Source organism: Cenococcum geophilum (genome assembly GCF_001692895.1).
Source record: "Cenococcum geophilum 1.58 unplaced genomic scaffold K441scaffold_62, whole genome shotgun sequence".
NCBI classification, from domain to species: Eukaryota; Fungi; Ascomycota; class Dothideomycetes; order Gloniales; family Gloniaceae; genus Cenococcum; species Cenococcum geophilum.
In genome coordinates, this window is record NW_027137620.1 from 137,207 (window position 1) to 205,097 (window position 67,891).

Genomic DNA, 67,891 nt, shown 5'->3' on the forward strand with positions numbered 1-67,891 from the left:
CTAGGGGTTATTCTAAGGGCAACCCAAGGTGTCCGCAATAATATCCCTTATATTACCTCTCCCCCTTCTTATAGTTAGCCCCTAATCGCTATTACCTTATAGTAGGGAGATTATAAAGGCTCGTCTCGGAAGGGGTTTAGAGAGATATTAAAGAGGTATCGGCATGCCGCTGTATATTATCTATCTATCTAACCCCTACTTTAAACTCCTAAAAAACCTTAATAAGGAAAAAATATAACTAGAGAAAAAACGTAAGGATTACTAAAAAACCTATTAGAAGCCTACCGGAAGCATGCTAGTAACTACTTAGGCTAATATAGGGATTTTTATACAACTCTACTTCTAAGCCTTTATACCGGTCTATAATTAATTATAAGTATTATATATAATTTAGTATTCCAGTATAGTTCCGTAAAACCTTTTAGTATGGGATTTAACGTATAGAGCCTTAGCTTACCATCGTCTTTAACTATTAAGATGTGATCTGTAATCGTTTTATAAATTCTTTACGTTACTAACGCATTATTCCTATATCTTCCCTTAGGCTATTAAATGCGGTTAAGGTATTAATTAGTTAATTAAGGAGACTTATCTCCTAAGATTTAGTGTATGTGGTTTTAAATCTAGTAGTCCTATACCGTATATTTGGTGTAGCTCTACTACCTAGTAAATAGGGACATTTCGCAATAGTAATTGTAGCTATTATATAATTATTAAGAGCGTCTATAACATTAATCTTTAATACTATAGTATTGTTTGTTAGGTATAATTTAACCTATATACGTCTTTAATTAACGTCTTAATTGCCTTCCCCTGGCCGCGTAGTTAGTTTTTATAAGGAAGTAATAGTTAAATAACTTATATATATGTTTTCTTTCTTCTAAATAGCGCTATTGTAACGGAGTTATATTGGCAAGGTTGCGGCTATTTACTAAAAGGGTATTAGATAGTAAAGTATAAAGACACTTTGCTTATTAAGCTTAATCCTTTTCCTTAATACCTTACTTCCTATTGCTAACCTTCGTCCAATTTTGGACGTATCTTTAATATATTATTAAGATTTTCTTCTTTTTTATTAATAATTTAATATACCTCTTCGTTCTCCTACTAACTGCTCTTTTAAGTAGATTCTATAGCGTATCCCAGTCCCACCCCCGTATATAAAACCCTAACCTCTATTAACTCGTAACTGGTGCTAGTCCTACCTAAATAATTTTACCTATATGTCTTTAAAAGACCAGAAATCTAATAACAGGATTCTGGAGACTTATAATAAGACGTACTGTATTAGATCTAATACCTTTAGTCCTTGTAATTAATGCATGCGTACTAAGAGCGGCAGTTGCATTAAGGTGAGCTTTTCTATCCTTAATAGATTTCTATTACTAACTTTAGCTTTAATAGCCTGGGCCTAAGTAGTGATAATCCTTTAATGTTCTTAACTACTATATCGCCTAGGCTTTATCTTATTCTAGTGCTAATACTAAACGTCTTAGTCGTATTTAAGACTATACTATAGCTATCTATACCGCCTATAATTCTTAGTAAGCTAGCTAGTAACGCCTAATATAAGAGTAAGGTTAGTATACTAAGGATAGGGTGCAGGATGAGGGTGATAAGAAAAAGGTTGCTATCTACTATAGGAAGGAGTTCGCGTATACACGTTAAGTTTTAAAAGAGTATAATATAATACGGTATTAGGTAGGTTACCCTTTGGGTACCTAGCGGATAGGTAATTAATAGTTGCCGTAGTAAGGCCTTAGTAGTTCTAGATTATACTAGCCAGCTAACGTCTCTGTTTATTCTAAGCTTAAGTGTGTCTTTATTAACTATAAGCTTACTCCCTAAGAGCTTTATTAGTATTGGTTTAGACCTAATATTAGTATTAAGCGTTTAAGAGTCTCTACTCTAGCTACACCTTATTATCTTGCCCCTGTTTTTATGCCTACTTATACCCCTACTAAGGGTTCTGGATCTTATTCTCGTTAGCTATCCCTTAAAGAGCTAATAGATACTAATCCTACTCCTAAGGGTAAGGCATAGTGGCTTTTTAGATTAGGTATTTGGGATTTATTCTTCTATATAGTAGCAATTAAGGACCTTAATTAGGTGCTTAGGAAGGCCTTAAAAGGCTTTTAGGAAAGGCTTAGAAGCCCTAAAAATAATATTCCTAGTATAGATTAATGAATAGGAATACAATTCTAGCAAAATGCCCTATTAACTCTATGCTATATATATAAAAGGGCTAAGGACCCGTCCTGCTTTAGGCTGTAGCCTTATCCCTATAGTTTCTGGAGCCTATCCGTTCTATATCCAATTTAACCTATTTTCTCTTTTCACAAGCTTTCTTTATAGGTCGCAATAACACTATAGTATTAGAGCGCTTTTTGTAACTTATAGATTATAGACCTTAGTCCTAATATTCTTTTAGAATATCTTTATAATAATTAAGGTAATCCTCTGGTTCCCATATAGAGTCCTTAGCAAGCTAGCCTAGCTATTTAACTTTAAATTAAAGCTTGTTCTTAACAGACTTATAATATAGTATAGCTTTAACCTTATACCGCTCGCCCACTACCTTAAGGTGTTTAATTGGGCCTAGACGGAAGTTCTTTTCTAGTAGTGGTCTATACTATAGCTCTAGTAAGTTTATATAAAACACTAAATATATATAGGCCATAGATGGGGGTAGTTAGAGATAATAGGCTAGCTTACTAATTCGTTCTTTAACTTAGAAGGGACCTAGGTATCTTATATTAAGCTTTTTTAATAGTTAATAGGTCTTAATATTTGTTAAATATAATAAAACCTTATTACCTACTCTAAAATGCTTATCTTAGTGCTTACGGTTATACCAAAGTCTCTACTGCTCTTAGGTATCTTATAGGCTCTGCTTTATATACTTCCATTACTCCTCCTATTTCTAAAGGTATCTTTATACTCTCCGGTAGATATCCTTAGACTTTTTAATAGGATCCTATAACTAATTATACGGCCTTAGCTAGTAATTATTAGGTATACTATTAAACCTAAATAATTAAACGCTATAGGCAATCTAGATTAGTGCATACTTATATAATATATATTACTTTAAATTGTAAGCGTACTCCGTGTACGGAAGTAGCTTATACTAGTTATCTTACTAGTGGTTTAAATACATTTATAGGTAAGACTCTAGTTCCTAGATCTAGCGTTCTATTTACCCATCCATTTATAAATAAAAAGCTATACTATAATAGTAGTTTATCTTTAAATGGAAGTATAGGTCTAACTAGTACTAGCTTATAAAGACGCTACCCCTATTAGTAATAATAGAGTGTGGCTAATCTACTTTAAGAAAGTATTTCTCCTTAATTAGGTTAGCTAGCGCTTATACGTCAATTGTCTTATTAACGGGAAGGTATTAGATATACTTTAAAACCCTATTAATAAGTATAAGGACCGAATTATATATTTATCCTTAGCTATCTTTAAATAGCGGGAGATCTATAATAAAGTCTATAGTGTAATGTTACTATAGCTTACTAGCGGGGGGAACTAATTTAAGTAGACCCTATAGCTTATGCCTACGGATCTTGTATACTTACTACTTCTCGCAATAGCTAATATACTCTTTTGCTTCCTAATTAAGCCTTAGCCAATAGTATTTGCGCTAAAATAATTCTACAGTTTTTGCTTAACTATAGTGGCCGCCTAAAGGATTATTATAATTCTTTATAAGAATCTTCTATTATAGATTTGCTTTTTATAGCACCTAAACCTTACTACCTCTATATAGTAGGCCTTTCGGGTTTAGTTCCTAATAGTAGCACCTAGTAGCTTCCTTTCCGTTACGTTTCCAGTCTACTTCTATATTAAGGATAGTATAAAAAGCGTCCCTCCGTTATACCTTATGGATAAAATCCGTTAACCTTTTAAATAGTTCTTAGGTAAAAGCTGTTTTGTCCTATACTACTCTAAGTATAAGACTAGATAGTACTATAGATCTTATAACTCTTTAATACGCGTATATTAGGAAGGCCACTATAAAGTTAAAGTCCTTTAGTTATTGTAGGGCTCCAAGTTCCAATTGCTCTATAGCTTCGCTATTTGTTTAAGGGGATAGTATATTACTAGGTTCCAAGAATATATTAGGAACGTCCTATTTAGGTATATTTGGACCCTTATTAGTAACGGACCGGGTACTAGCTAGAATGTTAGTAAAAACTAATAGGGCTTACACTACCTAAGACTTAGTATATAGAGCTATAAGTGCTTAAGCATTCTATACCTAGAGCTTGTTCTATAATATAGGGAGTAAGATATCTATTATCCGTTTTCCTTCTCCCGTTTTAAAGCCTTTGGTATAGTCTGGCCGTTATAAAGGTCTATTAGTAGGGTTGTTTTCCCCTAGCTTATATTTAATCTTAAAATTAAATCGCGTAAGCTTCTCTGTCTATCTAGCTTATTAAGGTATAAGCTCCTTTATAGTTATAAAGTAGCGTAGATTATAGTAATCTGAGAGTATATAAGTGGTATAGCTCGCGTGCTTAAGGTAGTGTTGCCACTGTTTAAAGTAGTTAACTATAGCTAGCAGTTCCTTATTATAGGTATAATACCTAGCTTTAAATCCTTAGAATTTTCTATTATAAAATGCTACTAGTCTCTAATAGAGCTAGGTAGCATCTGAATGCCTATTAGGTTATAGTAGAATACTAGTAAGGACAAAATTTAATATATTAGTAATTATTATTAATAGCTAATCTGGGTTAAAATGCCGCAGTAATAGAGCTTTTATAAACTTTATATAAAGTTTTTAGAAGGCCTTCTAACCCTTTCTAGGCTATAACTATAGCTTATACTATTTAGTTAGTCCCTTTTTAGTTTTCTTCCTTACCACCTTTAAGCTTTTTGCTCCTTAGGTTAAGTCTTAGGAAGCTTCCGTAATATAGTTAAATAGGTATTAGGCGATATCTAAGTAGTTATAGATAAAACGCCTATAGAAATTGGCAAAGCCTAGGAATACTTAAACATCCTAATAGCTCTCTAGCTCTGGCCACTTCTAAATTATCTACACCCGTACTAGGTCTATAACTATACCTATAGGCGTTATAATGTAACCTAGAAACTTAACCTGCTTAGTATTAAAGATATATTTTAACGCCTTAGCGTAGAGGCCCTAATTATCTAAGTATTCCAGCACTTCGCGGACGTGTTGCTTGTATTAATCCTTATTTTTTTAAGTAGATTAAGATATTATCTAAATAGATAATATATATGCGGTTAACTAGTTCCCCTAAGGCTCTATAAATATATTATTAGAATATTATAGGCGCATTGGCTAGCCCAAAAGGTATCACTAGATACTCAAAATAGCTATATTAGGTCTTAAAAGCGGTCTTCTATTTATCCCCTTTTTTAATATAGAGCCTATAATAGGCGTCTTATAGATCTAAGTTTATAAAGATCTTCGCCCTAAATAATTAATCTAATATTTTACTAACTAGTAGTAGTAGGTAACGGTTCTTAATTATAATCTTATTAAGACCGTAATAGTCTATATATAGCCTTATGGTTCTATCTAGTTTTAAGATAAAGAGGATCGGTGCGCCTGCCGGCGACTTACTAGGCCGGATCTACCCCTTTTCTAGTAACCTATTAAGGTACTCCTATAGGATCTTAAGCTCTTTACGCGAGAGGTTATAAATAGAAAGGTTTAGTAGTTATTTGCCTTCTTCTAGATTAATTATATAATCGTACTCTAAGTTCTATAGTAGGACTTTAGCTCTCCTACCCAAAAATACCCTTAGTAAGTCCCTTAGGGCTACTAGAATATTTAACAAATTGGGGTCGCGTTTATCCTCTATATTATTATTAAGTAGGTCCCAGAGCTCCCTTAGAATACTCGCGGGCAGCGTTATACACTATAGTGGTTACTTATATATGGTTGCCACTGTGCGTTACACCGTTTCATATAGTAGCCAGTAAAGGGTAGGGAAATCCTTAACGCAGCGCTCGAGATACCGTAGTATATTCTCTATATATTACTTAAGCCAAAGTAACCTATAACAGTTAAAGTATCTTATAAGATCCTTAAGATCGCCACCTCCTTATAATATCTCCGCGACCTATCTAGTAGTTCCCTATAGAGTCTCCGTTATAGAGGGGTTATTACCTATACTAGGCTTTATACCTATCTTGCTATTAAATAGGGGTTAGATCCAATACTCCTTTAGGTATAGAGCGTATACTATTTTACCTAGGGCTACATTCTCTAGAATATCCTTTAGGCTTATTAGTAATATACGCCCTCCCAAATCTTTATTATTCTACTATTTAAAGGCTCTAGTCTTAAAGCGTATCTTAAAATCTGCTTCCGCAAGCTAAGGGTATTTAAGGATAAGGTTATAACCTATAAAGTTAGCCGCCTAGAAGGGTTACAGGCCGACCACCTTAGTGCAGTTATGTATATTAGCTACTAATACTATAAGCTTATAGGCACTATATAGTTTAATCTAATACTTATCTAAGAAGCCTATAATAGGTCTCTACCACTTTTATAATAGGATAAGTTTATACTCTTTTACTATATTATATTATATAAGATTAATTTTAGCGCCGCTATTATATAGTGCTTAGAACTAACACATCTTACCTATAGGGAGTGTTATTTCCAGCTTAACAGCGATTTAGAGGGTCTCTCCTTCCGTATCTTACCCTAGTTATAGCTAAAAAAGGTCCACAACTAGGGCTTTTTTTTTAGATTGTTAGTATAGTTGTCGCCCTACTTATTTTTCCAATAGAATCTACCTCTAGAGTTTTCTCTTAACTTCTTAAAGTGTTTCTATAAAGGTGCTAGATAGGTATTAGGTTGGCCCTAGGAGTTTTTCCCGTTATTTAAGGTTCCTAACTTTAACCCTTTTAAAGTTCTCTTTAAGAATGGCTTCTTTAAAGGTTAGGTCTGCCCTATATTACTATTAAAGTGCCCGCGCTTCTAGTGACCCCCTAGCTTTCTACTAGAAGAGGTCTAGTTCCTTACTATATCTTTAGCGTTTAGAACTGCTTATTTAAAATCCATATATATAGTGATCCGCAATAGGGCTTCTACGCGCTTTATTTCGTTATAAATTACTAGCTTAATTTTAGCCTAGATAAACCCAATCTTCTCCTTTTTATAGATGCTACTATTTTTATTTTTAAAGGGCTCTAGATCTATCTATTGAGTATAAGTTTCTATAAAGTTTATAAACTGGCAAAAGTTATAGCGGTTAAGCTATATCCTATTCTAGAATAGCTTTGCATTATTATATTATATAATATACAGATCTTAAGTCTATTTCTTTAGAAAGGTTTACAGCTGTGGCTATATAGTAATTTGCTCTTTATTAAGCTAATTAAATGCGATCTAGTTTAGCAATTGGTCTTTAATCTTGCTAATAATCCAGTATATACGCTCTTTGGTATTATCTCGTATTATTAGCATTTTAAAGAAGTTGTTTACCTTACAAACCCAATTATCTAACTGCTAGGCGTTAGGTTTATAGCGGAGTTCTAGACTACTAAAGGCCTTAGCTAGTTAGTCTATATCCTTTTCCGTTTATAGCGTAGATAACTCTCTAGGTCTTCCACACCTCTTTAGGTAGGTATTAAGTAGCTCCTAAAAAGCCCTTAGCCTTAATTAGGTTATAAAAAAATTTACCTAGCTTAGATTAAACCCTGCTAGATATAGATTTGCCCTTAAAGGTTTCTAATATATTTATTAGTGGCTCCTTCCCGTATAGCTTCTAAGAGCCTTATAGTAGCTTCCTAATATCCGTCTTAAAGAACATCGGTTTAAGGCTCTTAACTTTCTAACCTTAGCCTTAGGGAAGCTCCGGCTATAGAGGTAGTATTAGTACCAATAGCTAGTGCAAATTTCCCTATAAGGCTTAAGTCTTAAGTTAGTAGTTAGTTTAAATTACCTAAAGGGGTAGGCCCGCTTAGCTTATAAGTAGTCTATATACCGCCACTATACTAATTATAGGCCGGTGGTCTTCTAAAAGGGTTCTAGTTAGTTCCCTAGTTGGACGCGTTAGTATATTCCTCTAGCATTTCTAGCTTAGGGGAAGATCTTAAAGTCGCCTCTAGCGCTTAATCTTTTAATTAGCCTAGATGGGGCCGGAGGGGTTTTAGTTACTTTTTAGCAGCGTTATAACCGTTATAAAGGGTGTTTACGTTTTCCTTAGCGGTGACTATAGGTGTGTAAAAGTCTTTGAGCTCCTAGAGCATCTAGGTATTAGGGCTTATTCGGCCATCTTACCTAGAGGGTTATATTGTCGTAATCTCTCGCTATTAGAGGGACCTTCCTGCCTTACCATAACGGCTTTCTATAAGGTGCCTATGGAGTTTCCGTTTAGGTCGTCACAAGATTTTTAAGGAAGAATAGTGGTTGTAAATAAAAGATATAAATAAATAATCTAGTCCTTAAAGCCGACTGCCCTTCTAAAAAAGAGTAGGAAGGATTTAAATATAAGGGGATCTTATAGATAGGGGGCTATAAGGACATGATTGTGGAATAGAATAGATTGGTAAGAGAGACAAATCCTTAAGGAGGTAAGGCCTTAGGGATTGTGGAGACTATATACTACGGGTATATGCCTTTAGTACGTAACCGGCGACTATCTAAGGGGCGTCTAGGGGTTGTCCTAAGGGCAGCCCAAGGTGTCCGCAATAATATCCCTTATATATATAGAGGGCTATAACCTATTAAAATACCAGAGAGACTATAGGAGGTTATATTATAGGACTTTATTATTAAGTTACTAAAGTTAAGAGATCCTATTACCGGATAGAAGTATAATATAATCCTTATAATAGTAGACAAGTTAACTAAGTAGGGCTACTTTATAGCATATACAGAAGAAATCTTAGTGGAGGATATTACTAAAATCTATATTAAAGAAGTATTTATAAGATATGGAGCACTAAGTAAAATTATATTAGATAGAGATTTAAGATTTATAGCAGTATTCTAAAAGATATTTTTAGCGGAATAAGGGGTTCGCGTAGCAATATTAATAGTATATTACCTACAGACAGATAGTTAAATGGAAAGATTAAATTAAACGCTAGAGCAGTATCTAAGATATTATATTAATTACGCGCACAATAATTAGGTATTGTTATTACTAGTTATATAGTTTATATATAATATAACACCATAAGAAGAAATAGGTATATCACTATTTAAGGCAAACTATAGATATAAGCCAAGAATATTATTATTACTATAATAAGTAAAGAAAATAAGTAGCATAGCTAAAGAAAGAATAAAAACACTAATAAATCTTTATATAGACCTTATAGAATTAGTAAAAATAGTATAATAAAAAATAAAAAGGTACTATAATACTAAGAGATCTAAGGGACTAGATCTTAAGAAGGGAGATAAAGTATAGCTATTATACAAATTTTTTATAAATTAACAACTAAGTAAGAAATTAGATTATATTAGACTGGGGCTATTTAAAATTATAGCTAAGATTTTAGAAGTTATGTATAGACTTAACTTACCAGTAAAGATAAAAATCTACCCTATATAGCATATCGCAATATTAGAGCCAGCGTATAGAGGACAAGAAGAAGACAAATAGTAAGTTTTAAAGATCGTTAATTATAAGGATATTAACAATAAAATATAATATAAAGTAAAGTAGATAAGCTATAATAAGACTACCTAGGAGCTATTATAAAACCTAAAAAAGGCTATAGAAAAGGTATAGAAGTATTTAAAAAAAAAAAGGTTAGGTAATATTAAAAAGGTGTTAAAGATAAAGGGATTAGTTAAAGGTAATAAATAAGCCAGGTTATCTAGGGGATCTACTATTAGCGTATAAGTTGTTTCTACCTCTTCTTAACTAGAATCCTTTTTAGCCTCCTTTACCTTAAGCTTAAAGAGACCTTACTTTACTAAACAAAACTCTTTAGAGCGTACCTTCTTATAAACCTTTATTAAGCAAGATAATTAAGTATAAGTATTAAGTTAAGCCTTTAGAGCCTAAGACGCCTTATTAAAACGGCGTTAAACTTTAGCAAGGGCCTTAACTAGCTTACTCTTTAATCTTTTAGCCGCTACTAATATATAAAACCCTAAGATTAATTAAATAAAAAACTAAACGGTTATAAAGGGTAATAAGATATATACACTTAGCATTAGAAACGGATTAAATATTATAGGATAATTATATATTTGCTTACGTATACTTAATATAAAAAAAAGGTTAGCGACTAAATAGAGCCGCGATTATAATATATACTAACTTCTTCTCCGTATAATAAGAACAGAATAGCATAACTTTACTAAGTAAAAGAATAAATATTACTAGCTAGTTATAATAATTAAATATAAAGGATTTAATAAGAGATATTAGAAACAATAAAGGTTATTAATTTAAAGATAGGAGATATCTTTAAGAATAAAGATAAAGAGGAGGGGGATAGTATTACGGACCTTATATTAATAGTAGTAGCACTATTAAGGAGAGATATAAATGGACTAGTAGTAAAAGCATAAGAGGTGCTAGAACTAGTTAAACTATAAAATAAGGGGTAGCTAAGTTACGTGGGCGGTTATATTATAAGTTTAGAATATAAGAACATAAAAACATAAAAACGTAATATACTAACGTACTAATGTACTAACGTACTTAGTACATTTCTTAGGCACAGTATTATATATTTAAAGGACCACAATCCCTACCTAGATAGTTCTCTTCTTTGTAGTTAATCTATTAGGCAACCACTCTACTAGTTATTATGTTTTTAACTTATTATTTTCTATATACCCAGCCTATTAGTAAGTCTACCGTAGTATTTCCTACAAGGCTTCGTTACATTTTTTATCTACTAAGTTCGCTTTCCTTTTCCTTAATTATTTAATTAATTTTGTATAAGCTAGTTATAAAGGTAATAGTATTAGGCTAAACTAAGTTCTAGTAGAATCCTACGGCACTAATATAGCAGATATTAACTAGTAGAAGGTCCGCTAGTTTCTTTATAGATATCTATTAAGTTATATTTTACGGTATATAGTTTATAGTCTTCCTTAGCTTACGTTCTATTTTCCATAAGGTATTTTTCTTATCTATTAGTTTAGTATAGCGTCTAATATTCCTAGCTTTCCTTTATAGCTATATAGGGCCTAAGTTCTCTATAGTTAACTTAGCTAGGTTACTACTAGCTTTTTAGGTCTTTAGTATATATAACTAGTTTAGGGGCGGCGTAGTATATAGATCCGTTATGGGTTAAGCTATATATCTTTCTTAAAGGTCTTATCTCTACGCATAGTATCTACCTAGTAAATAGTATTAATCTAGGGCTATATAAGGTTTTCTATTATAATACTAATTTCTTTTATAAAAGAAGGGGTTAGGGGTAAAGTTTTAGGCTAGATAAGCCGCCTACTCTATATATTAAGCTATAAGCCTAAATAGGCTAGCCATTTTCTTTCTAAGATTATATTATAACTTCCTAGGTCTATAATAAAGGGGATATTATACTACCTTCATCTATTAACGCGGAGGTAAATTTATAAGAGAGTTATAATAGGTAGCCCTATCCGTCTATTATACCCGCGAATAGAAATTAGTTTAGGTAGTTCTTTAATAGGTATATTTAAAAAGTTAGCCAGCTTTACGGTATATTAGGTATCTATTAAGGTAAAGGCATTTACTTTAGAGTTAGCTAAAATAGAGGTTAAAACTTAATATCTATTACAAAATAAAGTATAAGGGATAGTGCAGCTTCTTCTACTAATTAGCTTACCTAGATTAATATATAATATATTAATCCCTTTTAACCCTAAAGAGGAGTTTTCCTCTAAAGTTCCTCTTTTTCTAATTCTATACTATCCTTCTAGATTAATAGGACCTTATCCGCCTTTATATTTATTAGGTAATTCTTTATATAGTAGCCTTTCTAACCATAAAAGAAGTAAGCACCTTAATCGCTAAGGGCCTATATATAGGGGTTACTATATATAGGCCAAGCATTCGCCAGACCTACAGTAGGACTAGCTATATAGCTAGCTACTAAATTAGCGGTAGGCTATGTAGGTAGTGCTATAGGGGTTACTAATTATGCTAGGGTATTACAAGCCGTTCTTATATTACTTATAGTCTAATTTAATAGGTTTCTAGCTTTATACTATTTAGCGCGTACCTTAATTTAGCAGAGGCCTTAGTTAATAGCCAAGCACTAGTCTATAAGTTCCTTTAGCGTCTATATAGTAGTAAAAACTAGTAGTACGGCTCGCTATAGGTTTAGGGTAAGCTTATTAAATAGGTCTAGCATTAGATCTTTTTAGGGAATTTAAACCTAGTTAGCTAGGTATAGAAAGTGGGTCTAAAAGGCTAAAAAGGTCTCTATTATTTTTATATTTAGGCTTTTATAATTAAGTTAGGCATTTTATACTTTAAAGAGGTCCTTATAGATAGAAGATAAGTAAATAATTATCTTTTCTTTAGAGGGGAAGGGATCTACTAAGTCCTATACATATCGCGGACGTAGGTACGTCTATATATCCCCGCCAGTACGGCCGAAAACGTAGGCTATTTTAGCCTAAGTAGTAAGGAAGTAGTCCGTATTAACTTTAAGCTTATCCTATAATTAAAGCTTCTAATTATTAAATATAAGGTCGGTTCTATCTATAAGTAATAGAGGGTTTATAACCTTTACAGACTGTAACGATATTAATACTATATATTAGGCTAGGGTTTTAAGGACTATAGTAAGTCTTTAGGTGTTTAATAACTCTTTACTAGGTATAGAGGGTTCTCTAGCTTTAAGTAGCTCTTAAAGTTATTTAATTTTTAGCATTAGCTGCTATAAGCTCTACCTAAAAGTTTAAGTTAGTTGCTGTTTTATTGTTAGAGGTATTTAAAGGTCCTATAGCTGCTTTACTAGCCACAGTATTTCTTAGTATAATGGTATAGTCGTTAGGGCAACTTTTAGTAGGATTTTATAGGAGTTCTAGTCTATACATATTCTATAAATCTTAATATTCTTTTCTATTCTTCTAGTTCTATTCTATTCTTTAAGTTCTGGTAATAGTCTTTAAGTCTATTTTTATATTCTGTTCTTATTTATAGTTCTATAAATATATTTAAGTTCCTTCTTAGGAAGAAAAGTAGATAAGCTTTAGATAATATTAGCAACTTAGTTAATTAAGGCACGAGTACGGCAAATAGGTCGCGCAAGCCTATATAATTGGATTGTCTATAAACAAAGATCTAAAGCTAAAGAAAGGAAGGGAAGCGGAGGGCGGCGCCGTTTAATATTATATACAATCCTCTAGTTACATAACGGTAATTGTTTAAAACTATCTAAAACTATCTAAAACTATATAAAACTGTCTGCGACTATCCGCTATAATCTACTAATATCTACTAGCTATAATCCACTAGTTTCCACTAGCGCCATAATAATAGCTATTTAAGACTAATATTATATCCTAGTTACTTTATATAACGATAAAAAGTTTTAGCGCGTAGGGATATAAAGCTCTTTTTAGACGTAAAAGTTTAGCCTTTATAATATTCTAGTTCGCGAAATATAGGTTTATTTAATTTCCTCTCCTTCTATCTAAAGATTCTATACGGTTTTTAAGCAGGTACCTAAGTACGTAAAATCTATTTAGGGTCTTATATATTTAAAATAGTGAAGGTATTATTATAAAGTCCTATAGTAACTATAAGGGCTATAGGATAAAGAAAAGGGTTATAACTTTAATATATTTTATACGTTTTTCTATAAATAAAAGGAAAGTGAAATAGGGATACCTATAGTTAAGGCTTTTAATCCTCTCCCTTTCCGTAGATTATTATAATAAATATAGCTAGTACTATATAATCTCTAACTCGTACTATAAGTATCGTAATATCCTAGTAGAGTATTAATTTTAACTTAGTCGTATCTACGGCCGTAAAAGAGAATTCGTCCTTATTATCCTTACTATTATTTACATACGCACTTTTATATCTATTATTAAGCCTATTAATATCGTTATAAGGGCTAGCCTCTTCTATATTACTTCCTATAACCTTATTGACCTTCTTTATAGCCGCGTTAACTAGCGAGTATAGCTAAGACCCTATATAGGCGGTAAATAGTAATAGTAGAGTAAGGAGTATCCGCTATTCCTTATTAGTATATACCTAGGTATTAAATACCTAGTAGTAGTATAATACTTAAAGAAGGCCGTTAATTAATAATACTAGTTTACCCTATATTAATATATTAAAATTATATCCCTTCCTTAGGATTTTAATATACTATAGTACTTATATTAGTAAAAACGCTTTTAGTCTTTATAGAGGAAATCTATACGTTATTAATATCCTTTATTACGTCTTCTTCTATTAAGCTATTTATATATTCTTTAAATAGTAGCTTAAATACTCTCTAGTACTAGTAGAGACTAAATTTCTTCTATATATATAAGGGAAGTAATCTAAAACCTATTAAAAGAACGCTATATAATCTCGTGCTATTAAAGATTTTAAAAAGTTAGTAGGACTTTAGTTAATCTCTTTATAATACCTAATCGCTAATAAGTAGAATTTATAGGATAATAAATACTTAACTTATAGCTTTAATTTCCTCTATACTATGCCTATATTAGTTATAGTAGTATCTATAGGCTCTACTTTAACTAGACCTTATAGTATTAGCCTTTTACTAAGATTTTTATAATAATCGCCTACGTACTTAACCCTCTTTTATTAGGGTTACTTTCTTTAAACTTATATTATTATTATATAGGCCTAACTATAGGTAATAATATATTAGAAAAAGAGTGAGGATAAAAAGGAAGTAGAGAAGGGCGATAGAATAACATAGGGCTATAGATAGAAGGAGTATGGTAATTATAAATAAAACGGCGACAGAAGAGTAATAAAGTAGTTAAGGAGTAGTGTCGACCTAAATCAGATTATCTTGTCACCGACTTAGCTACCTACCCATTGACGTAGTCATTGACTCGGTCACCTACCCCGTCTTAACTTAGTCACCTACTCCTTATTTCCATTACCACTCCCTACCCCCCTTGTCTTTCCTATTTCCTATACCTTTCTTATATATATATAGAGGCTCTAGAGCCATATTTAATAAATAGAGTTCTTATTCTTTTCTTACAATCGACGCACGGACTACCGATTGACAAGTAGTAGAAAGTAATTAGAGCGTATAAAATAGAGGAGTAAAGATATACGCTAAAAGAATAAAATAAGAAAAGAGGTCTATAGTTTAGGTTAAGAGAGTTACGGTATTAAAATAGAGATAGGTAAGTCGTAAATAGCGGTAAATAAAGAAGAGGTAGGTTAGGTAAGAGGCTAACGTAAGTATTTATACCCTTTCTCTATAGTGCTGGTTAACCTTTAAGGACCCAAAGAGTAAGCGCTTTAATGGCCGCAGTATTCTAATATAGTAGGTTTTATAGGTAAGGTAGTAACTGGGGGAGTAAGGGCGGTAATAGGGGTAACACGCCAGGGTGGCAGGGGTTACGGGGTTCGACGTAGTGTTAGAGCCTTTAAAAGCAGCGTCTAAACTATCCGAATTTGGACGCTCTAATACTAAAACCCTAATTACAGGTAGTAAAATTAAATTAAGTTTATTATTAAGTTTAATTTTTTACTATAACATAGGCCAACGCCTGGAAGATTCGGGCAGCGCAACCAATGGCAGGTCCGAAACTAAGATGCATGCTCATTAACTCTCGAAAACTGCCTCGGAAGGCCCTTTCGAAGGCTTTGTCCCATGGATGTCTGCCAAAAATGACTGGGTCCGGGTTGAAATCCTTGATTTTCCTGATGACATCTTCCACCCGGCAATACTCCCCGAGGTGTATGCTCCAGTTCAGTGACTCACAGGCCTAACGCTTAACCACATTTGCTCAGCGCACTAAGAATTCCTGTCGAGAAGCGAGGGAACTGTATTAGGTGAAACCTTGGGCGGCCAAAAGATCAAAGGGGGCTAAGGCAGCCAGCAATGCATACCAATACAGGCAGACAACTAGGCAGACATCGCCTCATTGTGGAACTGTGGGGCACTAAAAAAAAAAATTTGTGTTTACCTAAACGACGGCAAACCATATTCCCCTCTTAAAATATCCTTTGAGAATACTACCAACCCGTCCCGAAACACCTTAAAGAAGTCCCCAAACACAAAGAACAACAATGGCCAAGAGGACTGCTCCAGCGCCAGCAATGAATCCCGTCACAAAGCTCTTCAGGCACGACAAGTGTTGCAAACGATGGTCGAAATTCGCCGACCACGAAGAGGAGCAAAAGTATTTCAAGAGCAGCACCACCGATGATCCAATCCTCCACCGACACATCTTCACCAATCGGAAATGGGTCACCGAATCGTTCACTATCCAGAGTCCAGCTATGAGAGCCCATCTCAAGGTCGCTCTCGCCAAGTACCAGGATTTCGACCTAGAGTTGGAGAAGTGGGCCTTCAAGTCCCCATTCAAGCCTATCTTACACCGCTGGGATCGTCTCAACGCGCTTTGCGAGGAGGCGACCGAGGCATCGAGCAAGGAGGCTATTGACCAGATGATGGAATTTCTCCGTCCCATCCTTGCTTCTTCTGTGGATGCCTTGGCCCGCACCAAGCGGACCGGGAAGGTCGTCTTCGATGATGTCTGGCAGATCTTTCCTCCTGGTGAATTCGCGGTAACCACCTTCTACGGCGTTGAGGCCGTCTGCCGCGTTACCAAGTATGAGAAGGTGCGTGAATCTCCGCACTGGGTTATCAGCCTAGAGTATGTCGACTGGAACGGTGAATGCTGCGGATATACCAGCACCAGGGTCACCATCGGGTATTTTGGAGGCCTGCGTCACGTCGTGTCCCTTCCAGTCTACCCACTTTCCTTCAACGAATCGGCAGCGGAGATCAGAACCCGGATTATCGAGCGAGGGCGCAAATTTGAGACCCTCCGTGGGTATCATTTCCAGACTTGTGTTGGAACTAAGATCCTCCTGGGGACTAAGCCAGAGGAGCGGCCGGTAATACTCCTGCTTGACCTAGCCAGATCGACTCATACTGACAAGATCAACATCGCAGGTGGCAGGCAGAGTCATCGTAGATGCCTATGGCTATTACCAAACTGAAAACATGGTGAAGCCTCAGCTGCGACAACTGGTACCCCCAGAAGAGGACGATGCCCAAGGTGACCCCTCAAGCGGAAACAGTTCTTCATCCGGCGAAGACAGTGATTGCGACGCGCCCGTGGCAGACAGCACGGATATGACAGCAGCCAAGTCTCTGAACAAAGCTATAGCTCGCTGCGAAGTCCTTGGCAGTCTCACCGATGATCAGTGTCTTCTTGCAACTCCGTGGCTAAGGGGACTAGACCTTAAGACCAAAGAATGGGGTACGAATTTAACGCTTTGAATTACCTAATGGCAGTACCCCCTTTTTGCTGATACAGTGAATAGCTCAATTCTGCGTCAGCGATCTTTCCCCAATTGTGTGGAACGACTCTGCCTTCAACCATCTGGTCCTTCCTGGTAGGGAGAAGGAGCTCGCCTGGGCATTTGTCGAGAACAAGGCTCTGGCTAGCAACCAGTTTGACGACTTCGTCCAGGATAAAGGTAGGCCGCAGTCGCTTCAACATGTTTTATCCCGTCCTCTGACTCGCCCTAGGCCGCGGCATCATTATCCTGATGTTTGGTCCGCCTGGTGTTGGCAAGACGTACACTGCCGAAGCAGGTAGGCTTTACTACGACTAAAATGCATGAATAGTATTGACTAAGCTCTCATTTAGTTGCTGAACGAGCTCGCGTCCCACTTTACGCCATAAGTGCGGGCACGCTCGGAACCCGGCCTAAGGAAGTCGAAGCGGCTCTCGACCGGGCTCTTGATCTGTGCAAGCTGTGGAACGCCATGCTGCTTCTCGATGAGGCGGATGTCTTCCTCGGTGCCCGTACCAACGTCGATCTCGCGAGAAACGAGCTTGTTGCTGGTAAGTGATGGAGTTCTCCACCCCTCCAACGAGAAGTAGGTATTTAACAACATTACCCAAGTCTTCCTCACCAAGCTCGAGTACTACCAAGGCATTTGCTTCCTCACTACGAACCGCATGTCGGCCCTCGACCACGCTTTCCAGTCTCGTGTCGACCTCTTCCTGCCATACGCGAATCTGACGGTCGCCGCACGGCGCCAGGTGTGGGAGAATTTCATTAACCGCGCCGGGCGTGACAAGTTTACCGTATCCGACGGCGACCTTGATGAGTTAGCCGAGGTCAAGCTCAACGGCCGCGAGATCAAGAACCTCATCAAGAGTGCACACCTCCTGAGCCTTAAGGGTACCGAAAAGATCGGCATGGATCGCCTGACGATGCTTGCTCAGAATCGTATGAAGGCTCTGTCTGCGTTGGCGGACCAGTGATGGGGGATATGTTTCTCTGGTTAAGCCGCGAAATTTCGCTTACAAGGTCTGTTCGAGATCCTCAAGCAGACACAATATATCACCAAAATGTGGGACATGTCTTACAAGTCGTGAAAATAAAACTTCAATTACCATCGTAACCGCGAACTCCATATACCAACACTTGCATATAATCTAGATCCCAATGTCCTCTTTAATTTCCCTTTCGCTAGGCGGGCTTAGAGGTCTTAGCATTAGCACCGGTGGTACTGGATGTGTGTTGAAGCAATAGAGCAAAGGAATGAGTTTAAACCGAGGTTAGTGAGCGTTTTAGCTTGTGGTGTATTTAACAGCAGAGAGTAGATCACTCGGTGCGCGGACGTGATGTCGTTGTGTGGGCCTGAAGGTTCAGTCAGTGCGCCTGTTGTCATATCAATTGTGAAGGAATATTCAAAGCCCCCCCCAACATTAGACAGGGGAGATTTGGCCAGTGAGAGACAGGACTTAACAGTGATTCAGTAATTCAGTCTATAATCAGCCGTGCTCAATTCAGTCACTTTCAACAAAACCGGGTCAAATTGAGCGACCCACCATAGTAAGCTGCCCTTTAAGCACATGGGCCCCATCGCTTCAACTTCTGGTTCGACAATGGGGGGGCGTCAATAAGGGGGGGCCATCGCTCTCAAAGTCCACTCCTGGCTGGTCGCTGACGACGAGGCCCGGCGCAAGCTGAGGGAGCCCGTCTTCGCGCCAAGGGGTTCTGTCAGCCACAGCTGGACCAGAGTGGCGCGTGTGGCCGTATCAGTCTCCCTTCCTAGTCCAATTTTCCTCCGCCATCTTCCACAATCTTCCCTTCGCCATCTCCACAATATCGTAGGGACGGCTTCCAATTTCATGCCAGTTGGCGGGCCTTATATCACAGACCTTTTCACGAATCTGTATCAAGGCCAGGCCATATCGTCGGACGGAGTGTCGGAGGCCAAGGCTAGAGACGTCGTGCGTTCGCGGTAGGTGTCTGCGAAAGCCACATCTGGCCGAACCGGTTGGTGCGGGCACAGAATGGGATGATGAGCAATAGCTTGTTTCAGCGTGTCGACGGTTTGTGCATCTGGTAGTCACACTGGAAGGTGTAAGTCAGCTGGAGCATGAGAGTCGGGACGTAGCAAACTTACCAGGACCCGGGCTTCAACCAACTGCGTTTTACACGATGTGCAATTCTGCCTTCTCGCCGGGCGGCAAAAGTTTCTTTCGTGGCGCCATGTTGATGACTCTGACCATTACGAGTTCGATGCTCGACCCCGCTCGCTCTCACGTGAGGGCCCAACTTTGTCTTCAGCCGCGCTTGCAAAAATCGACGATTGTTTACCTTCTTATTTACTGAATATCTTTACCGTTCTACGATGAAATGCCTCCAAAGCGTCTACACGATTGTAAGAGACGTAATGGGCAAATGACAAAGTATTAGAGTAGTAATATATCTTCAAAAATGGCCGATTTTTAGTGGTTGCGCACGTGCCAATATCGGCCGCTTATTTCTACGCTGTACAGACTCCATCCATATCGAGTCCACACCACCATACACTGCGTTCCACCGTGACATAATTTGCTCCGGCTCCTTTCTAGGCTAGCCTCGCTCGGCAAGAAACGACCGAGACCTTCTAGGTTGATGCAATCTGTATCAACCAGCGCGACATTGATGAATGGAATGACCAGGTCAAGATCGTGCAGAAAATATACGCCTCGACAAAATGTGTTCTTGTTTAGCTTGGAGAATCAGCCGATCACAGCGACTTAGCGATAGATTTCCTCAATGGACTGCTAGCTTTGCGCACTGCAGAAGAGCTTAACGCCCGGTACCGCGGTTGGCTTCAAGTTCCGTCCCGCAGATGCGATGGGGATGGCCGAGGCCTTGGGCTGGGACAGGCCCAGGGGTATTATTGCTATGCCGCTAACTTCGATCAGGTCTTCCTGCCACACGTCAAGCAAGCCATAAAGGAGCTTTTACACAGACTATTGGGGCAGAATATGGATTATCCAAGAAGTCCTGCTTGCCAGGAGGTTACTCATACTCTGTGGATCCAGGTCAGTGGAAGGGTTCATCCTCGAGGACTTCATTCACAAAATTTCGGAGGTACACTACGCATGCGGAAAGTTATGGGGTGGCTTGTCAAGTGAAGATTTGTAACCAATTTGGGTAAGAAGCCCGGAAAACGTCTGGCAATTGTGAGGACCTTACCGCAGTGCCCGCAATGGCCTCCAAGTTTTGTTAAATTTATAGGAAAGGAAATGGAAATTGACTTTTCCAACAATGATTCAGCAAATGGGCAGAGATCGCCTCAGATCGCACTAAATTTGCAGTCGGGCCCTTGAATAACAAGGCCACCGATTACGAACATTATACACACTTACTAGAGGCAGTAAAAAAGTAGGTACGCAATGGGGACAAGCGCTGTCAGCTATACAATTGACTGCGGCAGGTGCCGAGGTATCTGTCACTCGTCCGCCAATAAGCTCCATCATTTGCATGCGTTCACGGAACATGCGCATTCGTTAAAATAGCACCGCGCAGCCCCTGGAGCGTGGTGATTCGCATGGCAATACAAGGATAGTATATTTGAAGTGAGCCAGGAAGTCCGTTGTGGCTGAGGTTCCAGTATCGTAGACGCTAGTCTTGATACGGCTTCGGATAAGCACAACAGCATGATCTCGGACAACGCTCCACTTAACGAACCTGAAGTCCTTCAGCCATCGGACTTCTTGGGTGAGAACTATACCGTTTACTATGTTTCAAATGGGTATTGTAGTTGCAGGAGTCCGTGAGGACGGTCTCCTGAGGCATACTGCTTGGTCTGTTTATGACTGGAAGATTCTCTCTAAAATCCCAAAACTTCTCCAGCCATTACCTCTCTCATTCTTCATCCTCTGTTTCCGTACAATCGTTCACTACCCAAGTAAAACACCAAGTCACCTGAAACAACTAGCCTTAACACAATGGGCATCAAACTTTACATCGCGGCCGCCGCTTCGGTGGCCCTGGCGGCCATGTTCTTTTACAAACTTATGACACACCGACGCATGTTCAGGAACCTGCCCGGTCCTCCTCACCACTGGCTTTTCGGCCACCTGCCCATCATGGGTAAAATCGCTGCTTCTCTGCCACCAGATGCAAATCCTCAGGCATACGCCCACTACATCAGGAAAGAATACAGGCTCGGCGAGTTTTTCTACCTTGATCTGTGGCCGTTGACCGAGTCCCAACTCGTTTGCTGTGACCCCGAAATTGCTGCCTACATCACTCAAGTCAAGAACTTCGATAAGGGTGCCATGATCTCCAAATTCATGGAGCCGCTTGTTGGCAAGAAATCGGTAGTCGCTCTCAATGGCGCCGAATGGAAGATGGTCCGTCGCGTGCTCAACCCAGGTTTCGCAACATCCGCCCTACAGCAACACATCCCCAACATCGTGAATGACGCCTGCATCTTCGCCGGAATCCTGGAGGAGCACGCTAAGAAGGGAGATGTCTTCCCCATGGAGGAGCACGTTGCACGTGTCATTATCAATATCATGTGCCGCGTCGCGCTAGACATTGACTGCAAGGCACAGACTGAAGACCACCCGCTCACTGCAGGAATCCGCATGCAGGCTGATCTCCAGCCTGTTGCGCTCTTGGCCCGTTATCTGCCAGACCCCAACCCCTACCGCCGCTGGCTTCGCGCCCGGAATACCAAGAGAATCAACAACCTCATCGTTCAGATCGTTCAGGACCGTATCAATAAGCCAGAAGCTGTCACTCCTGATGGCAAGAAGGTCAAGAAGCATCACTTCGTCGATCTCGCACTCGAGGCATTCAACGAGCAGAACGGCGATGGAAAAGTCACAGGCATCAGCCCGCAATTCTTAGAGATGATGACCAGCCAGATCAAGTCCGTCATTTTCGCAGGCCACGACTCCTCTGCAAACACCGTCTGCTACGTTTTCCACGAGCTCAGCCGTCACCCTGAAATCCTTGCGAAGGTCCGTGCTGAGCACGATGAGATTCTTGGCACGGATATCGACAAGGCTGCGGACATCATCAAGGCCAACCCTGCTCTTTTGAACAAGATGGATTACACCCTAGCCGTCATCAAGGAGACTCTCCGCAAATGGCCACCGATAGCCGGATCCTACCGATTTGGTAGCAAAGAGTAAGCTTATTTCAACGTCCGCGTTTCTGCTTGGAAACTAATTTGATATCGCAGACACCCTGTTTCACACAATGGCAACACCTACCCCACCTACCCATTCGCATGCTACGTCAATGACTACGCGATTATGCGCAGTGAGGAGGTGTTCCCCGAGCCTCTGGCCTTCAAGCCAGAGCGCTTCCTTGTACCTGACGGCCATCCTTTGGCAGTACCAAAGAACGCCTGGCGTCCGTTTGAGAAAGGGCCACGGTTCTGCGTTGGTGAAGCCATGGCACTGATCCAAACCAAGGTTCTCCTGGTCATGGTTCTGCGAAAATTCGACATCACTGCAGCCTATGAGCACCCCGGACCAGAGATGGAGGGTGAGCGCATGTATCAGACTCTGCATGTTACGGCCAAGCCAAAAGACTCCATGCCGGCCAGGGTGTCTTTCCGCAAATAAGCAATTGAGTGGGGTGAGCGGGTAGAATTTTGGGTGTGCGGCTGTGGCGTATGGAATCTTTGCAATTTGGTGTAAATCTGTAGAGTATGCTTAAAGTCATAGAACGGAATAGATGATATTTTCGGCGTTTACCAATATTTCAATTGATTTACCGTGAAAAAAAACCCATTGAGCCATAAAATGCATTATTGTGCTTATCCCTTGCAACGCCGACTTGCGTCCATCTGTTATCGATAAGAATCGACCAATAGAATCAGTCAAATCAAAATCATCAATGTGGAAAGGATTAAAATTAGGTAGCGGCCAGGCTTCGGGGAGGGGTTCTTTTGCGACGCAATTTGGTTAAACATTATATTTAGTCGGCTCAACAAAGTCTATATCGTTAGAAGTACGTTCGGAAGGCATGGTTGATCGTAACATAGACATTGTACGCGTTGTTTTGATTTGGTGTTCTCGCACGGACCATTTGCAGATGGACGCCGGCGTTGCAAGGGATAAGTCCTGTAACGCCGTGATAAGTCTCCTAATGCCACGAGTGACCCCATTTGATTCTAGAATTGCCTTAGTAATAGTATTCAATTCCGCGAAGTTGCCGCAATTTAGCCTCTCGTTAGTTGCTGTTAGAAACTAGTGTATGTTCCTAATTGGGAGGTTTAGATAAGCTTTGAAACCTAGTCGGAGTGCAACATGGCGGTGTGACCAGTGTTTAAGCTTGTCTAGCGCCATGGCGCAAGCATTTCAGCCCTCCAGAACCACAAAAGACACAGAAGCAGTTAGTTCGAACACGCGGGGTCGGCGAGTCGGCGTCTATTAAGGCTTGAGGCTCCAGAATAAGCCCCGGTTGACGGACGGAGGCTTGGCGTGAGAGGATCAAGTCCCACTCCGGCGCTCTCGTGTAATACTAACTTCCAGCGTTCGAGAACATCTCCACTAGATCATCATACGATTGATAGGCGAGCTACGTCAGTCCGGCACCAAATGCTCGGAAGGTATTGAAACCGACAAAGGGCTGATGGTCAGCTATGTGTACAGTATGGTCAACACTCAGGATGGGACTTCGGAATCGTGACTTCCTACCTCCTACAGAATCGGTGGTACGGTGACTACACACCGACTTCGGATTCTCTATCTTTTGTATGAGAAAGTCGATCCGTAGACTGTAGTTTCCCTCACGGCGTCCGCACAATGGTGAAATCGAATCACGGGGTGACCCAAGCCAAGTAAAGTCCACTCTTTACGGCGGAGAATTGAAGCTTTTTGCTCCTACCGGGCCAAACCATCAGCACCCACCTCTTACAATTGCCCGTAAGAGGTCATTAACGGTCCTTTCGTCACCGCCGCTTGCCGATCTTTATGGTATACCGTATGATACTAGCCACACCATCACGGCGCCAGATCAACCGAAGAAGCGTTCGGCGTAAGGATAGACAGAGATGAGGAGGCCTATGCTCAGCCTGAGACACAAGCGAATAGTGCTTTCTTGCCCGGTAAGGTCTATTGGTTGTGGTCCATGCAGGGTTACCGGATGAGCTGAGAGCACCCAAGTCCGGTATATAACATCTTGAGAGAGCAATCTTGAGAAACCAGACAAAACAAGATCTGCAATATTAACAGCCTCACCATCTCAACCATCTTCGTCGCCAGTATCATCAGCATCATCAACATCATCGAAATATTCAAGCACATCAACATCAGCATCCAAATCAAAACGAAAATCACCAGCATCATGTCCAAGGAAATTGCTCAGACCGCTGTCACAGCTCTTTCCAAGAAGCAACCGAGATTCTTCGTGGTAAGTGGTTCCCAATCTGCACAGGATCGAGCTGGTAGAATGTAGCACTGTTTCTCAAGCTCCCTTGCTCTTTATTTGGAACACACATTGACGCAATACTCGCAGGTTGGCTTGCCACGAACTTGCACTACTAGTATTAGGGCTGCTCTCCTAGAACTCGGCATTGGACCATGCCATCACCTACTCGATCCCATGTTCCAGTTTGATCGCATTGCTAAGAGCGCTAAGCTTCTTAAGGAAGAGAACAAGGAGAGGCGTCAACAGATGCTACGGGAACTATTCGATGGATACGAAGCGGGCCTCGAAATGCCTGTTAGCGCATGCGTTGATGATCTAGTTGAGATGTATCCGGATGCAAAGGTGAGGTTCTGCGTCAGTGGCGTGCGGATACGCGGGGGATGCAATGCTGCAGATCTCCGTGATCTGTGCTCTTCTGAATCCGAAACTGCGGATCTCTAAAAGCACCTGCTAACCCTGTCATCTTGAAACAGTTCATCCTCTCTTACCGTGAGAACCCCGACGTCTGGCTCAAATCTTATGAGGGCATGGGCCTTGACGTGCGAGGGTGGCTGTACCGCGCCATCGTGTACTTCATGCCCGGCGCGTGCTCCTCTAGCGATCTCCTACGGAACTGGACTGCCAAATACCACAGGCGATTTGGTATTCCCGACAAACCATGCTCTGAGCTCTTCTATACCCACAACAACTGGGTTCGCCAGGTAGTGCCCAAGCACAAGCTGCTTGAGTTCCATCCAAAGATGGGCTGGGCTCCTCTTTGCAAGTTCGTTGGCAAAGATGTCCGGATGGTGGGCAATCGCCCCTTCCCAAGACTCAACGAGAAGGGCTACATCGCCAAGGTCAAGCATCTATCCATGTTCCTCGGAATCAGCTTCTACACCATCTGCTGCTTCGTTCTCTACTTCGCATTCATGTTCTTGAAAAACATGGATACCACCACTTGGAACGTGAAGAGCGTGAATGTCCAAGGCATGTACATCAACCAAACTAGGAACCTGGAGGGGATGTGTGGCGGTCTCGAGTTCGGTGGTAGCCAAGGAAACTATTCGGCACCGGCTACAGGCTACTTGGCTGGTATTGGTGTTGAAAAAGGCTCTGCCGTAATGCAGTGAGCTAGGTGCAGTGAGCTAGGCGCAGTGGTGTTGTGGTGAGATGAAGTGAGGCTGAAGTCTAATTACGCGACCACGGACATCTAAGCGAATCATGGCGGAGCGGACTTTTATTCTTGCATGTTCATTCTTTCGGCATTCTCTTTTATGTACTTAGACTTGGGGCACTGGAGGCGGCGAATGGTGTTCCTTTTATTTACTTTTCTGTTGGTTTTACGTTTGTAAAAGAAATGGTCATGTTTTTCCCAGTAATTTTCAGTTCGATTTGCAATTTTGAAGTCGCGCATATTCAAGTACATGTCATATCTGTATGCAACCACTGCCTCGCAGCTCTCCGCTTGGAGAAGCGTTTCAAGGATTATTAGGGTCACTATTTATAGAGTTCCGTGATGTTGTGATTTCAGAATGTTTTCCTAGGAATTAGAGTTCACAGCCTTTTGTGGACTAGAGTGGCTAGCTCCGATTAAGACTTGCGCCTTCTATCTACATCTGCTTCGCCTCCGATTCATTCATATCTTACTACAGCATCAACAGTGTTATCCTGATCTGTCGGGATTATCCCTTAACCCGTTTGGGCGAGTAGATGAAGATTAAGCTTTTATATCAATTTGCTATGAAATCAAAAGCTTTATATTCCTGAGTACGGGCACCAGATCTGGCTAATATGCATGTTAGGGACCATTAAATTAGTTCCCGGAGAGCTGTGTGGGTTTGGGATGAAGTACTCCGTAAGCCTTAGAAGCGCTCCGGAATGGGTGATACCGGGGAGTTTGTCTTAATTTCTCTATCATCTAAAGCCGCTCATGACGTCATAGCTAAGATATCAAGAAATATACGTACACCTTAATAGCGTATACGAAGCGTTTCACAACTTCGCTAACTTGAAATTTCATTCGGAGAATATATCGATACTCTAGGTGTTTTACGGTACATCCCCATTTCTGTGCAGTGATCTATTTGGATCGGAGTGGAGCGGATTTGAAGCCAGGTCCACTCCATCCACCAAATATTCAATTTGAAGCCAGGAGCGCCACGGAGCTCCAGTGTAGTTATTGACCCGAGGTACGAGTGGTCTATATATTCGGGTTGGGGGGTCCTGGAATTTAAACTCCCGCCAAGCCAGCTTCTGATTGGTTAGAAAGCCGGCTTCTCATTGGTTAGAAAAAAAGTTGCGTGCGGTAAGTTGTGGCAGAATCCACGTGACGAATATTAAAATATTATGAATATTAAAATATCCTACCAAGGTAGTATTACGCCTTCCTTTTTATTAATACCTTTATTAATACTAATATATATATTATAAATATGGCAGATCCTACTGTAATTAAGTGTAGCAAGTGCTATATCTATAAGCCCCGCCTTAACTTTATCAAAGACGGCCCTTTAAAGAAGATTTTAAAGCTGTGCCAGTTATATTAGTTAAAGGCGCGTCTTCCCTATATATTACTTCTACTTCTACTTACTTTTCTAGGCCTCTAAATATAGTTTAAATAAGCGAAGAGCTTTTATAGAGTTAGGTTCTACTACTAAGAATTATCCTGTAAGGCGCTAGTAAACTACTCCACCTAAAAACAATACTGAGAACGCCTTCCTGCCTTACGGCCAGAATAGTTAAAATACCCCTAAAATGGCTTAACGACGGAAAACAATTAGGGTAATATAACGGGAGCACCGTATTTTTAATTAGTGGGGTAAAGCTTACTTACCTACTCCTCCGCTATATACTATAGATAAAGCTCTATATAGTAGAAGAGACACTTTAGATGGCCTAAATGCGTCCTTATTAGAACTAGCTCCTATACCTACTTTACCGCCAATACCTACCCTACCTTTAATACCTACTCTACTACTAATACCACCTTCCTTACAGTAAGCTCCCTTATAGTAGGCTCCCTTATAGCAGGCTCCCTTACAGCAGGCTCCCTTATAGTAGGCTCCCTTATAGTAGGCTCCCTTATAGCAAGCTCCCTTACGGTAGGCTCCCTTACGGCAAGCTCCCTTATAGTAAGCTCTATCGCGGCAAGCTCTAACTACGGCTACACCACTACCCGTTTTAGCTGTTAATTAGGAGCGAATTAAGAAGTTTAGGAGTATACTACAGGCTAAATATATAGAGATGTGCAGTTGTTATAAGGAGTGGTAGTTCTAAATAGGCCTAGCTACGGAGGGTAATAATATAGGTATATACAAAGCCTGCATTAAGGACGCCAATATACTTAAATATTTAACCCTTCCTTCCCTATTTGGTAAAAGTAATAAGCTTAATCTAGGGCCTGTTCCTGGCTTCTTACCTATACTTATCGCGGTGGAGAAGCTTCTAATTACGCGCGTATACGTTTATCTATAAGTTATGCGTATACGTGGCCAGTAACATCGCTATACTAGTTACGTTTGCTACTTTGGCCAGAATATACTAAAGACTTAAAGGTAGCTACTACGGCTACCTACTAAACTTAATATACTAGTCGTAAGGCCTACGGCAGTAGAGGGTAGCAAATACCTAAGTTAATGGTTTACTAAGCGGTATACTATAAGGCACTCTGCTATATTACTATAGCTTTACTTTCTAAAGGTTAATTATCCTAATTATCGCGACGTTAAAATATGTAGCACCTAGCTTACCAGCTTACCTAAAAATAGCTCTATATTAGATTAGCTACCTTATATTAATAAGTTAGAGTCTAATTCTAGTAGCCTAACGGCTTACCCTACTGCTCCTATATAACGTCCTGCTATTAATCCTCTACCTGCTAAGCTTAGCACTAATATACTAGATAGCGAATTTAATAATAACGTACTAGATACTTTGGTTCCTAATTTAGTTCCTAACCTTAATAAATTAGAGCTTTTAGGTTGCGAGGTTTAATACTAATAAGACCTATAAGCGGGCCTAGAGGTTCCTACTATGTGATAAACACCTCTCTCTAAGCAATTGGCTAGTTTTATTATGCGCGGCGCCTTTCCTACTCTATTTCCTTATGGTAAAGCCGATTTTAACATGCCACAAAGCCGTACGGTTACCCTAGCTGCGTACGCCAAGCATATGCTTAAGTATTAGGACGGTCGGTTTGGCCGCCACCCCTTATTTCGCTACTACGTGTTTAATTAGATTATAAGAGAGTAAGCCCTTAACGCTACCCGCTTCCTCTACAGCCAATTAAATATAAATAGTCTGTCTTTAGATAAGCTTAGTAATCTTATAAATAACAATAGGGGTAGCTAGTTGCTAAATAAGATTGTATAGCATATATGGAACCTTAAGGGCACTAGACCTTACTAGAGGCAGAAGAGAAATAAGCTTACGGCTTATACTAAGAATATTAAGAGCAGGTCTCTATTCTTTACACTTAGCGCTACTAATTTACATTAGTATAATCTATACTCTTATATACCTCTATTTAACGAATATAAGGCTACTAATAAGGCTTAGCGCTACCAGATTACTTCTTAAAATCTTAATAATAATCCGCATATTGCTGCTTATTAGCTATATTACCGCTTTAATCTATTTAGGAAGCACGTGCTTATAGGTCTATTTAATAGCACTAACTTTTAGTCCTAATTTAAGTAGTAGGTATAAGGTAGCGGCTATATATATAGCTTCTTATAGAGTTTAACAGCCCTAAGGCTAGATCCGTTAGCTAGTAAATTAAGGGCGGCTTTTACTAAGTACTAGACTACTTTTATATCTATAATAAATCCTAATTAATCTAGGCCTCCCAATCTCTAATATCCTTCTGCTCTTAGCTATAAAGAATAGCTTAATACTAGTAAGCTTCTTACTACCTACCTTAATTAATTTTAACAGCACCGCAATTGCACCAAATCTTACTGCTTAAGATTAAAGAAAGGCTCCACTAGAGTAAAGGAGTGCCGCTTCTATTTTCCACGCTCTTTTTATAATAAGGCCGCTGTATTAAAGGATTAAAATCCATATTACTAGACGTTTTATCTATAGCGTAATAATAAGCTTCTTAATAGTTATAACGTAGCTATAATATTAGCGTAGATGGCGAATATTAATACATCACCCGCTATAAGCGTATTAATAATAGTTAACTATATAGGCAAATATTGCAGTAAGGAAGAGAAGAAGTTAACTTCCTACTAGGAGCTACTCTAATTAGTATAGCCGCACGCCAATAGCCTTTATGCCTTTAGTTTGGTTGTGGCTAGGTTTATAAATAAACTTATTACTAAATGCAATTGGTTAGCGTAAGAGGTATACTATTTACTTTTTAATATTCCCCTTTGCAAAGGCTCTAGGAATATAGTAACTTTAAACTACTACTAGGAGGACGATTAAAGCGCTATATATAAGCTTAATAATAGGCAATTAAGAGGGTGTGGGCTGTCTAACTATAAGAAATATAAGCGCCGTCTAGATAGGGTAGAGGACATTACTTTCCTTAATTTTCTACTCTATTTTAATTACTCTGCTTATAAGCGTTAGCTAAGAGTAAGGCCTTAAGTTATATCATACTTTCCGCGATATAACGGCGATCGTTCCTATCTATAGTATTCTAAGTTCTACCGTATAAAGCTTATTCTTTATTACCTATAGAGGGAGTATAAGGAAGTGGCTACTTATACTAATAGATTCGGGGCCCCTAATTATATGGCTTCTTATTAGGCTTGCGTTAACTCTTATTAGCACCCACCTAACTACTTCTATAATTAGAAACTAGAGGAAGGTCGCGAAACTGCTAATAATATTAATAAGTTTAAGGGCGATTTCGCAGATAACTTAGAGCTATACTAGTCCTTTAAGGCCCTATATACCCGCGTTTAAAATACTAATAGAGTTAAAATTAAGGATCCTAATAGGCTTAGTAATAGGGAGCTTAATTATAACTACGACTAGAGTATATATTGGGGTACGTACCCGCAGCTTAATAAAAGGACTTATTAGCAGGAAGTACGGTTACAGCCTCTACTGTTAAGCCGCCTATTCTAAATAGCAACCCCGTCCTCCTTATAACTAGGTTAGTGTTATATCTATAACGCTATAGTTAATTACTATAGGCAGATTTAAGTGGGCCTTGGCCCCCCTCTACTGCGGATTAACGTTAATGGAGAGGCAGGAACCGGTAAATTGCATTTTATTACTGTCCTCTCTACTATACTCTGTAATATAGTAAGGGCTAATAGCAAGCCATTGCTATTAGCTCGAGCTGCCCCTACTAGGATAGCTACCTTTAGTATTAACGGCAGAACTATATATAATCTATTAAGGTTGCTAGTAAACCATCCGTTTAACAAATTGCCTACTACTAGTCTTACGCCTCTATAATAAGCTTTTAAGGATATTTACTATCTTATCCTTAACGAGAAATCTATAATTAGGCAAGTACATCTAGCCTAGATTAATTACCGCCTCTATTAAATCTACCCTACGCGTAACAATAACTACTTTAGAGGCTTAAACATCTTACTAGTAGGCGATTTTTATTAGCTTCCCCCTATAGGTTAGGCGGCCTTATACAGCAATTTACCTGCTAGGCTGTTAGAGCTAGCCAGCTATAGAAAGGAAGCCTATAAGGCAATTAACTAAACAGCTATCCTAGATTAAGTTATGTGGCAGGGTGGTAATAACGCTAAGAGCTCTATATTTAGGACCGCCCTTATAGAGCTATATAGTGATTCTATAAGTAATTTAACCTAAAAGCTTCTTTTAACTAGGTATAAGCAGGGCCTATCTACTAATAAGGTTACGGGCTTTAATAATATAATTTGGCTATATAGCACACGTGCTGCTATAGGTAAGTATAATACTATTCGGCTTTGTAACCTTTTACAGCCAGTAGTGGCTATTAAGTTAGTTAATACTAGTATAGGTACGCGGAAAGTTACTTCTAATTAGTACAATACTATAGAGAATCTAGCCCTATGTATTAGCGCGAAAGTAATACTAATATAAAATATCTGGGTTAAACTAGGCTTAGTAAACAGTACTACTAGTATAGTTAAAGATGTCGTATAGAAGGGACACGCGGATATTAAAAAGGATTAGCCTTAGTTACTACTAATTACGGTAGATAGGTATAATGGACTTACTCTATTTACTTAGCAGGATAGTAAGAAAGTCATCCTTATATTTTCCGTACTTTATAAATAAGAGGGTATAAAAGGCTCTTACTTACGGCGTTAATTTCTAATTACTCTAGCTTTTGCTCTTACTGTATATAAAAGCTAGGGCCTAATACTTAACTAGGTAGTTTTAGATATTAAGGAAAAGGATAAAATAGCTAGGCTAACTTATATAGCAATCTTACGAGTTAAAAAGCTTTTAGGGCTTATATTTGAACGTAGGTTCAATATAAAACGATTTTAGTTATCTATAAGTAAGACTAAAGAGGTATAATAAGAAGATTTTGTACGGAGGTAGTAGCAACTACTTATAAACAACTTTTCCTAATTAGGAAATCATATACTGGCTTAGAGGTAAGTAGAGAATATAGTATTTGTCTTAGTTTCCTAACTTTTAAATAGCTTAACCGCGAAATTTAATTTTCTAAATTTTAACCCCCCTATCTATTTTACCTTCTTACCGCTTTTAGGGCTATTAGGTATACATATAATAGTATATAGGGAGAATTAGTAGTATTGCCAGATTAATATTGCTGCTGTCTGTAGCGTTAATTAATTTTTAAAAATTTTTAAGTTTTTTTTAAAGGGCGGAAATGTCGCTTATATAAGGAGTTACGTAACCTCCGAGAATATATACTACTTAGGACCGTATATTAGCAGCCACGACTTCTTTATACTATAGTTAAGATTTTATATATACCGCACCTGGAGCTGCTTAAAATAACTATTACTTATAGATCTGCTAATTTATAAATTAAAAATTAGACGTAGTTAGAGCTATTAGTAGGGGTTATTAATCGCGCTCCCTATAATAAAATCCAACTAATAAACAAACTAATAAATTAAATTAAAAGTTCGGAACGTCTAAATAAGGTTCTGCTAAGACGCTAGCTAAACCCTAACCTAGACTTTTCCTAACCTATTAAATTTTAAAAATAATAACCTCTACCAAATTAAAAATTAACCTTATCCTTAATAAGCCATCTAATTGGATTTAATAGTTCTTTATTATCTAAAATATAGCCAAAACTAATAAGGTATAGCAGTATATCGACCTATCTAAGAAGAAAGATAATCTTCTAAAGTTAGAACTACCAAGTTGGCCTATACTAAGGGATATACTATCTATAGCTATATTAATAGCAAAGCTAGACTTAAACTAGCTTACTACCTATAACTAGCTCTACGCTAAATATAAGGACGATTTACGCGTATACTAGAAGTAAAAACAGGCTATAAACGATATTAATAACTACATTGTTTGCACCATATTGGTAGCCTACCTTTTACTTATTAATAGCCTTAGTAGTTAGTTACATTAAATATTTAAGGCGTCTCTACTACTGTAGTAGCCACTGTAGTAATAGAGACACCCCGTATTTTAGTAAGCAATTAAGCCTATTTTATATGAGAATCTTATGCTATTAGTACTTACTAAATCACGTACTTATAGGGCCTCCTCCTATCTATAAATACTCCCTCCTCTATACCTTCCTTTCTTCTTTTTTCTTCTTCCTTATAAGAGCTAGAGGTGCTCTAATACCTCTCCCTAGTCCCTACTAAGGGATCTATTAGTTAATATAGCAATATAGATAGCATCGGATAATAAAGCGGGCGAGAGAGGATAGGAAGGACGGAGGAGCCTCCGGTATATATTAGTCGAGCAATGTTACTAGCTATATTATAGCTGCCTAATCTCCTATACTCGCAGGCCTTCTCCCGTCTATAAATACTCCCTCCTTTATACCTTCCTTTCTTCTTTTCTTCTTCCTTATAAGAGCTAGAGGTGCTTTAATACCTTTCCCTAGTCCCTACTAAGGGATCTATTAGTTAATATAGCGATATAAACAGCATTTAATAAGGAGACGGGTAAGAGCGGAGATAGGAAGGATAGAGGGGCGTCCAGTAGGTATTAGTTAAGTAACGTTAATATCTATATTATAGCTGCCTAATCTCCTATGCTTATAGGCCTCCTCTCGTCTATAAATACTCCCTTCTTTATACCTTTCTCTCTTCTTTTCTTCTTCCTTATAAGAGCTAGAGGTGCTCTAATACCCCTCCCTAGTCCCCACTAAGGGATCTATTGGTTGACGTGGCGATATAGACAGCATCTAACGAGGAGATAGGTAAAAGAGGAGACAGGAAGGACAGAGGGGCGTCTGGTAGGTATTAGTCGAGCAATATTAATGTCTATATTATAGCTGCCTAATCTCCCATTCGTAGGCCTCCTCCCGTCTATAAATACTCCCTCCTTTATACCTTCCTTTCTTTTTCTTTCTTCTTTCTTATAAGAGCTAGAGGCGCTCTAATACCCCTCCCTAATCTCTATTAAGGGATCTATTAGTTAATATAGCGATATGGATAGTATTAGACGAGGAGACGGGTAAGAGAGGAGATAGGAAGGACGGAGGAACCTTTAGTAGGTGTTAGTCGAGCAACGTTAACGGCGGTTTTTATTACCTAAAAATTACGTTATGTGACGATATTTAGGAACGTAAATATATACCCCCATCCCATACTTATACTACTACTACTAAATATTCTAGATTTTGCACTTAGAGTTACTTATAATAGGCATTCCTAGAAGATCTGCTGGTTTAAAGCTCTATAATTAAACGTTGTTAACGTTTTATATAGGGGTTGTTAATTAAGCTCCCGGGACACGATTTTTAAAGTTTAATACTATACTAATATTACGACCTTCTTGCAGTGGCTAAGCTACCCCCAATCTCCTCCCTCCTCCTATTACTCGGCGCCAAGCTATTGTGTCGTCGCCGAGCCATTGCGTTATTATACGTCCGAACTAGGTGGGCAATAACGTGGTTACTTAATTATGTTAGACGTCTCTGTATATAGTTATATCTCTTCTTACACGCGTATTTAATCAAGTTGGGGTAGTAAACTTACTTTAATTCTAGCTATACGGCGATTTAGTTATTAGGCATTAAAAATATTTAGTATATAAAGCTTTAAATTGGAATTATAATCTACTATATTAGATCCTACGTAGAGGGCTCTGTATTAAGCTCTGTAGTCCAAATATATACTAGATTCGTGACTAATATAATCCTTAAGCCCAGCTTAAGTAGGGCGCCTCGGTCACTGTAGTAGATCCTTACCTAGCAGTAACTAAGGCGCCTTAATCTTACTACTACTTCTAAATTAAGCAAAAGCTCTATATAGGGGGGTCCCAGGGGGTCTCCCCCTGGAAAACCNNANCNCTATATATATTAATTAAAGTCTATATAATAAAGCTCTAAAATTGATTGGCTTATTACTTATAAACTCGGGTCAAAATTTACGTTGGGGGATCAACGTTCCGCATGTTATACTATTTATAGTAAGTCTTGGCACAAATTTGGTATAGTATTCGAGAGGTAGGCGGCCTTTAAACGTACCAAAAACATCGTTAAATGGGCTCATCAGATTCCTCATCTTCCTTTGTAATATCATCGTTCTCAATAACCACCACCTCACCGTCGGACGTAGCCTCACTCTCAGCCTCTACCTCAACGCCCTTAATCGCATCGAACTCCTCATCAAAGCCGGAACCCCAAGTATCAGAAGTAGTAGGTGGTTGAGGCAGCCCTGCAGCTTTACGAGCCGCAGAAGCTTGTGCGGGCGATATTGTAGGAGCTGCATGCTCTCCTCCTACCTCTCGAACTTCCTGATTGTCAAACGCGCCTTTTTTGTAGAGGCCGTACGAGTGCCGAAGATACTCATTTGCCTCAATTATATCCATCCGCAATCGAGAGCGACGATCCTTAAGAAGAATCTTGCAGCTGCTGAAGAGCCTCTCGCATTCGTCCGAGCTGCTTGGTGTTCTTCGGCTTCTTTACAAGCGATGCACTGCCTGCCATATAGCCGAAACCCGTCGAATTCTTAAGACTTGTCGGCTCCTGGGTTGATTGATTTTGGTGCAAGGATGATGTTGTCGGTGGGCGCGTATAAGAAAGAATCGCACCATTGCAATTGAGAGAGGCAAAATTGAACTACTAAGTGATTGAGAATATGGGAAGGAAAGTAGGGAGGGAAGTAAAATAAGCAGGCTTCCTAGATTGTATGAAGGATGCTCGTATTCCAGAAAGTTTAATTATTGCGTGGCTCTGCCGATTGGCTTAACACCACGCTTTGGCACCTTTTTGAGCCGTACTCTACAGCCTCCTTCTAATTAGATATACTACTGGCGCTCTTAGAGCTCCGAAGCCTTAAGATCCACTCTGCGCCACCAGTAAAACCAACAAATCCATAGCCAATGCAAGTTGGCTCCAACCATCCACGCCAAAAAGGATCCGATCCAAATAGATCACTGTTTCTGTGACTGCAAACTAGTGGAGAAATGAAATTCTATCATTTGTTTCATATGCTACATAAAGACAATCTGACCGGTTTCTTAAGTTACATTTAAGTTTTCTGCTTGTCTGCACTGCCGATCTCCTATCCTCAAGCTTCCCTCTTCTTCATATAAGCATAAACTGATCGTTTCTCAGAAATTGCGTTGGGATTCGGTGCCGGAAGCAGCTACAAAAGTCCAGCTTGTTAGCTCACACCCCCAGTTCATATATAGCCTACTACAGCTATATGGTAAGAAAGAAGTATCAAACGTACCTTGTATAGAAACACCATGTTAGAAACAACTTTGTAAACCTGCAACATCGCAATATTCTTTCCGATGCAAGTCCTTGCTCCATGCCCGAATGAAAGATCGCCACGTTCCATGATTGTCCTGCGCTCCTTGAACTCCTCTTCGGTCTCGTTGGATCGCTGCATCCACCTCTCTGGCTCCCATTCTTCCGCATTCGGACCCCAAACTTCCTTCCGGCGTGCCACAACATATGGCTTCATGCCAACCTCGATACCTGCAGGGATAACGGTACCGTCGGCAAGACGAAGGCCGTTCGGGGGTGACTCGCGGATCAGAGGTACACCCACCGAAAGATGCAAGCGTACGCCTTCTTTAACAATACCCTCAAGAAATGGGAGCTCTTGGATCTGCTTCCAGTTGATTGGGTAACTGCAGTTTGCTGCCTTCATATCGTTGTAAAGCTGGTCTTGTTTGTCTGGGTTCTCAACTAGGTACCTAACAATGCCTTGCAAGACCTTAGAAGAGCCCAAAGCCCCAGCGCCCATGTTAACAACGGCAGTGGAGGTTATTTGGTCTGGAGTCATTATATCCGGATATTTTTCTGCGCTAGCGATGAAGTGAGCGAGCATGTCCAGCTGCTCCGGCGGTGGGGCGTTCAGACGATTTTTGACTTTCACTTCCGAAAACTCGACGAATGAGTCACGAGTAGGAGCAAGCACCCCCAGAAACGCGACTATAGGACTTCCTGCCAGAAACTTATGGAGAACCGGCATTTGAATAACCAAGCGAACGTAATCGACAATGTAGCCTTGAAATTTGATTAAGCTGTAGACGTCTTTGCCTGAATCAAGAAACCCGATAGGTGAGCCGAACGAAAGGTAACCGACTACATCGTATGCATCTTTATAGAGTCAGTTGTTCATGCTCGCCATACATTGGTTAGGGATCTAACAGTAGAAGAGCCACCGGGCAATATCCATTTGTTTGTTTCCACTCGTGATCTTTTCGATTTTTTCAAGGAGCTTATCCAACATCTCATCAACCTGGACTTCATAATCAAGAAGAGAAGATAGCGCATAGGCCCCTGCAATTGGACGTCTGTATTTGCCATGTTTATCTGGGTCTCGAATGGTAACGACGTTATCCCCTCTTCCATGTGACTTGATAACATCTATCGCGGCTGGCTGTAAATAATGAATTAGCATAAAGCAAACTTTGTGTTAGCGTTAAACCAGATTGTACCTTGTGGAGTCTTGCTTTTGTTCCATATATGAGCGGGATGCTTTGTGGGTCCGCAACACTGACTGCGTGAGGTCCAACTCTTACAACATCGCCATAAACTTTGTGCATAGCATGCATGTAATCGGCATCGCCACCCATTCTTCTCGTCTCAATCAACCGCCAGACATTGGTGTATTTTGCGAGGAAAGGTCCTGGAATATGGTCTAGTCCTGCAGTTCGACTTTGGTATATCTGGAAAGCGACGCTAAGGACTATAAGACTGACAACAAGAAGGACGGGATGAGATGAAAGGAGTGGCAGTGGATTTAGCATGATTAGTGTGGACTGGAGTATTGAATGTCCCAATTGAATACCACAGATGTTAAATGCAAAGCTGAGAAAACACCTGTGGGAGCTCAGAACCTTTGAAAGAAAGCCCTTGACGTGGTTAGAGGAAAGAGAACAATTGTGAGTGGAGGTAAAAATCCACTTCTTTAGAAGACTGGTTGTACCTAATTCATATCGGACTATTTCTTTGTCTTACTATGTGCTATAAAGTCATTGTGGCTAATGAGAGCTACCGACAGTATCGGAGTCGGAGTTTACTTGAAAAAGAACCGCCGTTGATAGGCAGGACGTGCATTCTGCAAAATATAGTGCTGAGACTCTGTGATTCCGACTGTAGTCAGCAGGGGTCAAAGAGTTGTCCGGGTCTTGATACCCATGATGATACGTAATTGAAAACCCGGAGTCCGCTAAGTACAGAATATGATCGACACCAGTGCCTCAAGAAACGCAACTACGTTTTAGATGCGATAACTAATAACTAAATCCTCGACGTATTTGCTCGTGTGTGCAAAGTTTCGCAAGAATTATTTGTGGCCGCTGATGATGCAGAAGGGATGTGCCGGGTGGTGTTGCTGAGCCTCAACCCCAGCTCCGGAATCTAAACGTCAGCACTAAAGGACGCCATCTCCGCCGATGGTCCGTTACTCTTCACTCTCAAACATCGAGGATCTCATATTCGAATTTCGCCACGCTTGGTGTAAATCAATGACCTACCTATACCTCAGTCATGGCTCAACATCGACTCTCCCTAAGAACGACTAAATCCTTTCACATTGCTTCGTTTTATTCCTTGAAGAACATAAACTCCACAATCTCTACTTCTCAAGTTTGGAATAAACTCTGAAACTACCTCTGTAATTGTTGAAGTCACTCACGTCCTGCTGTCAAAATGACGCTTGACGACCACGGCCAACTCGCTGTGGCACAGTTGGCCATTTACGGAACATCCGCAATCCTCTGTCCTCTCATTGCCATCCGTCTCGGATTGAGCAAGAGTTTGTGTTGGTTTTATGTCTTCGTATTCTGCAGTATTCGCATCGTGGGCTGCATAATGGAGGTTTTGGCTGAGGAGAAAAATGATCTAAGCAAGTATCAGATTGCAGGAATCTTGGATGGCGTCGGTCTTTCACCGCTCCTTTTGGCGACTTTAGGGTTGTTGACGGTTGCGTGAGTGTTTCATTTCAAAAGTCGTCTTTCAACTTACTCAACCTGCTTTAGATGTAAGGGTTTGCCGCAGTGTAGACTGAACACGAAGTTTTTCGTGGTACTTCACCTTCCAATCCTCACCGGTCTGGTTTTTATCCTCGTTGGAGCAAAGAAACTCTTCAAACCTGATGGAAGCGACACCTCCAAATACAAGACTCTTGCCAGCGTCGGAATTACTCTCTTGATGCTCTCCTTCCTCGTCTTGGTGCTTCTTACCGTCTTGACTTTTTCTAGGATCGGCTTTCATATGTCGCTTCCGGAGAAGAAGTTTCTCTTAGCCATTGTGTTCAGTATTCCGTTCCTCTGCGTTCGTCTGGTCTACTCGGCGATCTTTTTCTTCACCCAGAACGTAAAATTCAGCCCTATCGGAGGTGATATTGTCATCCAGGCCTGTCTTCAGATTCCCGAAGAGATGATTACCATTCTTACATACTTACTTGTTGGAATCACGTTCAAGAATACCAAGGCTGTCAGCTCCAGAGGCTCCTCGTAGTAATGAACGCAGGGAGCTATGGTGGCGACAGAAAAGATATTCGCAGTAATGGGAACGTCCCGAATTAGCCACGAATGGCGTTTGGTGTTAGGGACTACAACGACGGTTGCGGATGTCTCTCATGATTACTCGCCTACAAATGCGCAAGCGATTACGGCTGGAACGTATTCGAGTCGCGGAATGGTTACTTTTCTTCGCTTCCTCTAAACGACTGATTTTCATGGGACTGTAACGTTATACCAATGTACATCAGAGCAGGCTTGAATTCCACATTCCTTTCCACGCCCTTAACGTGCGGCTTTACGAAGATGCCGAAAAACCATTCTTCAACACCTCAACTCTCTTGCATGCAGGTGGCTGATATGCCCTCAAAGATTTTGGAAAATGTAGCCTGATAGTGAGGTGTGACAATAATCTTGGAACGCGAAGGTGGGTGGGATCGGCGCTTTGGTGCTTGGGGGAGACAGACTGCTTATTGGTCGATAATTCCGAGATGGTGTCTGCATGTGAAACGTGATGGATGGCAGCAAGGGTTTTCCTGATCGCCAACAAGCTCATTGCAAAGCGTATTCCTAAATGGTGATAGGATGTTATCTTTGACTTAAAGACGTTCGGATTCGGGAACACCTTCGCGCGCTACCAACTCTTCCTAAACATTGACATGCTCCACATGGCTGGTGTAGCTTGTCTACAAATTCAAATCAGAACTCCTGTTCGCTTTGTTCCTCAAGTTATGAGTTTACCCCACACTGCGCTGGCCGAGCTACGTAGGCATGATAGGGTACAAGCTCATCCAGAACAAGGAGCTTACCAAATAACTAAATACCGCCTCTATTAACGCCGCGGGAGAAAGCTCCACCAGTCCTCACTCCGAGTATTCATCGTTGCTGTAAATTCTCCGAGCCAATTGACCTTTGCCGTCTTAAATGGACGGATAAGCGACGACCCCACTAATGGTACATACGCCTGTCACACTGCTTGATGCTCGACCAACAAGAAGCCCTGTTGCCAGCTCTGACCACCCACTTTGTCGCTCACCGGTTAGCAGAACTCTATTGCAAGGTGCAGACTCCTGCCACAACTGCTCGGTTTGATAACCTCATCCTTCTTCACTGTGTTCATGCGTGCTAAATAGAGCTACAACATCCGGCGAAAGCTCCTTCCTTCTTAAACCTAGAAACGCCTTAAATCCTCAAAACTCCAGGCATCCTTTATTTGCTTTAGAGGGGAGCCGAAGTAGCTCGTGCTCAACGGGTTCCGGGGCTGTGATAGCTTCATAACCTCATTTACTTCTTCGAAAAGGCTTCTAGTCTTTAGTGTTTACTTTCTCTTTCAGTATGCATTATACAAGGAGGCAGGTGGTCACGGCTGTGAGCATAGTGGTAAGCTTGTACTGTTATCTTGCTTAATACCCCGCAAGACCATATCAGACCTTAAAGCTCACAGAATCCATAGTATCTTATCGTCCTCACGGCCGTTGCAGGGTATATCTGCCATCTCGTCAAAAGTCCAAACTCAAACCGCTAACACGCTTACCAGTTACGCAGCGTCCCGTGCTAGCAACCTCTCCCTCCCTATCCCTAAATCTCTCACCGGCTTCACCTCCTCCCTACCTATAATAGCCGGCCTGCTGCTCGGAGGTAGCTATGACCTAACCCACCGCCGCTCCAAGCGCAACAGACCCGTCCCTAGCCCTCCTCCTAATGCCTTATACGCTATCATCGCCAACGCGCTCATTCTGGTATACTCGACCGTCGTCATCACCCTCCTAGGCACGCACACGGGCCCTACATCGAGCCTCCTCTGTGGCCTCGATGAGCGTTGGCTATCCTTATTTCGCGCTAAAGACGGCGACGCTATCAAAACCATACAGGATACATTCAAGTGTTGCGGGCTTCATAGCAAGGTCGACAAGGGATTTCCGTTTTCGCACGGGAAGGATAATGTTCCCTTGTGTGAAAAAAAATTTGGCTGGAGCCAAGGCTGTTTTGAAAGCTGGAGGGGAGCGGAACAGAGCATGTCGGGTGTGCTGATGGGAGTCGTGGGATTGGTGGTTATATGGCAGGTAAGAAACCGCTTCGTAGCCTCAGGCTCTAGACGTCGAACAAGTCCGGCCGCCGTCGTTGAGTCCAATGCTGACTGGTTTGAAATCGCAGTTGGTCATTGTCGTCGCGCCATCGACGCGCTCTCCGTGGTTTAGAGAGATCCTCGCTCAATCCGTAGAACCTGTCGATGATGAGGAACAGGGGAACAGCAACAGTCCACGACGGGCGATAGCCTATCAGGATACTGATAACCGTATCACGGAGGAGGAGGACCAGAGTGAGAACGAGAGCGAGAATGGGAATAAGAGGAGGAGAGTTATCGAAGGACGAACGAAGGATGCTTTGCCGGGCGAAAGAAGCAATGGAGGTCAAGCTCAGCCGGGCCATGTAACCAATGAGTGGACTGATAGTTAGTCCCATCAAGGGGGTTTTGGGATCCAGTCATGCTCGATGGAGCCGGGGTCATCGAGTTTAAGTGGGGTGGGTGCTCCGGGGTATTGAAGGTGGCTAAGAGTGCAAAGTGGTTTGGACTGGTCTTTCTCTTGGTGGATATCTGAAGAAAAGGCACAAAATGTCTTGCGGCAGTGGGACAGGGTTGTTTAACACATTGAAGCTATCAATGAGGCAAGTTCAGAGCTACAAAACTTCCCATACGCTGGCCAAGATGCATATCTGCCAGACTGGTCTATGAGTCTGATACGAGGTGAGTGGAGAGCGATTGCACAATTTGACGACCATTTCCCATTTTCTACTTCTCCCAATCCCTAAACGGCACGGCATGGCGGTAATGGTGCATAAGTAAAGGCATATAGTACTTAGTATAGTAATCATAAAGCATTACCATATGCAGGAGTGATATATACACGAGATTATTCCTGGGAGCCCTTAGGCTTTGGTTTCCTCTGCGCCTTCACAGATTTCATACTCCGCCTCGGCCTCGCATGCCTCTCATTCCTGCCCTTCGGCTTCGGCCCTCCGAGCACAGAAGCGCCCATAGGCGGCCTTACAGCAACATATTTACCCTCAGGACTGAACACCTCGACCTCAGGGAAGACCGGCCCCATGAGCGCATCGTCGGCGCTCTGTTTCGGTTTCCGTACTTGCGCAACCAGCTCGACCCACCCACACCCTTCAATGAGGACATCGGCAGAGTAGACGATGAAAGGCAGCCGCTCCGGCTTGAGCTTCACAGCTACAGGGTTGGTGAGCGGACCCGTCTGCTTCCTCGTGACGTCCCATTTCAGCTGGAACATCCCCGCCGACTTCATCTTCTCGCCGGCCCAGGGCTCCGTGATGACCGGGACGCCTGACTCCCTTGTGCGGTTCTGGATGCCCTCGGCCTTCTCTGTCGACGTGACGTGCGCGTCTATCGGCACGAACGGGTGGGCCAGAAACACAAGATCGGGCGTCCGCGGCGTGATGCGGATCAGGCCGCCTAGCAGCAGCGAGGAGCCTGGCTTGATAGACTGTTTTTGGGGCGTGATGCGGCTTTTCATGACGAGGTCGAGCTTGTGCTCGGGCCGGACGTAGGTGTCGAGGTTGCTGCGGGCGAGGCCGGGCAGGTCGATTAGCTCGCCTTTCCCGTTGCCGAAAGGGATGCGGATGGGCGAAGCGGTAGTGCCAGGGAGGGCGGAGATGGTGGGCATAGCGGGATAAGGAGTTTCTTTTCGAGGCGGGGGGAGCAGGGAGTCGTCGTCCAGAATCTCCTCTTCCTTCCGAGGCGTTTCCGCAGTACCGTCATCATCAGCTAGGCTTCTTTCTTTTTCCGCCGCGCTGGATTGGATTTGTACGAGCTCCTCAAGAGACGTTGCGGTGGCTTCTAAACGCTCTCGCTCGGCTTTTAGGTGCTCCCGCTCTGCTGCGCTCCGTATCTTTTTGACGTTGACGTCTTGATCGCCTCGTCCTTTCGGGAAGACGACCTCGAACAGATTACTCTTGCCAACGTTGACCTTGCCAACCATCCACCCGCCGCCTCCGCGCTCCCAAATATCTTCTTTAACCTCTTTTGTCCACCACCCTCTCTTCGCACTGACCATGCTCACATTGCCCAGTCGGACGTTCCGGCCGGTCCGCCCTAATGCCTCGCGCAGGACTTCCTTCGCATACGGCATTAATCGATCCACCTGTTCTTTCAGTGGCGCAAGCAGGTCGGAGCGCGTGATTATGAAGCTGACTTCAGCGATCCGGTCCCCGCTCTGCCATACACGGTGTTTCGACCGGCGGTTCTGGGTACGTAATTGAGGGAGGTGGAGCGCTCTGTTCAGGTTCGTGATGAGCGACATGGGGAAGTCTGCCGCGTCAATGATGTGGTAGACGTGGTTGCGCCTGTGTGGGGACTCGGCGATAGTATCTTGAATGGCCTCGATGGTGGGGTGATAGATCGGCACCCCCGATGAGTGGTGGATTAGGTTGTGGCACCGGTCGCAGATCGGAATTGGAGGCTCAGGTTTCTCGAGGGGTGTTGCTGCGTGTTTCTCGTATTAGTGGTGTACAAGGTGGGCGGCCAATGGGTACTTACACAATACAGTCCTGTCTAGACCTAGGTCCTCTAAGACCTTATTGTCTACCTGCTTGATTGCTTTGGTAAAGACATCATCCTCGGTAGCTTTCGTTTGGCTATCATCGTAGTTGAGATATGATTTTACAGCACCTCGCGAGAGAGAGTAGTATCCTGCTTCACTTGATGCCAGAATCTGGGTTGGAGCTCCACATCCTGGACAGCATACCGGAAGCACGCGTTTATTAGGCTGCGGTGCGGGAGGTGTGCTACTAGCAGGTGAAGGAGTGGCTATAGCGGTATCTGGTGTTCGTTTTCGTCCAAAAGTTGAAAAGGCTTTCTTCGGTCGTGGGAGGTTCTGCGGCGGGAATCCCGTTACTGGTTGACTCCTTAATAAAGCTGGGCAGAGAAATGCGGGAATAGAGGCGTGAGGTGTGGCAGCTTCACAATGCAGAAGAAGCTTGCTGGCGTGTTGAAGAGTGGTGCGCATGCCTGGGTGGTAATGGTATTGGCTACAATGGACGTGTCTGCATAATTGAGTACTTTATTCATCCTAAGATTCTTTTTCTAGAAGGCCTTGGCGTCTTTGCTACATCGGATTTAACATACGCCGAAACGGGTCGGCTCGGCGAACTCCGCGCGCGTCCAAGCTCAAAATGCTATTTCTCCTAGGTAATCCAACAATCAGACTTTTTTTGACTCTTTGCGACTACATCTTAACGAGTCTTCGCTCATATCCGTTTTCCTTCACGTATTTTACCGGCTCGTCAGAATGCTCGCTTCTTCGAGAACTGCTGTGGGTCGAGCTGCGAAGGGGCAATTATCCATCAAGGCTGGGGCCAGAGCGGTGTCGGCTTGGGCAAAGGTTCCCCAAGGGCCTCCAGTGGGTTGTAGTAGTCAATTCCTCGTAAAAATGAAACTGACTGATATTTAGGATGTGCGCATTCCTTTCCCTACTTTCATATGAGCTCTTACTCACTGCTTCCCCGCATTTTCAGGCAATTCTAGGTGAGCAGTGCGGAAGTGTCTCCGTAGCGTTGAGACTTTCTTTTTCTAACATCAACCAGGTATTACTGAGGCCTACAAAGCGGACAGCAACCCTAAAAAGATCAATTTGGGTATGCTCCGTAACCTCGTCTGCGAATGACGTCTTCACATCAACCTTCTGACCTTAACGAGGTGTTGGCGCATACCGAGACGATAAAGGCAAGCCATTCGTTCTCCCATCGGTGCGGACGGCGGAGAAGAAGATTGTGGAATCAAAATTGGACAAAGAATATGCAGGCATCACTGGTGTGCCTGCGTTCGCTAAGGCTGCTGCTCTACTGGCGTACGGTTCAGACTCGGCAGTCATCAAGGAGGACAGAGTAGCTATCACGCAGTCCATCTCAGGTACCGGCGCTTTGCGGATTGGTGGCGCGTTCTTGGAACGATTCTACCCCGGCGCGACGACCATCTACATCCCCACTCCTAGCTGGGCAAATCACAATGCGGTTTTCAAGGATTCAGGATTGAAAGTAGAGAAATATCGTTATTATAACAAAGATACGATCGGCCTTGACTTCGATGGCATGGTTGCAGATATCAAGGCTATGCCAAGGGGCAGCATAATTCTTCTCCATGCCTGTGCGCACAACCCAACCGGTGTCGATCCCACCGAAGGGCAATGGGTGGCAATTGCAGAAGCTGTGAAGGAGGGCGACCACTACCCATTCTTCGACATGGCCTACCAGGGCTTCGCTAGCGGTGACACCAACAAGGATGCATTTGCTCTGAGGCACTTCATCGAGGAGGGACTGCGACCCTGCCTAGCGCAGAGCTTTGCAAAGAACATGGTAAGTTATATGTCTTGACGTCTGCTCTGCATTAGTAGGTAACACGTGAAAACAGGGCTTGTATGGTGAGCGTGTTGGTGCATTCTCTGTTGTTTGCGAGTCCGCCGAGGAGAAGAAGCGAGTAGACTCCCAAATCAAGATTCTTGTACGACCCCTCTACTCCAATCCTCCGATTCACGGCGCTCGAATCGCCTCCGAGATCCTGAACGACCCTGTGTTGAACAAGCAATGGCTAGGCGAGGTCAAGGACATGGCGGACCGCATCATCACCATGCGTGCCTTGCTGAAAGAGAATCTCGAGAAGCTAGGAAGCAAACACGACTGGAGCCACATCACGTCTCAGATTGGCATGTTCGCATTTACGGGTCTGAAGCCTGAGCAGATGGATGTGCTCGCCAAAGAAGTAAAGCTTTAATTTTCCTGCTGAACACTGGTATCCCTAAAAAGGGTACATAATGCATAAGCTGACTTGCATTAGCATTCTGTATATGCTACCAAAGATGGACGAATTTCGGTTGCGGGCATCACGACTGGAAATGTTAAACGCCTCGCCGAGGCAATCTACAAAGTAACTGGTTAAATGTCTTGTTTTACCTTTTGGATCTCACCGCTTCTCCTTGAATACATTAGACAAAGTGTGCTGTACTGTAGACTGTAGAGTGCGATTGAAGTACGACTGAAACGAAAATGGACCGGGAGTAGAGAATCTAATAGAAAAGCAAGTCAATCACTTTCATCACTCTGCATCCATCATCGTTAGCGTTGGATCTTACCTTGAGCAGTGATTGCGACCCGATGGGTGATCGGAATCGAAGCCCGAAGGGCATCCCCGATAACCTAGAGTTTATGGTGCTGGGCCTTGGACTGTTTTGGATCCCTCTCGGTAGATTTCTAATAGATCGAACCAGTTATCCTGGGAGCAGCTGAAGCTACCCCGCGATCCCGAAACGGAGCTGCACGGCAACAACTTGACGAAAGACGCCGAGCAAAACGGAGGCTATCGTCTCGGCCTTGAAAATTGTGTCTTGAGCGAGACTGCTGATCATTGCTTCTTCCGTTGCCAGCCTCCAAGGGTCCCGCCAGCACCTTCCCGTCCCGTTTGGCCCGATGTACTGAGCTGTGATTTTCTTTTGCGTGTGAAGAGCGTCTCATCCCCATCAGCCTACACGCAGAAAAGAGTGCTGGAAAATCAAAAAATCGAAATCAAAGAAGCTACAAATGGGAATCCGGGTTGCCGTGGACTCCACAGCGGCGCGGTTGAGGGAAAATGCGGTGGAGCGGTCGACGAGGCACAACAGGCGGGCAGTCATGCGCCAAAGCGCAAGGTAGGTGGAAGACCCTGCGTGTCGGCGGCGCTTGGCAACTGCATCGCTTCCAGGGTGGGCTCGCAGACGGGCCATTCGCGGGCTGGCCAGGGCGGGTGGGAGCATTGTTAGCAGCGAGCTGTGTTGCTTCATGCTGCTGCTTCACCCTGCTTCATGCTGCTTCATGCCGCTTCACCCTGCTTTGCGCGCGCGGTCGGCGACAAAATGCGGATCTAGGGACCGAAACCCATGCGTCTGGGAATTACGTCGTTCAGCGGCGTCCACAGTGTGCTGCATTGGTGACGTAGGTGACTCGGTTAGCGGCCATTGGACGAATCGACCTGTTCTAGACCTATATACCCCTCCACCACCACGTTTTTGCTTCATGAGCGATTTGATGCTTCGACTACTTTCGCCTGGAGTATCTGGTCGGGGTTGTCTGAGAAAAATGTGGGCTTTTTGCGGGCCCGCGTTGAAAGGCCCGTCTGGCTGGTGAGCCAGTCAAACGCCTGCTGATCTTCTCATCTCACTGCCTTTCCCTTCCAGCTGTGATACTCGGAAACTTAACCTTTACCAATTGGGGAAGAAAAACCCCACACCTCCAAATGCCCACACCACGCTGATTATTATTATTTCAAAATATCCAAGAGTGACAATCCGACCTTGCTCTACCACCTTATCTTTTACCGATCCCCTTTCATCAACCTTTGCCGTCGACCCAATCTGCATACCCCATACCATTTCCCCAGCTCGGCGCCATTGCGACCCTTAAGGCGGGGCACCCTTGGAAACTAATTTAACAGAGAGCTCCAAAATTTTTTCCCTTGCTATCAAGCTACACCCCCTACGCACCTGGAAAAGCTTCTTTCATATTATTCCCGGGCCCTGTTAGAGTAGAACATTTCTGTCAAAACGGGCCGAACCTTCTTTCGTCATACCCACCACACCGGAAGAGCTAGGCCGCGCTTGACAGCGGAAAAATACCCAGTTGCGCGTGTATGAAAGGAATCGGTGGCCAAACAAAAACCAAAAACCAAAAAATTCATTGCGGACCTCGTTGACTGCGCCGGACAAAGAGCAGGTATTTCGCAACAGAAGAACCTGGAAGCGCCCTCTCGGATAAACTATGGCTAGAACAGACCCGGACGATAGTAACAGGGTTTGTCTGCCCCTCCATCGCTCTTCCCTTCACCCCCACTCACCATCGAAACCTGCGAGGCTGCAACGCTGCGGGACACGGCATAAACGAAGATAAACGGCTAACCTATAAACCAAAATAGAGTGAGGGCGAGACAATGGTACTGCCGGAAGCAGGCGACAGCATTGATGCGGCGACATTCGAGCAGATTCTTGAAATGGACGATGACGAGGAGAGAGATTTCTCCAAGAGCATCGTGTTCGACTTCTTCACGCAGGCCGAAAGCACCTTTGACAAGATGAATTCATGTCTGTAAGTGGTCTTGTTGATAATTCGTTACGCGCAAGCTGCAATCTATTTTCTGACAGCATTTCGGCAGGGTGAAAAGGGACCTAGCACAACTTTCGGCTCTCGGGCATTTCCTCAAAGGCTCTTCGGCCACGCTCGGACTCACTAAAGTCAAGGACAGCTGTGAGAAGATCCAACACTTCGGCGCAAAAAAGGATGAAACCGGAACAAAGGACGAGCTAGACGACGATGTGTGTCTTAAGCGATTGGAGACAACAATAAAGCAAGCAAAGCAAGAATTCGCCGAGGTCGAGGAGGTGCTGAAGAATTTCTACCGCGAATCATGAGATAAACGGTCGTTGAAAGGATAAAAGTCGGACATGGTTTCATTTTCGTTGTTGAAGTTGGGCGTATCCGGTACTTCTGTTGATATGGCGGGATTGGGGCTGCCGGCTTTGCATCACTCGACTGGTACGGACGGAGAGACAAGGCGAATCAAAATTTCTCAACCTCTGCTTTGAGCCTTTTCTCAGGCATCACTTCCTTTTATTATTATTATTATTATCATCATTATTTTTCAACACTACGGAGGGCATTCTTGGAGAGTACGGATCATTATGGAACCCGTAGCATTGGGGGGAACGGGAAGCATGATAGTGTTTTTGCATGACGTGGGGCGCTTGTTATTATAACTAAACCCAGGCTTTCATAATGGGCCTGAGCTGTCTACCTAGTGTAAGACGCGTGGCTGTCGTTTTATTCCGGAGAACCAGTGAGCGAATTCGTGAATGCAAGGTTGGGTGGATATAGGGTAGTCTTTTCTCTGTTACGGTGTGTTTGCCTGACGATCTTGGGTTGGTGTCTCGGGCGAGTTATGGTGGGGGTGGGTGGGCTTAGGATTTCAGCCCATGACCTCACAGTCAGCACTAAATTTGATGACGGGATTGTGCAAAAGAAGTGCATTAGTCACGTTTGTCGTATCCTGACAGAAAGTTCTCTTGCATGTTTTCATGCTTTTTCGGTTCCATCCAACCAGCCAATAGTAGAAAATATGATGTGACTCTGGCTGAGTCCACCTATTTCGAGTCTCTCATTCGCTACTCATTCGCTTCACTATCTTGTTTGCATCTGGTTTGAATCTGCTTCTGGGATTGACCCACGACCACTCAGTCACCGACTAACCCAAAACGTCTCCATATGCTCCTACAACTCTTCACACTCCCACAGCTCTCCTTCTGCAATCAAATCATAAACAAATATTCCATTTCCACCAGTCGTTGCTTCCATTTTGACTCATCACTTCTCTCCGCCTCAGCCTCAATTGCCCTCCGTTTCTTTCCGTCTATAATGCTCCCCAGCCTCATCAACCCCTCTCACCACCACATCTGTCACTATCACACCACGACCGAAGGAATGCCACGACCCCGCCGCAACCCCGCTCCCAATGACTTCGTGGAAGGCGAAGAGCCTCCCTTGCCCTCGGCCTCGGCTACCACCAAACCACAACCGTACTCTCAATTCTCTAACGCGAAAAAACCCGGTCACGTGACCAAAAAGCCGCCCCTGACCCACTTCCTCTGTATCCCGCTCGTCACTTCCTCGTCGCGTCCGCAGTTGGAAACCTCGCTGCAGCGGTTCAGGGACGAGCTGGGGAGGGGCGGAGAGAGCGGCGAGGTGGGCGTGCCCGAGAAGGCTGTCAGACCAGTTGGAACGCTGCATCTGACGCTCGGGGTGATGAGTCTGGCGGGGGAAGAGAGAGTGCGGGAAGCCGTGGAGTTACTGCAAGGCTTGAATCTGAGAGCGTTGCTGGCGGAAATCCAGACGACCGCCTCGGCCCCAGGCCCTCCTCTCGATCCCCCGACCCGGCCAGCGCCCAGCACGAAACCAACCCCACATCCACCTCCCCCAGCCACGACCACCTCAGCAGACGGCGCCGTCCCCATCCCCGTCCCACTCTCACCCCCACCACCCCAGCTCATCCTCTCCCTCACATCCCTCTACTCCATGCACCCCGCAACCAGAACCTCCATCCTCTACGCCGCCCCCTCGGACCCCGGAAACCGCCTCCTCCCCTTCTGCCTCTCCCTCCAGCGCCTCTTCACCCAGCGCGGCTTCCTCCTCCCCGACGACCGGCCCCTCAAGCTGCACGCGACGGTCCTGAACACCATCTACGCGAAAGCAGGCGGGCGGGGCGGACGCGCGCGCGGGGGCGGCGGGATCGGGCGCGGAGTGGGAGGGGGAGTAGGAGCGGGAGCGGGGGACGCGGGGAATGGCGCCGGTGCGGCGGACGGAACGGGGGTGGATCCCGTCCCGGATCGGTCGCGCGGGCATGGGCCGAATGCGCGCGCGCCTCTCCGGTTCGATGCTAGGGGGTTGTTGGAGCGGTTTGAGGGGTTTGTTTGGGCGGAGGGGTTGAGGGTTGATAAGGTGGCGATTTGTAGGATGGGCGCGAGGAAGGTGTTGGATGAGGGGGGAGCGGTGGTTGGGGAGGAGTATGAGGAGGTTGGGTGGGTGGGGTTTGGGTAGGATTAGGATTTAGGAGGAGGAGGCGTGGAATTGGATCAGGGTGGAGGAAGAGGAGGAGGGCAGGGGAGGGTGTGGGTGTAGGAGGCGCCGGGCTGGCCGATGTTGACTTCTCAGTGTTGAGGTGGGCGTAGATTCGGTTGCGGAGTGAGGCAGGGAGGGAGAAGAGGCCGGAGGGTTGGTGGATAGTTGGCTGCTCTCTAGGTTTTGCTGAGATAATCCATGGACGCACCCTGAAAAGGTGGTTGCGCTGGCGTTGGGTCCGTGGACTTTTGTTTGGTGGCCACTGGACCTCAGCTAGTCAGAGTCTATGGCTGGTCTTCTGCCATTAGCTTTTTGGGCTTTCATATAACCATACGTTCTCATGGTAATAGCCCCAAAAACCTAGCATGAAATCATGATTATTTCTCTGCTGGGATGATGAGCTCCTTGAGCAATGAAAATAACTAACTTGTCAAATATCAAATATCAGACATCCGCATGATCTGCAGCAGATTTTCTAGCGCTTCAAGTAATTAGAGGATGCCAAATAGAAAGCCAAAAAAAAGAAGTCGTACCCGGAAAATCTACGAAGAGAAAGTGCGAGGTTTAAGAAGACGTTGCGGAATGCGAGGAGAGGTGCTGAGTGCGGAGAATATATTCAAGTGGAGTGCAATGCGGAGACGCACGTCTAAGCGGAGCCATGACTTCAGCTGCATGCATTGCGTAGACCCGAGAATATATGCGGATTTAATCCCGTAGATTATTCATTTGGGCAAGGCCTCCTGGCAAAGAAAGTGGATAGGCGGAGTGGGATGGATCTGAGGCAGCGAGCATAAGTAATCTACCGATAACACCGGGAAAGCGTAGAATAAATAATATTAAATTATTTAGCTATCCGAGTGTAATTAGGAGGATCTTGCAGCTCTAATGCAGCAAGAGCGGCGTTAATTGGGTCCATTTTAATTGTATACGATAGAGTTGAATTTTTGGTGTTTTTGGATTTTGGTGTGCATTGAGTGCGGCCATACACGCAGCGGGGAACGCCTCCTTGGGAAGTTGCATGAGCGCATCGTCGGCCTCTCAGATGACCTCATCGGACGCTTCGAGCATCCTCTTGGCAATATATTTTAATGTTTGGTCGTTGAATTCCGGCTTTTTTACTTGTGGTGGAGAGACTTGGAGAGGTGGGAGTTTCGTTAGGCGGTCAATGGCGGCGGGCGGCTTGAAGTCGCGGAAGGCTTCGCACTCGGTCAAGGCGAGAGCAATTTCGGGTTTGTGGTTGGAATTAGTGAAGTTCGAGGGATCTCGGCGATGGAGTTCACTCGCAACGTTCTTGTTCTATACTTGGGACTGGTGAGATGCTCTAAAAAGGCGTGTCGGTAACATACCGGATGTAGGTGTAAGGGTAGAGCTTTCGCAGCTGAGAGGACCTTCGAGAGGTATGGAAGCTTTGTGTACTTAATTTCTGTCACAGTCTTACCAATCAACTCCTGTGGGTGTGCGTCGAGGACATCCTGAAGGTCCTCTCCTGTCTTGAGAATGTGTCCATCCACCTAGTCGAAACCGCAGGTCAATTGCTGAAGCTATTGAACGGACAAGGGAGAGTACTTCTTACATCTCAGAGTAGGGCTTGTTCTCGTCAATTTTGAAGTCCGTACCTAGAGTTTTGGCACAGAGGCGTGCAGCTAGTGACTCGGAGCCTTTCCGTCCCCATGGATACTGATTGCAATTGCATTTCAATTGGAGCACCTTCTCGACCATGGTTGGAGGATTAGAGGAACGAATATGCACTCAACAGATAAAAGACGCCGAAGTAGGATTATAAGATGATTACAAGGAATGGCTCTCTTTTTATGTATGGCAATGGCCCCGGAGCTTAGCAGAGTGAATTGTGACGGGCGATCAACGTCATAGAAGCGCATCTCCCGTTGTGCTACCATGGCGAAGAACCGGGTGGCGTATAATTCTACGCAGGATGGTCCGCCAATCTTATCGTTTTAAAAATCCGACGTCTAAGTCGCGTGGTGTTGAGATTGAAGGCTGAGAAAGGCGTCCACCATCCCCTAGGCTGTCTAACATTGGGACGCTACTATTGCTAGACCCGAAACACGGCAAACAAGCATGAATTTAAGCTTAACATGGCTGTAGGAATGAGTTTCTTAAGAATCCTAAGAATCTAAGGAATCGTACAAACTGCCTTGCAAAGGGATACGGAAGTCTCGTCAGGATTTCCCGGCCGATGGTGTTGATGGTGTTGATGGTGCCAGCGATTAAACAAGACTCGTGGTGCGGCGGGGGCAACATGCGAACGAAAAGCGCCACAGGGACAATCCGCCAAGCCTTATCGTCAACCTTTGCAGGGTTCCACCAGCTATCCATCTCCTTTTGATTATACTTGTCAGCTCCCTCTTTGACCTCTTCGACCTCTGTCCAAGGCTGACCATTGCGGGACGCTTCAGACATGATTCCTTGAGCCAGGCCCCTTTGCGAAGTCCTTTTAGCTACCGCGACCCGCTCTTCCATCGGGCATTTGTCCACCATTACCTGGCATGCATTTCGCAATGCCTCCACGCAAAACATCATGGCCGCCTCCCTACGCCGTCCGAAACTCGAGATCACCGCTCAAGGCCCTCTTTAGGCGAGATAGGCTGCGGTTTCTCGCCGTAATACTATTAGGATGCATTGGAATAATATACCTACTCGGCCATCTTTTCTCTTCAGACTCCTCAGAAGTCATACCGGCCGGAACACCACTAGTGGTGATAGTAACTGTAATAAATGAATCATGGGATCCCGCATTTGTGGAAAAGATCAAGAAGAACAGGCGAGATTACGCGGCGCGACATGGTAAGGTTTCTTCAGAACAATTCTATACTACCATTGCAGCCCTCAACTCACACAATATTTCTTCCAGGGTACACAACCTTCTTCCCCAGCACGACCGACTATAACCTGAAAAACTCTCCATTGTCTTGGTCTAAAGTCCCCGCCATGCGCCACGCCATAACCCTATATCCCTCGTCAACATACTTCTGGTACCTCGACCCAACCGCTCTCATCATGAACCACTCTCTCTCCCTCACAGGCCACATCGTGGATAAAGAGCACCTCGAATCTCTTATGATCGTGAACAAGCCTGTCGTGCCTCCTGATAGTGTAATCAAGACTTTCGACCACATCAAGGGGGACAGGATCGATTTGGTGGTCGCCCAGGACAGGGACGGGTTGTGCCAATCCAGTTTCATTATTAGGAGGGGTGAATGGGCAAAATACTTCTTAGACGCGTGGTTCGACCCACTATATCGGAGTTACAATTTCCAGAAGGCGGAAGGTCATGCTCTAGAGCATATTGTTCAGTACGTAAATTCTTTTCGCCGAGTTTCACAAGTAGTGAAGGCTTCCCTTTGCTTTGGAATATCACTTCGCCTAATGTGTTCTCCGCTTTTTCACTTTCTGACCTGAACCCTTTGTTTAGATGGCACGGAACTATTTTAGCTAAACTAGCTCTCATCCCTCAACGCACCTTCAACTCCTATACCCACAACCCCTTAGGCACGGACATCGCAGGCATGTACTCGGAAGGGGATTTTGTTGCCAATTTCATCGGGTGCGATAGGGATGGGCGGAGCTGCGTGGACGAGATGCAGCCTTTCTTTGATCTCTTAGAGGGCAAGGGTCCTGGCAAGAGTGATGATTAGTTCACTTCATGAGTGTGAGAAAAGATAACAGGGAAGTAAAAAGGAGAATCCGTAGAAAAGAAGGATTCGAAGGAAATAATTCTTGGGTCACTACGTATGGCTTCATAAGACGGCGCAAAGGCGTTTCTTGGTTGGAAATCGGCCCCGTTAGTGTGGCTGTCAAACGATGTTTCGGGATGTGTCGGAGTTGTTTCTGGGCAGGAAACACTTGTGATATTATAGTGTAGTACAATTACTCGCGAATCAAACCGATTTGTGTAGACTTTACAAACTTTCCCCTCTGCGCATCCCGTACCTTGCAACCCTCAACCTTGCCATACTCAAAAACAGAGCTCAGTTTGCTCAGCCTACTTCCCTTCCAACCGAGCTATCTCGTCTTTAACCCTCTCAATCTCCTCCGTCAGCTGCGCGTACCGACCCGCGATTTCGAGCATGCCCTTCCCGCCCGCGCGCTCGTACTGCTGCAGCGTCTTCTCCGCCGCCTGCTCGCGCGTCCGCAGCCCCGCCTGCAACGACAAGAGGTGAGCGTTATACGACTTCAGCGCGGACGTCAGTGCAGGCGGAGGCGGATGCGTCGCCGCATGGATGCTGTGCGCTGGTATCAGCGGGCCCCGGCGCTCGTAACAGATGCCGATACAGAAATGCTATGAGAAGATGATGCAGGAGGGACGGGATGAAGTGTTTGATTCATGGATTCATGGAGGGATGGTCACTCACTTCAGCTTCATCTCCGCCCCCGCCGCCTTCACGGCTAGGTGCTCGGCCTTTGCCCGCGTGGCGCGCGCTACGCTGCCGTGCATCGTCTGCTCTAGAATGCGGATGATGGCCTCGAGCAGGTCGCGGTGGGCTGCGAGGACTTCGGAGGCAACGTTGGCGAGGGAGAGCCGCTCTTGCGTTAGGGTGTCGGCGAGGGCAGTGGTTGAGTCACGAAGGGTGGTTGCGGTGGCCGGGAGGTTGGCGCTTAGGGTCGGGAGGTTAGGGGGAGGTGCTAGGTGACGGGCATTAGTTGAGGGGGTGTGGTTTAGGGTTGACTGTTGGTGCTGGGGGAGTACCTTCTGGGTTTGCTATTCGTGTGAGGTGGAGGGTGGTGGATTCAAGAAGGGCGGAGATGGCGTTGGAAACTGGAGTGATCTTTTCCTAGTATATGTTTGTATATTGCTGAAGAAATATACTATGAATGCCTTAGAGATAGATTTAGGACTTACGAGGAAGTATTCGATATCATCTTCCAAGATCTCGTGGTCTTCTGGAAGTGCTTGGCCGTGTAATTGAGCGCAGACAATTTCGGTGACTTCGTGAAGCTAAATGATTTGAGACGCTGGAAATATCCATATTGGAATGATGACAGACCTCCGGCGGCAGATTGCCGGCTTTTGACGGTAAGTCAATAAGAGAGTCTCGCAGGATTTGTGACTTTGCTATTTCTGTTCTCGCCGTATTGAGTTTCTGAAGACGTTAAAGATTGAACATGAGAGGTGAGAAATAAGCAGAGAATTACTCTTGCTTTGAAGTTATGCTAAATTGGAATACCTACCTTCCGCGTCTCATCTTGAGCTCGCTGCTTTTTAAGATCTTTTGAAGACCCGTCCGGATTAAGTCTCCTTGTGGAGAGATCTTTGTAGAGAGCCTTGAACCCCGGGTTCTGCTCAAGAGTAGAAGGGTCAATCGGAGGGAGCATCATAAATATAAAAGCAGGCTGGATACCTTGACCAACAGGTTCTTAAATTACGATATTTGCCTCTCGTTGTCAGTGATCATTCCTCACAACTGAAATAACATTACCAAATCGTAATAGAAGCTTCGGCCACCGCGTGCACGCAGCCACTGTCTGCACGGTGCACCCCACCAAAATTTGACTCGAATTTTGATGCTATTCGCAACACCAATATATTCAATATACTTAAGAATGAGGTAGAACAGACTTTCGATATTGCTCTATTAACCTAGCTTAATTTAGTAGCCCTAGAGGTGTTGTAGAAGGCCTTAGGCGGGATTCAAGAATGGGAGCTATACTACTCTCTACTACTCCTATATTAACATTAATAGTCCTCTTTACCTAATATTATAATTAAGGCCTTCTCTTTCCTATTACGTAAAGATTTTCTAGTATTAGTAATATTTTTCTAAACTTCCTTTACCTTACTAGCTTCTTTCTAGGCGAGCTTTTAAACTTAGTAATCTCTTTCCTCTATACCTTCTTATTCTAGACGATAATACACTACTTCTCTTCCTTATCTAATTAATGCTACATCCTCTTATTAACATTTATTACCTACTATATATGTTTTAAGCCTCTATAACTTTTTTAAGGCTATAAAAGGTAGCTCTGTTATCTTTAGAGCGAGCGAGTTAGTAATGTTAGCGACTCAGTCAATCGAGGCATGGGCACGGCAAAGGGGACGCGCAAGCCTGTACGATTGGATTGTCTATAAACGAGAATCTAAAGCTAGGGAACGGAAAGGAGAAGAAGAGTAGCGCCGTTCGATGTTTTATAAGATCTTCGCGTTATATAACCGCAATATGCGGCAATCTGTGGCAACTTGCCGGTGCGAAGTTCTGCTAAGTTCTGCTAGTGCTGTAATATTACCCCCCCCTCCAAAAAAGCCTGCCCTTAGGCTTTATTGCTAAAAGTCTTAGTAAGAGAATCTAACTAATTAGATAACTTTAACCGCTGGTTAAAGTTCTTAGATATTTTAATATCTTATATAACTAAGAAATTTCTAGGGTATTTTTGTCCTTATGTTCTTCTAGTAGCTTATTATCTTTATTATATTAGCATTCTATCTACTTATTTAAGTACTTTAGCGGTCTAGGTTTATTAGGGTAATAGCTATAAAACTTTTAAAGCTTATAGGGACTACCTATAAAGTTCTATATAGGGTACTAAGTGGGGTTTAGGTTATATCCTTTCTAACTAATATAATACTTTAATATTCCCTTTATAAGTTTATAGGCTAGTATTTCTTTAATTTCCTATTTATTATCGCTATTAACTTAAATTAGTAGGGGAGGTTTATTCTTTTATCTAGGTAGTAGGTTATTTATAGCTTTCTACAGTCAAATCTCTTTAGTACGATATTGGGTATATAACGATATCATTTATATTATAATTTACACCCCTTAATCAAATCTTTTTTGGTGTAATATTACGATAATCTGACTTTTAACAATATCGTTAAGTACTTACCACCAATATCGGTATAACCAGTAGAGATTTTGTATGGAAGAGGGCCCTATTTGGCCCGTAATGTAGACATCCTAAGCCTTTTTAGGCATTAAACTCACCCTTTTCCTGCTTATTCACCCTATACGTGACTCTTTATATAACAATACTATTAGTATTACAATACGTTCGGCCGAACAAACCGTATCGTACTAAAGAGATTTGACTGTATAGCTTATTTAGTAAGAAGATAGAGTAAACTTTAATTAAGTCTGGGAGCTTAACCTTATAAGAGTTGCCTACTTTATTAAGAATCTTATACGGTTTTACTATTTTATAGTTTAGCTTATAGCTAGGCCGTTCTATCTTCTAGTTCTTTATTATAACTTAGACTATATCGCCTATAATAAAGTTAAGCTCGCGCCTATACTTATTTACCTACTATTCTATTAATTTTTAGGCCTTTTTTAGGTTTGTATAGGCTACTTTTTAGGCTTCTTTTAAGCGCTTAGCGTACTACTGGGCTTCCTTATAAGACGGTTTTTCACGTATAGTCTAGGGCCCTTTTAGTCTTTCCTAGTTAAAGCTTATATAGGGTAGGTAACCTATTTCTAGTTAAATAGGGGCAAATCCGGTAGAGTTATGGGGTAAGGTCGCTTAGGCGTAGTTTATTAAGGGTAATAGTTCGGCCTAGTTATTCTAAAAGTAGTTAATAAAAGGCCAAAGTCTCTAGTCTAAGTATTAATTTATAATCTCCGTTTAACCGTCTATTTAGGGGTAATATACTATAGAAAGCTTTAGCTTAATGCCTAGGATCCGGGTAAACTTATTCTAAAAGGCTAATATAAACTGCGGCCTATAGTTAGATATAATAGTATCTAGTAGTCCATAAATTTGGTAGACGTAGTAAATATATAGTTAGGCCGCCTCTTTAGCGTTAATATCCTTATAATAGGGAATTAAGAACAGGCGCTTGCTAAAGCGGTTAACTAGGATTATAACTATATCGTATCTATTACGGTCTGGAGGTAGCTTATAAAAGTTTATAGAGATATATTACTAGGGGCGGTTAGGTATTAGAAGGGGTTTTAATAATCCTAGGGTCTTATCTTATAGAATTATAGACCTATAGTAGTTATTATAGTTCTATATATAGCGGTTAATATTTATAATTATTCCGGGCTAGTAGTAGCGGTCGCCAATAATCTTATAGGTCTTATTTTTTTTAAAGTAGGCTGTAAAGACTTAGGTATATGCTTCGGCAATAAGCCGAGTCTATAAGTTCTATTCCTCTACTACTACTAGCCGTTTACGGTACTTAAGTAGTCTACTTTTAAGGGACTATGGGCTAGAAACGTTCTTTACCTTTTTATAGTACTCCTATAGAGAAGGGGCTATACAGTTCGCCTATAGTAATTTATTAATAAGGTCTAGTTCTATAAAGTTAATAGGGTATATCTTAGCATCTAAAGAGTTTATACTCAGTTCCGCTTATATCTAAGAGTTAAGGTGCTCTAGTTATAATAGCGCTTAGGTCTATAATAAGATCTTTATAGCTATCTGGTTATTTATATCCTATTTACGCCTTATAAGGGCATCCGTACGGTTAGTAGCGTTTAGCCTATATATAGTTAGGAAGTTAAACTAAGATAGGGTATCTGCCTAGCGCGCCTATCGGGCTATAAGGGCCTTTATTATTATAAAATATTCTAAAGCCTTATAATCGGAAACTACCTAAATAGGCTTAGTAGTGCCTTCTAGTTAGGCTCGCTAGTGCTAAAAGCTAGAGATAATAGCTAGCATTTCTTTATCGTAAATTAGGTAGTTTAGTTTAGCATCTACTGTAGTCTTTAAATAGTAAGCAACAGGGTGCTATTCTCTGTTTATTTGCTTTTAGGAGTAAACGCTAGCTATAACACTATTTAAGGTATTAGTTTCTAGTATTAAGGGCTATTTTAGGTTAAAGTGGGCGAGTAAGGGAGTAGAGACTAGTTGTTTCTTAAGCTTATTAAAGGCCTGCCTATATATAGTGTTAAAGTAAAAGGGCTGGTCCTTATAGGTAAGTAGGCTTAGTAGCTAGGTAATTCTACTATAGTTCTTAATAAAGCGTTAGTAGAAGTTATAAAACCCTAAGAATAACTATACCCCCTTTATAGTCCTTAGGGGTACCTATTAGTTAATTATAGCCGTCTTTTCTAGGTCTACCTTAATTTTGTTTATACTAATAATAAACCTTAGGTACTTTATATGCTTAACACTAAATTCTAACTTTTTAATATTAGCTTAGAGGCTAGCTTTCTAAAGCCGTTATAAAACTTTATAGATATACTTTTTATATCCTAATTTATTTTTAGAGTAGATTATAATATTATCTAGGTATACTATATATAAGTTATTAAGGTAGTTAAATAGTATATTATTTATATATCGTTGGTATATAGCCAGTCCGTTAGTTAATCTAAAAAGTAATACTTTATATTTATATATTCCGTAATAGGTTTAAAATATAGTAAGGTTTTCTAATTTAGGGTCTATCTTAATTTGGTAAAAAGCTTAGTGGATATTAAGCTTTATAAAGATCTGAGCTTTACTTATTTAGGCTAAAGTCTTATTAAGTAAAGGCAGTGGGTAGCGGTCTTTAAGGGTTAAATTATTAAGCTTATAGTAGTTAATACAAAAACAAAGTCCTCTATTTAGCTTTTTAGTAAAGAAAATAGGTAAGTTAAAAGGGGCTTAATTAGGCTTAATAAAGCCCTTATCTAGGTTATTAATAAAATACTACTTTATAGCCTATAATTCGGCAGTAGATTGCTGTTAGAGGGGGCTATAGCTAAGGGTAACCACCTTATCCGGCTTAATTTTAATTTTATAGTTATATGGTTGGTAAGGCAGGAGTATATTAGACGCTGCTTTAGAGAAAATATCTTTAAATTTCTGGTATTAATGGGGCAGTTTCCGTTCTACTAGCTCCTTATTTATAAGCTTACCTTTCTCTTAGGCTAGGGCTTCTTTCTTTTTAATTATTTAATTAATTTCGTATAAGCTAGTTATAAAGGTAACGGTATTAGGCTAAACTAGGTTCTAGTAGAATCCTATAGCGCTAATATAGCAGATATTAACTAGTGGGAGGTCCGCAGGTTTCTTTATAGATATTTATTAGGCCGTATTTTGCGGTATAGGGTTTATAGTCTTCCTTAGCTTATATTTTATTTTCTATAAGTTATCCTTCTAGTTTATTAGTTTAGTGTATTATCTAATACCCCTGGCCTTCCTTTATAGCTATATAGGGCCTAGGTTCTCTATTAGGGACTTAACTAGGCTACTACTAACTTCCTAAATCTCTAGTATAGGTAGTATAATATAGGCAGTTTAGGGGCGGTGTAATATACGGATCCGCTGCAGATTAAGCTATATATCCTTCTTAAAAGCCTAGTCCCTATACGTTATATTGGCCTAGTAAATAGTGTCTATTTACGGCCGTATAAGGTTTTCTATTATAATACTAATCTCTTTTATAAAGGAAGGCGTTAAGGGTATAGTTTTAGGCTAGATAAGCTGTCTATTTTATATATTAAGCTATAAGCCTAAATAGGCTAGCTATTTTCTCTTTAAGATTATATTATAGCTTTTAAGGTCCGTAATAAGGAAGGGGATATTATACTGCCTTTATTTATTAACGCGGAGGTAGATTTATAAGATAGTTATAATAGGTAGCCCTATCTGTCCGTTATAACCGCAAATAGGAATTAGTTTAGGTAGTTCTTTAAGGGGTATATTTAAAAAGTTAGCTAGTTTTACAGCGCACTTTATATTAATTAAGGTAAAGGTATTTACTCCTAAGTTAGCTAAAGCAGAGGTTAAAACTTAATATTTATTACAAAATAAAGTATAAGGGATAGTGCAGCTTCTTCTACTAACTAGCCGACCTAGATTAATATATAATATATCAATCCCTTTTAACCCTAAAAAGGAGTCTTCCTCTAGGGTTCCTCTTTTTCCGACTCTATACTATTTTTTTAAATTAATAGGACCTTATTTGTTTTTGCCTTTATTAGGCAGTTCCTTATAGGGTAGCCTATTTAACTATATAAGAAGTAAGCTCCTTAATTGCTAAGGGCCTATATATAGGGGTCACTATATATAGGCTAGGTGTATATCAGGCCTATAGTAGGGGTAGCTACGCGGTTAGCTGCTAAGTTAATTATAGGGGTTGCCAATTATATCGGGGCACTATAGGCTGTACTTATAGTACTTACGGCCTAGTTTATAAGGTTTTTAGTTTTTAGCTAATTAGCATATGCCTTAATTTAATAGAGGCCTTAGTTAATAGCTAGACAATAATCTATAAGTTCCTTTAACGTCTATACTATAGTATAAGCTAGTAATACGGCCCGTTATAGGTCTAGGGTAAGCTTATTAAAGATGTTTAGTAGTAGGTCTTTCTAGGGGATCTAGGCCTATCTGGCTAGGTATAAAAAGCGGGTTTAAAAAACTAAAAAGGTCTCCGTTGTTTTTATATTTAGGCTTTTATAGCTAAGGTAGGCGTTTTATACTTTAAAAGGGTCTTTATAAATAAAAGATAAGTATTTAATTATTTCTTCTTTAGAGATAAAGGGGTCTATTAAGTCTTTAGTGTATTACGGGCGTAAATATATTTAGGCGTCTCCGCCAGTACGGCTAAAGATATAGGCTATTCTGGCTTAGGCGCTAGGGAAGTAGTCTATATTAACTTTAAGCTTATTCCGTAATTAAAGCTTCTAATTATTAAATATAGGGTTAGTTCCGTTTATAAGTAGTAGGGGGTCCGCGACCTTTATTAACCGCTTTAGTGCTATATAGGCCTTAGTAGATCTACTAAGGCGCTAGTATAAGGCCTAAAGAACTATAGTAAGTCTTTAGTTGTTTAATAATAACTTATTATTAGATATAGGGGTATCTCTAGCTTTAAGCAGCTCTTATAGTTATTTAATTTTAGTATTAGTAGCCGTAAGCTCCGCCTAGGGGGTTAAAATGTTAATTATTTCTTCGTCTAAAGTATTTAAGGGTCCTATAGCTGCTTTACCTACTACTATATTTCGTGGCATAGTGGTAGGGGTATTAGGTAATTCTAGGTAATTTCTTTAGGGGTTCTAGTCTATATATATCTTGTAGGTCCTTTCCTTAGAGTTCTATTCTTTTTTTTAGGTCCTGTTTTTATAGTTCTAGTAATATTTTAGGGTCTTATTTTATATTCTTGTCCTATTTATAGTCTTATAGATATATTTAAGTTCCTTCTTAGGAAGAAAGAATAGAGTAAGCTTTAGATAATGTTAGCGACTTAGTTAATTAAGGTATAGGTACGGTAAAGGGGACACGCAAGCCTATATAATTAGATTGTCTATAAACAAGAATCTAAAGCTAGGGAATGAAAAGGAAAAGAAGAGCAGCGCCGTTTAATGTTTTATAAGATCTTTATATCACGTGACCGCAATATACGGCAATCTGTGGCAACTTGCCGATGTAAAGTTCTGCCAAGTTCTGCTAGTGCCATAATAAGTAAGATAAAAGCTTTTAATAATAACGTGTTCCACCAGTGACCTATATACCCTAGTAAGCTACGCAGCGAAAAACACACTAAAGTCTAGAAAATTTAAACTTTTATATTTTAATAATAATCTAATAATATATTATATAAATTTAATCCTAGCCTTTTATATCCACTTTAAGAGCCTAGTTAAAGTTTAGAAGTAATCTATTAGTTAGTTTAAAATTAGAAGCTATATCTTAATATCTTAATAATAGCTAAGCGTATTACTTTAGAACTTTAAGTAAAGTTTTAAAGTGGATATAAAAGGCCAGGATTAAATTTATAGAATTTATTATTAGATTATTGTTAAGATATAATGGTTTAAATTTTCTAAATTTTAGTGTGTTTTTCGCTACGTAACTTACTAGGGTATGTAGGCCACTAATAGAACATGTTAACTCTTCTTCTACTTATTTAACAGGTTTATTAATAGGCCTAAATCCTTTCTTCTAATAGTATTTTAGTAGAGGCCGTCAAAATCGGACTCTGTACCTATATATAGTGGCGGCTACAAACCTGTAGTCTTTAAAGTTTAGACTTAGTAGAGATAACGTAGATACGTTATATAGCGTATAGGTAGGACCTATTAGCTATTAAAACGTTGTAGGTAGTAGTATAAGTTTTTATATAGGATAGTAAAATCTTAAGAACTACTACTATTGATACTCCTTTATAAAATAGTTATTACGTATCTCTGGCTACCCCTATTTATAGCCTATATATATTTAGTGTTTTATATAAACCTACTAGAGCTATAGTATGGACTACTATTAGAAAAGAACTTTTGTTTAAGCCTAATTAAATATTTTAAAGTAGTAGGCAATTGGTATAAGGTTAAAGCTATATTATATTATAAGTCTATTAAGAATAAGCTTTAATATAAAGTTAAATAGCTAGGCTAGGCTATTAAGAACTCTATATAGGAACTAGAAGATTACCTTAATTATTATAAAGATATTCTAAAAGAATATTAAAACTAAGGTTTATAATCTATAAATCGCAGAAAGCACTCTAATACTATAGTATTATTATAACCTATAAAGAAGGTTTATAGTAGGCCGTAAAAGGCTTTAAAGAGTAAATTGATTAAATTAGATATAGTATAGATAGACTCTGGAAACTATAGGGATAGGGCTACAGCCTAAGGCAGAATAGGTCCTTAGCCTTTTTACGTATATAGTATAGAATTAATAGGGCATTTTGCTAGAATCGTATTCCTATTAATTAATCTATATTAAGAATACTATTTTTAGGGCTTTTAAGCCCTTCCTAAAAGCCTTTTAAGGCCTTTTTAAACACTTAATTAAGGTCTTTAATTATTACTATATATAAGAGCAAATCCTAAATGCCTAATCTAAAAAGCCACTATGCCTTATCTTTAGGAGTAGGATTAGTATCTATTAGGCCACTAAGTAATAGCTAATAAGAATAGTATCTAGACCCTTTAGTAGGGGTAGAATAATAAGGTGTAGCTAGGGCAGAGATCCTTAAATGCTTAATACTAATATTAGGTCTAAACTAATACTAATAAAGCTTTTACGGCATAAGCTTATAATTAATATAGGTACGCTTAAGCTTAGAATAAATAAAGACGTTAGCTAGCTAGTATATATTACAGAACACCCCTATAACACCTTTTATATACCTACTTATTTCCACTATTAATAAGACTGTAATTTGCCGCAACTTATAGCAATCTAATGGCAATCTACTATATTCTGCTATATTCTACTAAGTTCCACTAAATTCTACTAAGTTCTACTAGGACTACTACGTAAATCCTATTCTACTCTATATATATATTAACTAAGCAACTAAGTTAACGATATATACCCTTCCTTCCTATTTTCCTACCTTTTTTTCTTATATAATGTCTTAATTTCCGTACCTAGTTTATATATATAGCTTACTATATATTATCGTCACTTATACTTACTCCGTAATACTACGTTATATTAAACCTATATATTACCCTCTAAAATATAAAATAACCCTAAAACCCCTATAATAGCCGCTAGTATTATATCCGCACTTTAAAAACAATTAGTAGAGATATAGAAGTCCTTTATAGACGCCCTTATATAAAACTAAGCCACTTTAGCTTAATAAGAAGCTAAATAAAAACCACGACACTAATAATTAATTAAGGACCTCTAAGAAGAAGTCTATACCCTTAAGATGCCTATATTAGGATCCTAAGACTAAACGCTATCTTTAGAGATAAATACGCGGAACATAAGTTTTAAACCTATAATAGTTATTTAATCCAAACCAACTACAGTACTATAACGATTTAAACGACTACTAGACCCTCTAGTATTTATTAGTAAATAATAAAAGCTCTAATTATTTTTAAGCTAGCTTAAAAATAAGTGTAACCGACTACCAGTACTACGTTAAAAACACTACTGTATCACCTACTGTGGACCGTAATGGCTACAGCCGCCTTAATTAGCCTAAAAGGTCAATTACGGCTATATTGAGGATAAGATTAAGGGGTACTTGTGACCTATCTTTGTTCGTATATATATAGATACTTTAAAGCTACATTTACAATCAAGTCGTTTATTCAATTCCTACACACTGCAAAGCTTATAATAAGCTAACTAGTAATATTAACCAATACCTAACTAAAGCTAACTAACTTTATTACGCCCTAAGTTAACTAGAAGAAGAGGTAGCTAACTTTATTAAACCTCTTTAGCCGAACTTAGTATAAAGCCTAGTTATATTTCTTAAAGCTATATATAATAACCTAAACCGTTAAGCTATTACTTAAAGAAAAATAAACTATATAGCTTAAGGAATAAAGAGTTTCCTAATATATTTCTCTAAATTTAACTATTATGTAAGGGAAATAGGTTGGAACGACTCTATATTAATTAACAATTTATTAAATCCTTAAGCCCTAAACTAAAAATATTCCTAATAGACGTAGACCTACTAGGAGCCCTAAATGCCTATATAAATGTTATTAATAAATAGTATAATAATATACTACGTCTAATACCGAAATACGCTCCTTAATACAATATAATAGCCCTGTAAACGTCTACTAAGTTATCTTAGCTTAAGCACCCTAACGCTATAGATATTAACACTAGGACCCTAGGATACGCCCTACTAGGGTCCTTTAAATAAAAACGACGCATTAAGCTAGGCCTCTGCTTTAAATATAGAAGTAACTTCTACCTCTTTAACTACTACTTCACCTCTTTTTAAAAAGACCTATAAATAGTTAACGCTAGTAGCCTACCGCCTTAATCCTCTAGCTACTGTCCCTAATCTTTATTTAGCTCTAGCTTAATAACTAGTAAGCACCGTTTATAAGGATAAGGCTCTAACTAACGTCCTATAAAAACCCCGCCTTAATTGCCTTTAAAAGGAAAGTCCTGGAGCTAAGTTGCCTTTTAAGACAGCTCTGCTATAGAATTTCGTTAAACGCATTTAATATTATAAACTCTAACTCTTAGGACTATAGCATAACTATTAACTGCTATCTTTAGTAGAATAGTTAATAGGCTAATACTTAAATCCTAATTAATATAAGAGCTAGCGATATAGGATTTATTAATAAGATCTTTATATAAGATAATAGTTTTACCCTAATCCCCCTTAACTAGTATACTAACGTATTTGGATTTAATAGCAAACGTACTATTTTAGGTCGTATTACTTATATAGTAGCCCTAAGACTCTAATACCTAAACTATAAAGAACTAATTAAGCTATTTATTACTACCTTAGGTTACCTAGTAATCCTTAAACAACCCTAGATAAAGCTATATAAGGTAGTTATTAATTAAAATAACCTTAAGCTTTTATTTACTGCCCTTTATTATAGAAAGGAATACTCTATAACGTGCCGCCCTAACCCTAAACTAAAATCTAGGAAATCTACTAAGATCTACCAACCTAAAATTTCTACTAATGTCTACCCTACGCCTAAGGAATCTACTAGATTTCATTAGCATAG

General features: G+C 41.4%; 13 protein-coding genes across 13 annotated transcripts; 9 read left to right on the forward strand and 4 right to left on the reverse strand.

The window, feature by feature from the left end:
* Positions 1–16,220: 16,220 nt before the first annotated feature.
* K441DRAFT_586354 (P-loop containing nucleoside triphosphate hydrolase protein) lies at positions 16,221–18,409 on the forward strand (the record flags this gene model as incomplete). The annotated part of the gene is made up of 6 exons (XM_067644627.1): positions 16,221–17,024; positions 17,083–17,392; positions 17,457–17,612; positions 17,665–17,730; positions 17,786–17,983; positions 18,045–18,409. The coding sequence occupies 6 exons, from the start codon at positions 16,221–16,223 to the stop codon at positions 18,407–18,409; spliced, it is 1,899 nt and encodes a 632-aa protein (XP_067498369.1).
* Positions 18,410–21,379: 2,970 nt separating this feature from the next.
* On the forward strand, positions 21,380–23,014 carry K441DRAFT_586242 (cytochrome P450; the record flags this gene model as incomplete). Its single annotated transcript, XM_067644623.1, has 2 exons — positions 21,380–22,572; positions 22,627–23,014. The coding sequence occupies 2 exons, from the start codon at positions 21,380–21,382 to the stop codon at positions 23,012–23,014; spliced, it is 1,581 nt and encodes a 526-aa protein (XP_067498370.1).
* A 1,474-nt stretch (positions 23,015–24,488) lies between these two features.
* K441DRAFT_620391 (uncharacterized protein) lies at positions 24,489–26,322 on the forward strand. The gene is made up of 3 exons (XM_067645926.1): positions 24,489–24,806; positions 24,912–25,166; positions 25,298–26,322. Exons 1-3 carry the CDS (start codon positions 24,741–24,743, stop codon positions 25,934–25,936), a joined length of 960 nt encoding a protein of 319 aa, XP_067498371.1. The 5' UTR covers positions 24,489–24,740; the 3' UTR covers positions 25,937–26,322.
* A 10,053-nt stretch (positions 26,323–36,375) lies between these two features.
* On the reverse strand, positions 36,376–38,268 carry K441DRAFT_299673 (cytochrome P450). The gene is made up of 3 exons (XM_067641029.1): positions 37,851–38,268; positions 37,561–37,792; positions 36,376–37,509 (listed from the first exon to the last, which is right to left on the reverse strand). Exons 1-3 carry the CDS (start codon positions 38,160–38,162, stop codon positions 36,581–36,583), a joined length of 1,473 nt encoding a protein of 490 aa, XP_067498372.1. The 5' UTR covers positions 38,163–38,268; the 3' UTR covers positions 36,376–36,580.
* A 560-nt stretch (positions 38,269–38,828) lies between these two features.
* On the forward strand, positions 38,829–40,169 carry K441DRAFT_668335 (uncharacterized protein). Its single transcript, XM_067649981.1, has 2 exons — positions 38,829–39,344; positions 39,396–40,169. The coding sequence occupies exons 1-2, from the start codon at positions 39,067–39,069 to the stop codon at positions 39,874–39,876; spliced, it is 759 nt and encodes a 252-aa protein (XP_067498373.1). The 5' UTR covers positions 38,829–39,066; the 3' UTR covers positions 39,877–40,169.
* Positions 40,170–40,850: 681 nt separating this feature from the next.
* Positions 40,851–42,829, forward strand: K441DRAFT_645842 (uncharacterized protein). Its single transcript, XM_067646806.1, has 4 exons — positions 40,851–41,258; positions 41,332–41,360; positions 41,416–41,941; positions 42,033–42,829. Exons 1-4 carry the CDS (start codon positions 41,214–41,216, stop codon positions 42,333–42,335), a joined length of 903 nt encoding a protein of 300 aa, XP_067498374.1. The 5' UTR covers positions 40,851–41,213; the 3' UTR covers positions 42,336–42,829.
* K441DRAFT_620402 (uncharacterized protein) lies at positions 42,791–44,908 on the reverse strand (the record flags this gene model as incomplete). The annotated part of the gene is made up of 2 exons (XM_067645927.1): positions 42,791–44,395; positions 44,447–44,908. 2 exons carry the CDS (start codon positions 44,906–44,908, stop codon positions 42,791–42,793), a joined length of 2,067 nt encoding a protein of 688 aa, XP_067498375.1.
* A 226-nt stretch (positions 44,909–45,134) lies between these two features.
* K441DRAFT_668338 (uncharacterized protein) lies at positions 45,135–46,819 on the forward strand. The gene is made up of 4 exons (XM_067649982.1): positions 45,135–45,301; positions 45,482–45,536; positions 45,598–46,253; positions 46,309–46,819. The coding sequence occupies exons 1-4, from the start codon at positions 45,191–45,193 to the stop codon at positions 46,666–46,668; spliced, it is 1,182 nt and encodes a 393-aa protein (XP_067498376.1). The 5' UTR covers positions 45,135–45,190; the 3' UTR covers positions 46,669–46,819.
* A 1,864-nt stretch (positions 46,820–48,683) lies between these two features.
* Positions 48,684–49,330, forward strand: K441DRAFT_681480 (putative multistep phosphorelay regulator 1; the record flags this gene model as incomplete). Its single annotated transcript, XM_067651478.1, has 3 exons — positions 48,684–48,716; positions 48,838–49,007; positions 49,075–49,330. 3 exons carry the CDS (start codon positions 48,684–48,686, stop codon positions 49,328–49,330), a joined length of 459 nt encoding a protein of 152 aa, XP_067498377.1.
* Positions 49,331–50,534: 1,204 nt separating this feature from the next.
* K441DRAFT_457477 (uncharacterized protein) lies at positions 50,535–51,497 on the forward strand (the record flags this gene model as incomplete). Its single annotated transcript, XM_067641750.1, has 2 exons — positions 50,535–50,785; positions 50,861–51,497. Coding segments are annotated over 2 exons (888 nt in total), but the record flags the coding sequence as incomplete, so codon positions are not given.
* Positions 51,498–52,528: 1,031 nt separating this feature from the next.
* On the reverse strand, positions 52,529–53,249 carry K441DRAFT_708555 (RmlC-like cupin; the record flags this gene model as incomplete). The annotated part of the gene is made up of 3 exons (XM_067653784.1): positions 52,529–52,826; positions 52,877–53,016; positions 53,147–53,249. 3 exons carry the CDS (start codon positions 53,247–53,249, stop codon positions 52,569–52,571), a joined length of 501 nt encoding a protein of 166 aa, XP_067498379.1. The 3' UTR covers positions 52,529–52,568.
* Positions 53,250–53,865: 616 nt separating this feature from the next.
* K441DRAFT_668345 (glycosyltransferase family 34 protein) lies at positions 53,866–55,673 on the forward strand. Its single transcript, XM_067649983.1, has 3 exons — positions 53,866–54,335; positions 54,403–54,844; positions 54,964–55,673. The coding sequence occupies exons 1-3, from the start codon at positions 54,050–54,052 to the stop codon at positions 55,184–55,186; spliced, it is 951 nt and encodes a 316-aa protein (XP_067498380.1). The 5' UTR covers positions 53,866–54,049; the 3' UTR covers positions 55,187–55,673.
* Positions 55,374–57,160, reverse strand: K441DRAFT_668347 (uncharacterized protein). Its single transcript, XM_067649984.1, has 6 exons — positions 56,721–57,160; positions 56,537–56,632; positions 56,392–56,487; positions 56,239–56,323; positions 55,904–56,174; positions 55,374–55,774 (listed from the first exon to the last, which is right to left on the reverse strand). Exons 1-6 carry the CDS (start codon positions 56,865–56,867, stop codon positions 55,534–55,536), a joined length of 936 nt encoding a protein of 311 aa, XP_067498381.1. The 5' UTR covers positions 56,868–57,160; the 3' UTR covers positions 55,374–55,533.
* Between the last annotated feature and the right edge of the window lie 10,731 nt (positions 57,161–67,891).

Excerpts from the sequence above, each read along its gene's own strand:
- K441DRAFT_620391 (XM_067645926.1), top strand. The coding sequence starts at position 24,741 with ATGTCCAAGGAAATTGCTCAGACCGCTGTCACAGCTCTTTCCAAGAAG. Across the intron at positions 24,807-24,911 it reads AGCAACCGAGATTCTTCGTG|GTTGGCTTGCCACGAACTTG; the intron begins GTAAGTGGTTCC and ends CAATACTCGCAG. Across the intron at positions 25,167-25,297 it reads AGATGTATCCGGATGCAAAG|TTCATCCTCTCTTACCGTGA; the intron begins GTGAGGTTCTGC and ends ATCTTGAAACAG.
- K441DRAFT_299673 (XM_067641029.1), bottom strand. The coding sequence starts at position 38,162 with ATGCTAAATCCACTGCCACTCCTTTCATCTCATCCCGTCCTTCTTGTT. Across the intron at positions 37,793-37,850 it reads CAAAAGCAAGACTCCACAAG|CCAGCCGCGATAGATGTTAT; the intron begins GTACAATCTGGT and ends CATTATTTACAG. Across the intron at positions 37,510-37,560 it reads TGCCCGGTGGCTCTTCTACT|ATGCATACGATGTAGTCGGT; the intron begins GTTAGATCCCTA and ends GACTCTATAAAG.
- K441DRAFT_668335 (XM_067649981.1), top strand. The coding sequence starts at position 39,067 with ATGACGCTTGACGACCACGGCCAACTCGCTGTGGCACAGTTGGCCATT. Across the intron at positions 39,345-39,395 it reads TTAGGGTTGTTGACGGTTGC|ATGTAAGGGTTTGCCGCAGT; the intron begins GTGAGTGTTTCA and ends AACCTGCTTTAG.
- K441DRAFT_645842 (XM_067646806.1), top strand. The coding sequence starts at position 41,214 with ATGCATTATACAAGGAGGCAGGTGGTCACGGCTGTGAGCATAGTG. Across the intron at positions 41,259-41,331 it reads TCACGGCTGTGAGCATAGTG|TATCTTATCGTCCTCACGGC; the intron begins GTAAGCTTGTAC and ends CAGAATCCATAG. Across the intron at positions 41,942-42,032 it reads GATTGGTGGTTATATGGCAG|TTGGTCATTGTCGTCGCGCC; the intron begins GTAAGAAACCGC and ends TTGAAATCGCAG.
- K441DRAFT_668338 (XM_067649982.1), top strand. The coding sequence starts at position 45,191 with ATGCTCGCTTCTTCGAGAACTGCTGTGGGTCGAGCTGCGAAGGGGCAA. Across the intron at positions 45,302-45,481 it reads AGGTTCCCCAAGGGCCTCCA|CCAGGTATTACTGAGGCCTA; the intron begins GTGGGTTGTAGT and ends TTCTAACATCAA. Across the intron at positions 46,254-46,308 it reads AGAGCTTTGCAAAGAACATG|GGCTTGTATGGTGAGCGTGT; the intron begins GTAAGTTATATG and ends ACGTGAAAACAG.
- K441DRAFT_668345 (XM_067649983.1), top strand. The coding sequence starts at position 54,050 with ATGCCTCCACGCAAAACATCATGGCCGCCTCCCTACGCCGTCCGAAAC. Across the intron at positions 54,336-54,402 it reads AGATTACGCGGCGCGACATG|GGTACACAACCTTCTTCCCC; the intron begins GTAAGGTTTCTT and ends TATTTCTTCCAG. Across the intron at positions 54,845-54,963 it reads GCTCTAGAGCATATTGTTCA|ATGGCACGGAACTATTTTAG; the intron begins GTACGTAAATTC and ends CCCTTTGTTTAG.
- K441DRAFT_668347 (XM_067649984.1), bottom strand. The coding sequence starts at position 56,867 with ATGATGCTCCCTCCGATTGACCCTTCTACTCTTGAGCAGAACCCGGGG. Across the intron at positions 56,324-56,391 it reads ATGATATCGAATACTTCCTC|GAAAAGATCACTCCAGTTTC; the intron begins GTAAGTCCTAAA and ends AACATATACTAG. Across the intron at positions 55,775-55,903 it reads GGGGCGGAGATGAAGCTGAA|CATCCATGCGGCGACGCATC; the intron begins GTGAGTGACCAT and ends ACCAGCGCACAG.